The following is a 72,089-nucleotide window of genomic DNA, read 5'->3' as shown; positions in this document are numbered from 1 at the left end:
GGTGCCCCATTCGAGCCAATACAGTCAATAGACCTGAAACTCTTGTCTTTCAAAACAGTGTTTCTTCTGGCTCTCGCTTCAGTGAAGCGCATAGGGGATCTGCAAGCGCTCTCAGTGAGCGCGACGTGTATGGAGTTTGGGCCTAATGACTCGAGAGTCATACTCAAACCAAAGCACGGATATGTTCCTAAATCCCTCAATACACCGTTTAGGGCACAGGTTATCTCCCTGTCGGCCCTGCCGGTATCTGAAGAGGAAGGGGACGCAGGCTTCCTTTGCCCGGTCAGGGCGTTAAGGGCATATGTGTCTCGCTCATCTGTTTTCAGACAGACGGAACAGCTCTTTGTTTTGTTCAGCGGACGTTCTAAGGGACTAGCTGCGTCAAAACAGAGTCTATCCAGATGGATAGTGGATGCTATTGCGCTAGCTTACACATCCAGGGGCCTGCAATGCCCGATAGGTGTCAAAGTGCACTCCACAAGAGGCATGGCCTCGTCGTGGGCTTGGTCCAGTGGGATTGCCTTGCAAGATATCTGTATGGCGGCAGGCTGGGCCTCCCCATCTACATTTATAAGGTTTTATAACCTCGAGGTTCCCGCTTTACAAGCTAAGTTGCTCTCGGTTTAATTTTTCAGTATTGCCCGCCCGATGCTATCGGCTCAGGATGCTGAAACTGCTAGAGCGTCGATCACTGATCGTCTGTATACTTCTGTGGGCAGTGCGTAAGTCCCCCTTATTTATCAGTCCAGGCCGAGTTCGCCCTGGCTGTGTGGAACACTTGATATAATATGCTCTTATCAGAGCTTTATATTACAGGAATGATGCTATTCTAGCCCCTCTTCCCGGATTCTCTGTGAGTCCCTTGTGATTAGGCACTGTATGAGCCCTGGGCACCTGCCCTTGGGACTTTAGTGTTATGTCTCAAGCACGCAAGGCATTTTACATTGTGTTCCCCTAGCGTAAGATTTCTTACGCAAGTACGAGAGACCTCTCGTAAGAGAACGTACTCGGTTACTAACGTAACCTCGGTTCTCTCTAGAAGAGGGAATGAGTACTTGCGTATCTTGCCGTGCATGCGTCATGTTCTGATTCGCTTCAGCGATGAAAAACTGACCAAACCAGCCTCTCTGGGCCGTATTTATAGCCCTGGCCCCACCCGATTTCGGCGGGACATGACGTAATGGGCGCGAAGCGCCCTCATTGGTTCTGACGTCATGAGGAGCCTCTATCGATAGGCTGGTGCAGTTGCCGCAGAGCAGCCAATGGGCGCGCGAGCTGTTTCGCCCATGTCTGCATGCTGCTGCAATGCGTTTTACATTATTGCAAAATTAAGGATAATTTTTGGCTTCAATATCTCGAGGAAAAGAGGTTTTCCCCTAGCGTAAGATTTCTTACGCAAGTACGAGAGACCTCTCGTAAGAGAACGTACTCGGTTACTAACGTAACCTCGGTTCTCTCTAGAAGAGGGAACGAGTACTTGCGTATCTTGCCGTGCATGCGTCATGTTCTGATTCGCTTCAGCGATGAAAAACTGACCAAACCAGCCTCTCTGGGCCGTATTTATAGCCCTGGCCCCACCCGATTTCGGCGGGACATGACGTAATGGGCGCGAAGCGCCCTCATTGGTTCTGACGTCATGAGGAGCCTCTATCGATAGGCTGGTGCAGTTGCCGCAGAGCAGCCAATGGGCGCGCGAGCTGTTTCGCCCATGTCTGCATGCTGCTGCAATGCGTTTTACATTATTGCAAAATTAAGGATAATTTTTGGCTTCAATATCTCGAGGAAAAGAGGTTTTCCCCTAGCGTAATATTTCTTACGCAAGTACTCGTTCCCTCTTCTAGAGAGAACCGAGGTTACGTTAGTAACCGAGTACGTTTTATAAGGCTGCACTTTTAAATTTGCTTACATTATATTTGAATAGCAGTGGTCTCCAACGTGGTGCCGGTGAGTTGCCCGCTAAACACATTCTATAAATAGCCCCAACTTGCCGTCGGGGTTCCAGGCTTCGAATAAATGGTATAATTTTGCGACCTTTTCAACTAACGTTTCAATTTGAATTTTTGCCTCTACAAAATTACCCAACTCTCTTTGATTATCTGTCATTTGCATTGCGTATGAGAAACATCAAATGGCAAACGCTCAAAAAGCGGAACAAAACTTGTTTGATCTGAGCAGCGCAGAGCATTATCAGATCGTGGACAAAGCAGCTGTGCGGGCTGATCTCGCTATTATACAGAGCTGTGCGATCCACTGAGTGAGAAGCATTTCAATTCAGCGCAGAATTCTCCATCTCTATTATAAACCCACAAATGACTTTGTGATTTAAGCTTGTAAAAAGCCAGATGAAACAGCGCTGATATTCTCAACATATTTAATATTGTTGACATTTTGGGCACATTCGCGTTGCGCACTATTTGCGTTATATGTAGAACTATGGCTTATTGGTCTTTGTGTGTTGTTGCTGGTTTTGCGTTATATGTATGGGATATTGGTCTTTGTGTGTTCTTGCTGGTATACGTTGCAAATAGAGGGGCGGCACAATTGTTTTTCGCCTGAGCGGCAGAAGTGCATTCGCCGGTCCTGATCAGGGGGTGAAAAGGAAAATTTGGTACTGTTTCTTTGTTGTTTCACTGAATGGTGCAATATCCTTGTGTAATAGTAGTGAAGACAGTGTAAATATATAAATAGATTTTTTGTTTACTGCCAACAATGGAAATTGGATAATGGCAAGTTGTTGCAGGTTCATCCATTATATTTATTGATGTTCATAAAAAATAAAAAAAAAAGCAAAGAAAAATGAATTATTATTATATATTACAGCATTTTTTAAATGGAATTCTTAATGGATCGGGAATTTTCGTAACCATGTTCCCCCGAGTATTAACGTGACACTGATCAGCTTCGTCTTTCTTGGACCTTCTCTTCTGGCTCTGACTGTCATGATGTTCATTCGAAGGCCTTGCAGACGTAATTCGAAGAATTTTGCAGAGTTTTCTTTTTATTTTGTCTGATTCCACCTTCACTGTGGATCTTTCTGTTGTTATTTGAGGGGAAATATGTTGCTTGTGGCATGGTACACTGGGAAGGAGATTACGAGCTGGATGAAGAACTCGAGATTAAATGGTGTAAACCCAATGGAGTGAACGCAACAGACCTGCTAGAACTGACCGAAAAACTCATTTTCTACTCAAGGGTGAGTGTACTATGCCGTTTTTAATCGTTGAATACAAGTGTGTTTGATCAAGGTTAGAGCTTACTTTGGAGCAACTGAATAAACATGATGAACCAACACGACAAACATCTCTCAGCAGCTCGGAAGAGGAAGTACAGCACCCGTCTGCCTAAATACAACATGTCAAACAACTGTTTAAGGTTATACATATTAATAAATAGACTTCCGCCAAGGTACAACTTTAATTTCTGTTTAGATGCATGTTGTTGTTTCTTTGTAATAACATGATATGTGGTTTACTGCACTATATAGAGCAAGCTTTTCTCATGCGTGCCTATAGGGCTACACACGCAATGCAAGATACTAATGCAAATACATTCCACCTTTGAAAGATAATGAAACATTACGGATGTTATTAAGTTTCTATGCTCTTCATAGTTTCAATGTTCTTGAAAGAATTAAATAGAAATGCTGAAGTTCAAATTGAGATGTCTCACTTTTGTTTCGATTAACCATTATCATCTCTGTTGTTGGATGTACAGTTTATATAGTTTTTGCATACAGTGGATATAAGTCAACGCATTCCTGTTAAAACAGCTGCTTTTGAGATGTAAAAAAAAATAAACAAAGATAATTATATCAGAACTTTTGCAGGTTTAATGTAGAAATTAGAACCCATGTAATGCCAGTGAAAACCACAGTGACATTACAAAGAAAAAAATATTGGAAGGAATAACTAACTGCATAAATGTGCACACTCCTGAATTAATATTTATTTGAAGCACCCTTTGATTTTATTACAGCACTCAGTCTGTTTGGATACGAGTCTTATCAATTTGGCACATCTTGACTTATTTGGGAATATTTTCCCACTCATCACTCAGGGAAGGTTTAGCTAAACAAAACTGTATTGTGAAACCTTTCAGTAATCAGAATAGTGAATGTAATCATTCAAGAAAGGGTTAACTGAGCAAAACACTACTGTGAAAGATTTCACAAATCAGAATGGTTAAGTTAAGGACTCAAGGAAGAAGGTTATCATCCCCCTTTTCAAAGTTAGGCTCGGGGATCGAGGAGAAAATAACAAGATTAAAGAAAAAGCCACATGGAGCTTCTCATTCCCAACCCCAGCACTAAGGAACACTGCCAACCACCAAAATCAACTGTACATTTTGTTTATTATAAAAAAAAAGAATTGTAACAGGAACACAAATAGGCTTCAGGAGGGGGCAAGGCCAAAACAACAAAACAAAATGGAGTCTGCCTTAGTTTTAAATCTAACTTACCTGTCACAAAAGAAAAGAACCAAAAAACAATAGCACTTCCTTGACTCCCTAACTCCCTAACCCTGCGGGCTCGACTTGAAGTTTTTGACCAGGATGTCGCTCCGCCTGTCCCTGCTGGGCCGCGCAAAAAGAAGCGACCACCGGAGACCGACGAGGCGCTTAGAAGCTCGCCGGATCCTCTCCCTCGAGCTTCCCTCTCGCCTTCCCCGCCCCCCCTCCCGGCCGCGCAGCCGCCGGCTCCCGCCCGCGCCGCTTCAGGGGATGAGGCGGACGAGTTTGATGAACGCGCCGCAGACAGCTGTTCCATCCTGGCCTCTGACAGCGAGGAGTGGTCTACTGCCTCCTCTTCAGTCCAGGAGTCGGGCCGTACTCGAGCGGGCGAGGACGCGGAACTGTTACGCCTCCTCACGCGAGCTGTTGAACAGCTGGGCCTTGATTGGTCTCCTCCTGAGGAGCCAGCACCGAACAGACTCGACGGCTGCTTCCTTCATCATCGCCGCCGACAGCCAGCGGCCAGAACCGCACCCTTCCTGCCTGAGCTTCACAGCGAGCTCTCTAAATCGTGGAATGCTCCATTCTCCGCGAGAGTTTCTTCACACGCCTCATCGACGCTCTCACAGGTTGACGGCGCCGCTGAGAAGGGGTATAATGCCATTCCCCCGTGGAAGAGGCGGTCGCAGCGCACCTTTGCCCGCCCTCTGGTTGGCGCTCAAAGGCTGCCCTCCCGTCTAAGGCTTGAAGGACCACATCAGCCCTCGTCGGCTGCGCTTTCGCCACCGCCGGACAGGCTGCTTCTGCACTCCACTCGCCATACTGCAGGTCCTCCAAGCTAACCTCCTCCGTGATCTGGACGAGAAGGGCTCGGAGTCTGCTTCCATTACGGATTTGAGGAGCGCGACGGACCTCTCCCTTCGCGCCACGAAATCCGCTGCCCAGGCCATTGGACGGTGCATGGCCTCTCTGACTGTCGTAGAAAGGCATCTCTGGCTCACGCTCGCGGATATGAGGGAGTCTGAGCGCGCGGTGTTCCTTAACGCCCCCCTCTCCCCCACCGGCCTGTTCGGCCCAGCGGTAAACAGGATCGTGGACCGCTTTTCGGAGGTTCAGAAGACCACACAGGCGATGAATTTGTTTCTGCCTCGGCGCTCCAGGCCTGCTGCACGCCGTCCTCGTGACCAGCCTGCGCAAAGCTCTGCCCAGCGCCCAGCTCGACCTCCGTCCTCGCAGCGACGACAGGGCGGCCGCCCTCGCTCTCGCTCGACCAGCCGCGTCAGGCCGCCTCCTCCCCGGGGACCCCGGCAGAGGATCGCGGTGAAGCTTGAGCCTGCAAAAACCTCCTAGCCCGAGGAAAGAAGCGACGATCGTGTCCCGCCGCGGCCGGACCATCGTCAAAGCTTCACGCTCTGTCAGTCCCCGTTGCTACGGTTACTGCAGACTCTCATCTCGCAGCCAACGAGCCGGTGAATTCACCCTCTCGCCTGCACACAACCGCCGTTTTCACGGCGACCTAGAGATATCTCGAAAAGAGCATTATGCCTGGTCGCGCGACTCGCGCTGTATGTGTTTCAAATGCACTAAATGTGCCCACTTATCTGTGTTCACCTCTGCACACAAGCACCATAAACCCCGTGTTTCTCACAGAGCCCGCTCGCATAAAGCAGGCAGAAGCCTCTCGAGCGTTAAAAGTAGGTCACGTGTCCACCCCGCTGTGCCCACACCTACTCACTGCCCGCTCTGTTACACAACCCCTCACGACCGGTCATGTTATAAATACAGATGCTGTGTCCGCTCCCACGCGCTCACACATCCTCGCGAATACTTCGCCCCCGACGCCGCTTTCAAGCGCCGTGCCCCACACTGTATGTTCCCCGTCCAAAGCCACCGGGACGCTGTGTGTAAAACGGCCAGTTATCGCTGCTTGCGACCCGCCGTATCTAAGCACCGAGAGCGCGCGCGCCGCGCCCGCCCCTCCGTTTCGAGCTCTCGAGCCCGCGATCAGCGGCGATCAGAGCCCGGAGGTCATTCTGCCCCTGGCTGTACACGCGAAAGCGTGGGAAGCTATTCCAGGCGCGTCAGAATGGGTGCTGAGCACAGTAAAACAGGGCTATACTCTGCAGTTCGCTCGCCGCCCTCCGCGCTTTCAAGCGCGTATCGAGACCAGAGTGAATGGGGAAGTAGCACATCTACTTCGAGCAGAAATAGCTACACTTCTGTGCAAAAGGGCTATAGAACCGGTTTCCCCTTCCATGAGCGAGTCAGGCTTTTACAGCCGTTATTTCCTCGTTCCCAAGAAGGACGGAGCTCTCAGACCAATTTTGGATCTGAGACGTTTGAACAAGGCTCTTATGAAAAGACCGTTCAAAATGCTCACAACCAGACAAATTCTCGCGCAGATTCGCCCGAGGGACTGGTTTATATCTCTCGATCTAAAAGACGCGTACTTTCAGATCCAGATAATACCCCGTCACAGGCCATTCTTGAGATTCGCCTTCGACGGTCAGGTATATCAGTACACCGTCCTGCCGTTCGGCCTGTCATTGGCACCCCGTACATTTACGAAGTGCATGGACACGGCTCTTGCTCCCCTGAGGGGTCGGGGAATGCGAATTCTGAACTACTTGGATGATTGGCTGATTCTAGCACAGTCAGAGGCCGAACTCATCGCCCACAGAACAGTGCTTCTAAGCCACTTGGACAGCCTGGGGCTTACGGTCAATTGGACCAAGAGCTCGCTAGTGCCCAGTCAATCAACCTCTTTTCTGGGTTTGGATCTGGACTCTGTGGCAATGACGGCCCGCCTGTCGACACAGCGCGCGCGCTGCATTCGACACCTGGCCGCGTCCTTCCGGCCGGGCAGCACCACACCTCTCAAAACATTTCAGAGGTTGCTGGGTTGTATGGCCTCAGCTGCAGCAGTGCTTCAGCTGGGTCTCTTACGGATGCGCCCGCTACAACGCTGGCTGAATGCCCGAGTGCCTCACAGAACCTGGTCTTCCGGCGGCATCCGAATCAGAGTGACTCAGAGCTGCGTTTCAGCACTGAAGCCCTGGTTAGCGGCAGACTGGTACCAGCGGGGAGTGACAATGGGAGCCATCTCACACCGCAAAGTTATCTCAATGGACGCTTCCACCTCAGGTTGGGGCGCTCTGTTCGAGGGCAAACCAGTTTTTGGCCTGTGGTCGAGAACGCGCTCAAGCGCTTCCTCCCATTCATACAGGATCACCATGTGCTAGTCCGCTCGGACAACATGTCCGTGGTATCCTATGTGAACCGACAGGGCGGTGTCAGATCCAGGAATCTGTGCAAGCTGACAGAACGCCTTCTTGTGTGGGCTTACCGCTCGTTGCGCTCGCCGAGAGCCGCACACGTGCCGGGCCACCTGAATGTCGGTCCAGACAGACTGTCCAGGGACAACATTCCCCCGGGAGAATGGTCCCTGCACCCCCAGACAGTCCAGTTTCTCTGGCGCCTATTCGGCAGAGCGGAGATCGACCTCTTTGCGTCGAAAGACAACGCTCACTGCCCGAAATTTTTCTCGAAAAGCGAGGACGCGCTGTCCCAGACCTGGCCCAGCCTCCCGCTGTATGCTTTTCCTCCGATCTCCCTGTTGCCACAGGTCATTTCGAGGATCAGGGAAACGCACCACTCAGTGCTTCTTATAGCCCCGCGTTGGGAGAACCAAACTTGGTACCCAGAGCTAGTGAGGCTGTCGCACTCATCCCCATGGCCGATCCCGGTGAGAAAGGATCTCCTCTCCCAAGCCGGTGGATCGATCTGGTATCCCCATCCAGAGCGTTGATCTCTGCATGCATGGGTGATCAACGGATACCCGTTGACCTGCCAGAAGGGGTCGTGAACACGATCACACAGTCTAGAGCTCCCTCTACGAGACGGCTCTACGTGTCTAAATGGTCGGTGTTTTCTAAATGGTGCGCTACTAAGAGCTTGGATCCACGCGCATGCGGGGTCCCGCGGGTGCTCTCCTTCCTACAAGAGCTGTTGGGAAAGGGCAGGTCCCCTTCCACGCTCAAAGTGTATGTGGCGGCTATTGCAGCGTTCGCTGAGACGACGCGCGGCCGGGCAATAGGAAGGAACGAGCTCATTATCCGCTTCCTCAGAGGAGCTAGACGGATGAATCCCCCGCGGCCCCCCTCGGTTCCTATTTGGGATCTGTCCTTGGTCCTGGAGGCCCTGAAGGCTTTTCCCTTTGAACCGCTCGAATCCGTGGATTTAAAGTACCTGTCGCTTAAAACCGTTTTTCTGATAGCTCTGTCTTCAGTTAAACGTGTGGGGGATTTGCACGCGCTATCTGTTAGCCCTGCATGTCTTGAGTTCGGACCGAACGACTCGAAAGTCATTCTCAGACCGAGTCACGGTTACATCCCCAAAGCGATTGGAACCCCTTTTAGGGCACAAGTCATTTCCCTCTCGGCTCTGCCAGCATCCGATAATGGGGACAGTGATAACCTCCTATGCCCTGTCCGGGCGCTGAGAGTTTACATCACGTGCTCCGCCGCTTTCAGGCGTTCAGAGCAGCTCTTTGTTTTGAGCAGTCGATTTTATGTGCGCCTGTGTGACAGGCTGTGCTTGTGTGTAGAGATGGGCACTGGGCAGTGGGCATTCTTACTACACATGAGACCCCATCGGCCGTGGCCGGGACACCAGAAAATACACTCTCTTGGGGAATTATCTGGGTAGCCGTGAAAACGGCATTTGTGTGCAGGCAAGCGGGCGACACAACCGGCTTGTTGGCTGCAGAAAACACTGGAACAGTCACATTTGCTGGAACTGGACGAGCGAATAACTTTGGTGGGAGTCCGGCCGCAGCGGGACTCGAACACCGTCGTTTTCCTAGGCGTGCTAGGACGACTTCGGGGCCTCGGGCTTTACCACAATCCTAGGCCGCGGGCCACGCATGGCGGGGCGGCGGCTGGATGAGCGGGAGCGCGGTCTCGCGCTTCGGGCCTGGCGGCGCTGCGAAGTGGTTGCAGTGGACGGTGGCTGGGGCTGTGAGCTCTGTGCAGACGGTTTCGCACGGCCTGCTGCAGAGCTGGAGCGCTTCGGGAGGAAGTGCTTCATAGCCTGTGACGCTTTCTGTACCTCTGCGAATCTCTCCGCAAAATCCTTGACGGAGGATCCAAAGATGCCAGCGGGAGAAAGCGGGACGTCGAGGAACGCGGTGCGCTCGGACTCGGCCATTTCTGAGAGCGTCAGCCACAGGTGTCTCTCGGTCACAGTGAGAGAGGCCATACTCCGTCCAATGGCCTGTGCTGCGGACTTAGTGGCACGGAGAGCGAGGTCCGTGGCGCTTCTTAGGTCCGGCACGCAGATCGCGTCAGGTCCTTTCTCATCCAGCTTTCGGAGGAGATCGGCCTGGAAGATCTGCAGCGTGGCCATGGTGTGCAGCGCTGACGCAGCTTGCCCGGCGGCGGAGAAAGCGCGGCGGAGCAGGCTTGACATCGTGCGGCAAGCTTTAGAGGGTAGGGCCAGCTTAGCGCGCAGTCCAGCGGAGGGCGGACATAAGTGGGCCGCTATCGCCTCTTCGACCGGCGGCAGCGAAAGGTATCCCCTGTTCTTGGCATCGTCAACTCTAGAGAATGCCAAAGAAACAGCAGGACGCACTCTAGCTGAATAGGACTCTATTCCACTCTAGTTCCAGGACTTAGCGACTTCTTCGTGTAGCTCAGGAAGAAAGGGCGCTAGTTTGGACGCAGGCGAAGCGCGCTCCCCAGGCAGGAAAAAGCCATCCAGCCGGTTGTGAGCGGGCTGCTCGGGCGAAAACCACTCGAGGCCGAGGCTCGCCGCGGCCTGTGCGAGTATCCGCATGAGCTCCGTCTCAATGGACGCTCTCTTGCCTGACGATGTGCGGGCAGGGGGTGCGGGATCCTCAGAGCCCGCCCAGTCCTCACTGCCTGACGCCAGGATAGAGCAGGAATCACCCTCTCCCAGCAGGGCTTCCTCGTCAGCGATGTCGACGGAAGCGGCGGCAGACAGCGGCTGGGGGAAGGTTCCGGGACCCGCTGGGCACGGCGCTTTTTACGGCGCGACACCACGGCGGGCGGGGGAGCAGTCTCGGTGAAGAAAGCCAGGCGAGTCCTCAGAGTCGCCATGGTCATCAGCTCGCAGTGAGGGCAGCCGCCGTCAGCTAGCGCGAGAACTGCATGTTCCTCACCCAGGCAGGAAACGCAAACAACATGGCGGTCCCCGTCGCTGAGTGTGGCTCTGCACGAGCCGCAGGAAGGCATCTTGAAAAAGACGCTGCTCTTTTAGAATGTGTGTCGCGGCGGCGACACACACACACACACACACACACACACACACACACACACACACACACAGACTACAGAGAATAAAAGGATATAAGCGCCGGAAAGCGCAGCAGGAAGGCAAGGAAGGCGGCGCGGCCAGCGACTTCAGTGACTCTTCCCGCTGAAGGTGCTCTCTCTCAGACGGCGCGGCTTCTTCTCCAGCTCCAGCGATGCGTGTGCTTCGCTTGAAGGATGAAAAATCAGATAATAGCTGCCTGCGAGCGGTATTTATAGGCCTAGACCACGCCCGTTTCGGCGGGATGTGACGCAGCGGGCGCGAAGCACCCTCATTGGGTCTGGCGTCACGCCAGGCCTCGCTCGATAGGCTGCTGCAGTTGCCGCAGAACAGCCAATTGGCGCGCGAGCTGCCTCGCCTATGTCTGTATGCTGCCGCAACGCGTTTTGCATTCTTACAAAATTAAGGATAATTTTTGGCTTCAATATCTCGCGGAAAAAGGATTTTCCCCTAGCGTAAGATATCTTACGCAGTACGAGAGACCTCTCGTAAGAGAACAGCAGTCATTCAACATGTTTTCCTTGAAGATCATTAAGCATGTGGGGGTTAAAGTACACATACTGTGTACACAGTCCTGTATTGAATTATTATTTATTGTACAGTCTTTTAATCTTGACTTGCAAATAGATGCTCATTTTGATCATCATTTTATTGTTTTATTCTCCCCTAATTTGATGTATATTTGATGTATTTTATGAATATTTTTCCAAATCTGCGTTGCTGCACAATCAGGGCTTTGTGTGTGTGTGTGTGTGTATGTGTGTGTGTGTGCGTGCGCGAGCGATGACAAAGATTCAAATTAGCCGCCATTACTTTCATTGTTTAGTCCCGCCCATAAAGGTTAGCTGATAATAGGACAAGCGGGATATTTGAATTCAGTCTATGCTCATTAAGTGGATTTTGTGATCAACAGTGGTTCAAAGCAATGGTATTCGTCAAGAGCAGCCATGAGCACTGAGCAGGAGCGCTGATTCTGAACATATAAGTTATAGTCTGGGTGTGTCAGTCAGTCTGTTTGGAAATAACGCACACTTTTTCAGTGAGCCTGGTTCGTTACAGTGGACATCATGCCAACCGATTACCGGCTGAGGAAAGATTCTCATCATACTACATGTGAACAATATTTTATATTACATTTGTGTTAAGTTCACAGTTTCCAAGCTAACGTTAGCATTCTTAAATTATGTTCAGTCATTACTGGCGTCGAGAGCTGGAGGGCAAAACACAGAAAATGCAGCACACGTCTTTCAATTTTCCATCTGTTTTAAAGGATAACTGTCGCCAAAATGCAACCTAGGGTCTTTTTGTTAATCTACCCGAGGTAAACTTTAGTTTAAAAGCATAATTAGAATGGAAACGCCACTTTTAACTTTTACCATATTTTTGGTTTCGGTCAAATTGCCTTTTGAATGAGAGTGCTAGGGGCAGTACTGTGATAGCATCAAAAATCGCTATTTTTAAAACACTAAGAAGGCTCGACACAACATGGAACTTTGCTTGAAGTATCACCAGGGGCTCTTCACATGAACTGGAACATTGAGAACATTGTTTTTGTACACAGAGTTTACTAAAAAGAAAGATTTTGAACAACTCACTGTAGCATTGGTAGGTTTAGGATTAGTTGTGGGGGAGGGGTTAGGATTAGGCAATCAGGTACTGACTTCAATGAGGGGGTCGAAATTCGGCACAACACCTGCATATTGTCAGTCAAAAATAGTCGATATCTGAATGTGAATGAACTCACTCTGAATTTTAGTGCTGTTTCTTATGAGGATCCTTTTTCAAATACAAGGTCAATATTGATTTTCACTTACGACAAAACAACAAATTATCCGTGAATTTATATGGAACTAAGCTTAAGGAGCTTTCCATCTTTACTCCTCCCTGTTACGTTGCATTCGGAGATCGACTATTTTTGACTGACAAAATGCCAGCGGACGGAAACGCAGTGAATTGTTCAAAATCGTTCTTTTTTAGTGAACTCTGTGTACACAAACAATGTTCTCAATGCTCAAGTTCACGTGTAGAGCCCCTGGTGATACTTCGAGCAAAGTTTCATGTTGTGTCGAGCCTTCTTAGTGTTTTAACCCTCTGGGGTCAGAGTTGTTTTCTGGGCCGTGGAGGTGTTCTGACATGCTCTGACATTTGTGCTTATTTCTGTTACTTGTGACATTTTCATGGCTAAAGTCTGATTACACTGTATTTAGCATAAACTCTGCTACAATAATATATCAGCAGCATGTATGTAAAAGTTTGTAGTTTTGAGATAATGACGTTTATGCGTGGTTTGTGAAAAAAAATAAAAATAATTGTCACTGAAATAAGGTCATGAAACCCATACTGATTATTTTTTCACAAGACTTTTGAAAATTGCATCACATAGCCTAGAATGTTTGCTCCAAAACTATGTGAAAAGAAAGCTCTATTCTTTTGTGTAAGAAAGCTCTATGAGAGTAGGCGTGAACACATCATGAATATTGATGGATTTCACACCTGAGAAAGACAAAGACCCTCCCATAATGGCCCTATCAGGTGCTATCAGGCCCTATCATTATGAGGAACCTTGCACAAATAATGATGAGATTTTAAAAAGAATGGCTTTTTGATTGTTTGGATTTATTTACAACAAAGATATCCAATCCAAAGATACACAACAAATGACAAAAAAAAGCACATTATTTAACACATTGAACTAGGGGTGGGCGGTATGATCAAAATTCTGTTTCACGGTATGACAAATTTTATTTCACGGTAACGTACTCGGTTACTAACGTAACCTCGGTTCTCTCTAGAAGAAACGGGCGTGGTCTAGGCCTATAAATACCGCTCGCAGGCAGCTATTATCTGGTTTTTCATCATCGAAGCAACCAGAGCGTGTGCATGCACGGCAAGATACGCAGTACTCGTTCCCTCTTCTAGAGAGAACCGAGGTTACGTTAGTAACCGAGTACGTTCTCTTACGAGAGGTCTCTCGTACTGCGTAAGAAAATCTTACGCTAGGGGACCCAATGCAAAACGCCGTGCATGCTGAGATCTGACACCAAAGACCCAAGTGGGAAAACCCGGGGTACATATAGTGCACAATCACTCAGGGAACTCACAGGGAGTCCGGGAAGAGGGAGGGGCGCAGCCGCACTCTTCCACATATAGCAGCGTCGCTGAGACGCGAATTTCATCATACAGACAGGGCGGGGCACGGCCTGAACTGATGGGGGAATGTGGGTCTTACACAGTTTGCCCAGGCACACCTCGTGCTGCTACTTTTTACTGTCGAACATTGAGCTGTGCTCAGCAGACGCAGCATTCTGAGCTGATCGCATCAGGTCAGATAATACTGGTAAATTTAGACCGACAGCAGCCTGGTCAGGGCGGGAACCTCTAGGTTATAAAACCTTATAAATGTAGACGGGGAGGCCCAGCCTGCCGCCATACAAATATCTTGCAAGGCAATCCCACTTGACCAGGCCCACGAAGAGGCCATGCCTCTCGTGGAGTGCGCTCTGACACCCAACGGGCACTGCATGCCCTTGGAGGCGTATGCCAGCGCTATAGCATCAACTATCCATCTGGATAGGCTCTGTTTCGACGCGGCTAGTCCCTTAGAACGTCCGCTAAACGAAACAAAGAGCTGCTCCGTCTGTCTGAAAACAGACGAGCGAGACACATAAGCTCGTAATGCCCTGACTGGGCAAAGGAGGCTCGCGTCTCTTTCCTCATCAGGGACCGGTAGGGCTGACAGGGAGATAACCTGTGCCCTAAACGGTGTGTTGAGGGATTTTGGAACATACCCGTGCTTAGGTTTGAGTATAACTTTTGAGTCATTAGGCCCAAACTCCATGCACGCCGCGCTCACAGAGAGCGCGTGTAGATCCCCTATGCGCTTCACTGAAGCGAGAGCCAACAAAAACACCGTCTTGAAAGACAGGTGTTTCAGATCGATTGACTGTAAAGGCTCAAATGGCGCACCTTTCATGGCTTCCAGAACCGTAGAAAGGTCCCATACGGGGACTGAGGGAGGTCTGGGAGGATTCAGTCTCTTAGCCCCTCTAAGGAAGCGGATGACTAAATCGTTCCTTCCTATTGACTGACCAAGCGTTGTTTCTGAGAACGCTGCTATAGCCGCCACATAAACTTTGAGCGTGGAGGGGGCCCTGCCCTCATCCAACAGCTCTTGTAGGAAGGAAAGCACCTCCGTCACACCACAGTCTGTGGGTGACACACCACGGGCTGTGCACCAGCCCGAAAACACCGACCATTTCGAGGAATAGAGTCGTCTTGTAGACGGAGCTCTAGCCTGCGTGATCGTGTTTAATACTCCTTTAGGGAGTCCAACATGTACCCGTTGATGGCCCAGACATGAAGGGACCACTCGTGACATTTGAGGCATGGGGCGCGCTGATAACAGCGGGCAGATTGCCCGCGCTCAACTCCTCTGCGGTGGTCAACCGCGAGGGGGAGGGCTGGGCGGTTCCCGTGGGAACTGTCATGTCTATGTGTGGATGTGGGCGCGGGACAGCAGGCACATTTATCACACCGAAAGCATCGTTCGCTTGCGCGAAGCGAGTGCACGTTGGTTTCGTTTTTACAGAAACCGTGAGCAGTGATGGGAATAACAGCGTTATAAATAAACGGCGTTACTAACGGCGTTATTTTTTTCAGTAACGAGTAATCTAACTAATTACTGCTTCCTCCATTACAACGCCGTTACCGTTACTGTCAATAAAAATGTGGCGTTACTTTAATTGAGCTCACTGAAGCGGTTTTCATCCGAGTAGGCTCTCTCTCAGCCATAGGAGCTGCAAAGTTTTTTTCTCTGGTGTGTGAGTGTTTATGAGGCGCGGGACTCGACAAAAGCGAGGCGAATGCCGCGAGCGTGCTCGACAGTGCACGAGAGAGACCGAGTGTGTCCGAGAACGCGCTCGACAGTGCGCGAGAGAGACCGAGTGTGTCCGAGAACGCGCTCGACAGTGCGCGAGAGAGACCGAGTGTGTCCGAGAACGCGCTCGACAGTGCGCGACAGAGACCGAATGTGTCCGAGCATAAATACTTTATTTATAAATAAATTACACATATCAGCATTTGAATAATCTCTGTAGCATATTGGTATCATATGCAATGTTTTAATTAGTTTATATAACATAAACTCCAAAATAACCTGCAGGGAACGTTCAGACATATTTGTTTGACCGGTTGTGAGCACGTGCGGCAAACACGACTAGAATTTGGCTAAAATAACCTCTGATGATGACGTTCTCTGTAGGTTATAAAAATAAACCCCCAAAAGATTATATTGTATTATTATTATTTATGTTGATACATTGTTCAGTATTATATTGAAAGCACTTTTTGTTAAACTTACTATTGTTACTTACTATACTATTAAGTATTTTCTTACTATAAGAAAATACTTAAAGTAGGCTATACAGAATGTCTACCAGTTGTAAAGGTGTGTGAGTTTTATCATTTTAATTATATGCACTAGTGTATGTGTATGTATATTTTTATTAGGCTACTATTTATTTATTTCTGGTCCATTTCTTAAGAAGCATAATTTATTTTTAGACTTATTTGTTGGCCAGTTGTGGTCTGTGCAACAAATATTAAATGTTCTAAACCATCTATTGTTCCCTTTCAAGGGAACTCCCGTTGCGTCGAGAATGACGCTATGGGGAACGCTTTGCGTGATGACGTCTTGAAGCACATGTAAAATCAGTCCAATGGTGTGGCGGAACGTCAGAGGCGGGTGACGTCACGTACCAGGAAACTATAAAAGCCGGCCCAAAACAGAAAACGAAAGCTTTCTGAGTCTTCAGTTGCGCTCTGTGTGAAATCTGTCTGTATATTTGGTGTTGTCTGTCTATATCACATATATATATATATATTCAGTATGGCGAGCAAGCAGCAGTTTAGAGTGTGTGTCCATCCCTGCCCGCGTTATTTAACGGGAGGTGATACTCACACTCTTTGTGTTGTTTGTTTGGGTGAGGAGCATGCCTAGTCAGCACTCGAGGGTGGTGACTGTGTGCATTGCGACGCGCTTCCATTGCGTTCGCTCCGATCCCGCTTGGCTCGGTTCACGATCGCGGGATCCGATCCCGATCGCGTTCCCCAGGGCTCTGGTCCCGCCGCTGCCGAGGCACGGCGGCAATCACAGACCTGGGGTTCGCAAATGGATCTATCAGTGGATGTTGAGACGGGCTCTGCCTTATCTCAGCCTCCTTCTGATAGATCCAGTGCCTCTCATCAGGGTGTGGAAGCACGCGTTGCGGTTTCTTCCCCCCCGATGGAGGCACCAATACTGCAATTGTCCAGCTCTGAGGAGTTGGACGTTGTTAGTATTGACGCTGAGTCTGAGGATTCGCCACCTCAGTATCATGCGTTTGAAGAATTGCTTGATGTTATCACTAGAGCTGTCGAGCGATTATCTATTGAGTGGCCAGAAGATAGGCAGGGCGCTCGTTCGAAAAGCAAGCTCGACGAACGTTTCCTGCCATCTCGTGCACAGCCTCAGTGCAGAAGCCTTCCGTTTTTCCCCGATCTCCACACCGAGGTGTCGAGATCGTGGGGGAAACCAGTGTCATATCGAGTGTATACTGCACAAACATCACACTATTCATCCATTCACAATTATAAAGAGCATGGTTATGGGGAGATGCCGAGGGTGGAAGAGACGCTCGTGAGCTATCTCTCTCCAGCAACGGCATCTTCTCTGAAGGCTCCTGCACTTCCATCCAAGCCAGTAAAAGTTACATCTTCCCTGGTTCATAAAGCTTATGCCGCCGCCGGTCAAGCTGCAGCGTGTTTACATATAATGTCCATAATGCAGGCTTACCAGGCTGAGTTATTGGGTGATTCTGAGGATGGCGGGGGTATTAGTGCTGATACGGTGTCTGAACTGCGTAGAGCCACAGATTTGTCTCTCAGGGCCACCAAGGAGACGGCTAAATCCATCGGCCGCTCTATGGCAGCCCTGGTGGCCACTGAGAGGCATCTGTGGCTCAACTTAAGTGACATAAAGGACAAAGAAAAACATGTTCTTTTAGATGCACCAGTATCCACGCAAGGGTTATTTGGAGACGCAGTTAATAGTGCTGTAGCGAAGTCACAAGAAGCTTCAAAACAGGCAGCTGCACTTCAGAAACTTCTCCCCCGCCGTTCTTTCTATGAGGCTGCTGAGCGGGAGCAGTCTAAAAAGAGCGCTGAGCACCGCGCCACTCAGAAACAGAGCGTTTCCTCCCGTGCTCCCCCACAAAAATCTCGGGGACACGGAGGGCGCTCTCAAACCCAGCAGTCTTCGAGGGGTAAAACGGATCTGCGGACCGTTATTACCGCCAAGAAGGCTGCTGGGGAAAAGTCCTGATGTCTGAGGGCTCAGGACAAATGAGGGTAGTCCCCCCGAAGCAGAGCGGTTAACACCTCTTTTCACGGTGCCCTCAGGGGACCGTTCTGCCAACCCTGCCGCCTCCGGTGTTACAGGGCGCAGCGGTCTCCGGCGAGCACATATCTCAAGGTCCACCCGGAAACGTAGTGGCCTCGGGATGCCCGCCCCCTCTGAGGAGGGTGCTAGAGCAGTCTGTTCGGTCGTTCCCTGCCGGTGCGCCGTTACAGGGCGACGAACCGACTACTCAACAGCAGGAGAAAAATACGGTGCCGTCTCTTTTCGGTGCCCTCAGGGGACCGTTCTGCCAACCCTGCCGCCTCCGGTGTTACAGGGCGCAGCGGTCTCCGGCGAGCACATATCTCAAGGTCCACCCGGAAACGTAGTGGCCTCGGGATGCCCGCCCCCTCTGAGGAGGGTGCTAGAGCAGTCTGTACGGTCGTTCCCTGCCGGTGCGCCGTTACAGGGCGACGAACCGACTACTCAACAGCAACACAATCCAGAAACCAGTCTCGAGAGGCTGGTACCTTTAGTAGAATCTTTGACAGCGTGGAAGCTACTGTCAAATGTTTCTCGTTGGGTCCTGCAGACCGTGGGAATGGGTATCAGATACAATTCTAGAAACGCCCACCTCGGTTTATGGGGGTCCCGCCCACAGTGGTGGGCCCCGAGCAGGTTCTGGTTATGGAACAGGAAGTAAACACTCTGTTAGAGAAAGGGGCCATAGAATATGTACCTCCCTCCAACAGGAAAACCGGGTTTTACAGCCGGTACTTCATAGTTCCAAAGAAGGACGGGGGATTGCGTCCCATTTTAGATCTTCGAGTTCTGAATGAGTCAGTCATGCAGCTCAAGTTCAAAATGTTAACATTGAGTTAATCGTGCTACAGATCAGGTCCGAGGACTGGTTTGTCATGATAGACCTCAAGGACGCATATTGCCATCCGTCCGTGTCATTGGAAGTTCCTGAGGTTTGCTTTCGGGGGCAGAGCATACCAATATTGAGTTCTTCCATTCGGCCTGGCTTTATCACCCCGCACTTTCACCAAATGCGTGGATGCAGCTCTGGCGCCTCGGCGCCTCCAGGGTATTCGCATCATGAACTACATCGACGATTGGTTGATTTTAGCTCAGTCGCATCAGATGGCGGTTCAACATCGAGATGTTGTTCTCGCCCATATGAAAGAGTTGGGGTTACGGCTGAACGCCGAGAAGAGTGTGCTTTCTCCATTTCAGAGGACCACTTTTTTAGGCGTGGTTTGGGATTCAGTGTCGATGCAGGCGCGCCTGTCACCGCCACACATAGATTCCATCCTTGCAGCTGTGAAAAGTGTAAAGCTAGGCCAGCTACTCACTGTCAAACAGTTCCAGAGACTGTTGGGTCTCATGGCAGCAGCTTCCAACGGGATACCTTTTGGACTACTGCACATGAGACCCCTGCAGTGGTGGCTCAGGACCAGAGGGTTTTCCCCGAGGGGCAACCCATTTCGCACAATCAAGGTCACGCGGCGATGCCTACGTGCCTTGGTTATGTGGAAGAAACCTTGGTTCCTGTCCCAGGGCCCAGTGCTGGAAGCTCCTTGTCGTCGCAAACTGCTAACGACGGATGCTTCCCTCACGGGTTGGGGAGCGATCCTGAGGGTCGCTCATCTCAAGGTCTGTGGGAAGACCATCATCGTTCCTGGCATTCTATAGCCTAGAGATGTTAGCTGTCTTCCGGGCTCTGAGGAGCTTTATCACAGGTCTCGGGGGACACCATGTGTTAGTACATACGGACAACACGTCGGTAGTCGCCTATATCAACCACCAAGGGGGTTTACGCTCGCGCCCATTATCCAATCTGGCACGCCATATCCTCTTGTGGTCCCAGGGGAAGTTGCTGTCACTCAGGGCAGCCTACCTCCCCGGGGTACAGAATATAGGAGCAGACACTCTGTCGAGACAGGGGCCAAGGTCCGGGGAATGGAAGCTCCACCCCGAGGTGGTGGAGCTGATATGGAGGGACTTTGGTCTCCCTCACGCATCCAGCTCCTCTGGGACTGGATGCTATGGTACAGACGTGGCCGAGGCTACGTCTGTACGCTTTTCCCCCAGTGACTCTGCTCCCGGGAGTTCTGGAGAGGTTTGCCTGCTTCTTATAGCCCCGCGCTGCCGGGCAGAGTATGGTTTCCCGATCTTGTGTCCCTCCTCGACGGGCATCCTCTGGAGCTTCCTGTCAGGAGGGACCTTCTGTCCCAAGCAGGGGGCTCAATATTTCACCCCCGCCAGAACTGTGGAACCTGTGGGCTTGGCCTCTGAGGGGGCCCAGCTCATAGAGTCAGGTCTCTCAACTGAGGTTGCTGAGACCATTCTACAGTCCAGAGCTCCCTCCACGAGGAAACTTTATGCCCTGAAGTGGAGAGTATTCACTTCTTTGTGTAGTGACCGTCGGTTGGATCCAGTCAACTGCCCAATTGGTACAGTTCTGGAGTTCCTGCAGGACCGGTTCACTGCAGGTCTGACCCCGTCCACTTTAAAGGTTTATGTGGCGGCCATAGGTGCTTACCACATTCCTTTGGGTGGAATGTCTGTGGGGAAAGACCCTTTGGTATCTCGTTTCCCTCGTGGCACTTGGAGGTCCTCCTCCCTTTCGAAATCGGACCAGGAGGCGAATAATTTGCTTTGCCCTGTTCGGGCGTTAGACGCATATGTCCACAGAGCTGCCCTGTGGCGAAAGAGTGATCAATTGTTTGTTTGCTTTGGGTCCCCTAACAAAGGAGGTCCAGTGTCTAAGCAAAGGATGAGCAAGTGGGTGGTTGAGGCTATCTCACTTGCTTATGAGGCGGCTGGGCAGCCTTCTCCTTTGGCTGTCCGGTCGCACTCGACGAGGAGTATGGCGGCCTCTAAGGCCCTTATTTCAGGAGTTTCATTACAGGACGTCTGTGATGCGGCAGGCTGGTCCTCACCGCACACTTTCGTCAGGTTTTACTCTCTGGATCTAGACTCTGCTCCAGGGTCTCATGTTTTGTCTTCCTAGTGCTGCTCTACGGATTTCACACAGGACAGACATTTGTAGCTATGGAGGCGTTGGTATAGACGTTCCCCATAGCGTCATTCTCGACGCAACGGGAGTTCCCTTGAAAGGGAACGCCTCGGTTACGACTGTAACCTCGGTTCCCTGAAGAGGGAACGAGCGTTGCGTCGCCCTGCCATATCTCCTTCATGCCTGTCAGCTCGACTTCAGACTTTTACGAAGCTTTCGTTTTCTGTTTTGGGCCGGCTTTTATAGTTTCCTGGTACGTGACGTCACCCGCCTCTGACGTTCCGCCACACCATTGGACTGATTTTACATGTGCTTCAAGACGTCATCACGCAAAGCGTTCCCCATAGCGTCATTCTCGACGCAACGCTCGTTCCCTCTTCAGGGAACCGAGGTTACAGTCGTAACCGAGGCGTTTTATTGTTGCACTATAGTAATGATAATATTTTAATATTTAAGTTAATAGGTGTCTCTCACATTGTCCCACAGCAACATTAAAATAGTGTAGATTAGTGTACAATGTTTTATAATAATAAGATGTTCTAGTTAGTGTCAATTTCATTCATTTAACATTTCATATTGGGGGTATCCAAGAAATTTCTTATATTTAAACTTTTTTTTTTTTTTTTTTTTAAGTAACGCAATAGTTACTTTCCCTGGTAATTAGTTACTTTTGTAATGATGTAATTCAGTTACTAACGCAGTTACTTTTTGTGAGAAGTAACTAGTAACTATAACTAATTACTTTTTTTAAGTAACTTGCCCAACACTGACCGTGAGACATGCATAACGCGGTGTTAGTGGGCACTGGGTAGTGGGCACATTCACCATGTTTGGAGCGCAACCGATCTGAGTCGGTTTTATGTGCGCGAGCCCTGTGTGACAGGCTGTGCTTGTGTGTAGGGATGGGCACTGGGCAGTGGGCATTCTTACTACACATGAAACACCATCGGCCGTGGCCGGGACACCAGAAAATACACTCTTTTGGGGATTTATCTGGGTAGCCGTGAAAACGGCATTTGTGTGCAGGCAAGCGGGTGACAGAACCGACTTGTTGGCTGCAGAAAACACTGGAACAGTCACATTTGCTGGAACTGGACGAGCGAATAGCTTTGGTGTGAGTCTGGCCGCAGCGGGACTTGAACACCGTCGTTTTCCTAGCTGTGCTAGGACGACTTCGGGGCCTCGGGCTTCACCGTAATCCTAGGTCGCGGGCCACGCCCTGCGGGGTGGCGACCGGATGAGCGGGAGCGTGGTCTCGCGCTTCGGGCCTGGCGGCGCTGTGAAGTGGAGGCAGTGGACGGTGGCTGTGGCTGTGAGCTCTGAGCAGACGGTTTCGCACGGCCTGCTGCAGAGCTGGAGCGCTTCGGGAGGAAGTGCTTCATAGCCTGTGACGCTTTCTGTACCTCTGCGAATCTCTCAGCGAAATCCTTGACGGAGGATCCAAAGAGGCCTGTGGCGGAAAGCGGGGCGTCGAGGAACGCGGTGCGCTCAGACTCGGCCATTTCCGAGAGCGTCAGCCAAAGATGTCTCTCAGTCACGGTGAGAGAGGCCATATTCTGTCCAATGGCTTGCGCTGCGGACTTAGTACCACGGAGAGCGAGGTCCGTGGCACTCCTTAAGTCCGGCACGCAGATCGCGTCAGGTCCTTCCTCATCCAGCTAACGGAGGAGATCAGCCTGGAAGATCTGAAGCGTTGCCATGGTGTGCAGCGCTGACGCAGCTTGCCCGGCGGCGGAGAAAGCGCGGCGGAGCAGGCTTGACGTCGTGCGGCAAGCTTTAGAGGGTAGGGCCGGCTTAGCACGCCGTCCAGCGGAGGGCGGGCATAAGTGGGCCGCTATCGCCTCTTCGACCGGCGGCAGCGGAAGGTATCCTTTGTTCTTGGCATCGTCAACGGCGGAGAATGCCAAAGAAACAGCAGGACGCACTCTAGCCGAATAGGGGGCGTTCCAGGACTTGGCGACTTCTTCATGCAACTCAGGAAGAAAAGGCGCCGGTCTGGACGCAGGCGAAGTGCGCTCCCCAGGCAGGAAAAATCCATCCAGCCGGTTGTGAGCGGGCTGCTCAGGCGAAGACCACTCGAGGCCGAGGCTCGCCTCTTGTGCGAGTACTCGCATGAGCTCCGTCTCGATGGACGCTCTCTTGCCTGACGACGTGCGGGCAGGGGGCGTGGGGTCCTCAGAGCCCGCCCAATCCTCACTGCCTGACGCCAGGATAGAGCAGGAATCATCCTCTCCCAGCAGGGCTTCCTCATCCACGATGTTAACGGAAGCGGCGGCAGACGGCGGCCGCTGTCCGTCAGGAAGCGAGGCTGACGAAGCCGGGGAAGCAAGCGGGCGAACCGGCGAGCTTTGGCGGCTGAGGGAGGGTTCCGGGGCCCGCTGGGCACGGTGCTTTTTACGGCGCGACGCCGCGGCGGGCGGGGGAGCAGTCTCGGTGAAGAAGGCTAGGCGAGTCCTCAGAGTCGCCATTGCCATCAGCTCGCAGTGAGGGCAGCCGCCGTCAGCGAGCGCGAGAGCTGCATGTTCCTCACCCAGGCAGGAAACGCAAATCACGTGGCGGTCCCCGTCGCTGAGTGTGGCTCTGCACGAGCCGCAGGAAGGCATCTTTAAAAAGACGCTAGCTCTTTTAGAATGTGTGTCGCGGCGGCGACACACACACACAAATACAGAGTAATAAGAGAAGGATATAAGCGCCGGAAAGCGCAGCAGGAAGGCAGGAAGGCGGCGCGGCCAGCGACTTCAGTGACTCGTCCCGCTGAAGGTGCTCTCTCTCAGACGGCGCGGCTTCTTATCCAGCTCCAGCGATGCGTGTTCTTCGCTTGAAGGATGAAAAATCAGATAATAGCTGCCTGCGAGCGGTATTTATAGGCCTAGACCACGCCCGTTTCGGCGGGACGTGACGCAGCGGGCGCGAAGTGCCCTGATTGGGTCTGGCGTCACGCCAGGCCTCGCTCGATAGGCTGCTGCAGTTGCCGCAGAGCAGCCAATAGGCGCGCGGGCTGCCTCGCCTATGTCTGCATGCTGCCGCAATGCGTTTTACATTATTTCAAAATTAAGGATAATTTTTTGGCTTCAATATCTCGCGGAAAAAGGATTTTCCCCTAGCGTAAGATTTTCTTACGCAGTACGAGAGACCTCTCGTAAGAGAACGATATATTTCATGATATAGTTATTTATACATGTAGTTATTCTCAAAAAAATCTACAAAATGGGCTTTGTATAATAAATAAACCCAAATACTTTAGAAATGAAAAGTACTTAACTTTGTTTGAATTTTCTTTTCCTTTTATTTGGTAAATTATTCCTTTGGTAAACTATTTTTAATAGCTAAATATAGTCAACAAAACACTCTCATCAGCTTTTAGATGAACTGCCCCCCAACTGATTGATATTAAATACAACTCGTAGGTGCAATTAAACTTTAAATAAAGTGTTGCTGAATAATTTTTCAATCTCATGTTATTGCTTTACTTCATCAATCAGTTTATAGTATCTGAATATTTTATATTGAACTATTCTATTCATAATAAATTAGTTACTTCCTTTTAATTTGGCAGGATATTAGTAAATACTAGTTATGTTTATATGTAGGGCTGCATCTAACGATTATTTTTGTTGTCGATTAATCTATCGATTATTTCCTAGATTAGTCGACTAATCTAACGATTCTTTTTCCGATTAATCTAATGATTATTTTGGGATTAGCTGATTTATCCATTGGCAAATTTTCCAATAAATAAGTACAACAATATATCAGCTATATTTTGAAGAGAGTAGTGCATCTGATATTATTTTAACATGAAATCTATGAATGATGACAAAAAAATTGTATTTCAGAAAGGGTAATTGTCATTTTATTATGAAATATGCAAACAGGAAGCATTTTAAACTTTATTTTTAACTAATGGAACTATTTCATAAAATGTAAGATGTATACAGTCACAGGAAATGTGTTTACTATAGTCTGTTATTAATTACCGTAGTGGGAGTTTGATTTACTCAATTAACTTGTCCATTAACTTGTCCGAAAATGCACTTGTTTATCTGCAAAAAGATTGCAGCCTAGGCTACTGTTAATGTAAATATAACGTTAGTCGTTTGTTTTTAAAGTCTACATTAGAGAGCTGCGCGGGATGGATTTCTCCCTTAATAATTCCTAAAAAGCAGACATCTCAGTTCATCGCGATATCACAAATCTCTGTTATTATCAATGAAACTGGCTGCACAATGAATCTTTCATAATATCTACACGTTGTTTGCTATAATCAGATGATTTGCCAGTATGCAGAATTCAGCATTGAACAAAAAGTCAATTTTGAGTGGTGAGGGGATTCTATCTTAAATGCATCTGATTGGCCATTGCGTTCAAGAAATCAACACACATGTCTGTGATTGGCTACATTGTTCAACGCTGCAAACATGTTATAAATAGATAGAGACTCTGGCCTGTAAATCGTTTCTATTTTGTTTTTGTTGTTCTTGTTGCTTTTGTGCAACAGATAAATGAACATTTATTCGTTTTTAGATGTTCAATTTATAGATATTTCTATTTTGTGGGAGTCCCGCTCCTTTTGCGGGAGATAATAATCGTTTTATTCTCCCACAATCAGCACACACACGAGTGCATTACCGCCCGCGCCATCAGATCTATGTTCCCGCGCCGCACTCTGTTGCGTTGGGTCCCGTGGGAGTGCAGGTCTCTAGTTTACATGTGCATACACAACTTTTAAAATCTGGCAAATGCACTGAAAGCTTCGTTGACAGATTTAAGTTGAAGTTATAAATTAAAGTCCATTTTATTGTCGCCGAATGGGGCATAGTTTGCATAGTGAACAAAGCACCTTTCTGTTCGGCCGTAGTTTAAAGTATTCCCATACTTTGGATGATCGTGGTCTGTCATTTTCACCATGAGCGGGAGCAGAAGCCCCCATTACTCGATATTTCAACGTAAATAATTAATGTGACGCATCGCCGCATTTCATGCGTGTCGACGTATTTTCATAGTCGACATAATCGATGACGTCGACTCGTCGGCGGCCCTATTTAAATGTTTTCCCCGTACATTTTTTGCCATGTCTGCTTATTATACTGCGTTTTAAAGGGTTTGTTTAGCTCTTTTTGTGATATCTGGCAACCCGTCACCTGGAGCTTTAATCAAGAGAGGTTCAGAAGTGTCAAGTTCATCAAGTTCATAAGTGACTAGGAGAACAGCAGTATGAAAACCGAACAGCAGCTACTGTTAGTGTTGACTAAGTAGAGTAAATTATACACGCATTGTAACTGCGTCATTATTTTACATAGCTCAGTCGGTGAATGCCGACACGCACCGCGCTCCCTCTCTGTGCGTGTGCACGCGCGTGTCTTTTGCATCAGTAAAATGCGATCAGTTAATTTGAGTGACAAGTTGTAATCACGCATTGAATCAAAAGAAAATTCTTGCTGGATGAATGACCTTCACCTTCAACTCAACCTTGCCAAGACAGAACTGCTTATGGTTTCAGCCAAACCATACTTGCTGTGTGATCCTGCTGATTTGCCTTATACAACATCAGAAAGATCCGGCCCTTCCTATCGGAGCTACACAACTCCTTGTCAAAGCTCTTGTTCTATCCAGACTGGACTATTGTAATGCTCTCTTGGCAGCTCTTCCAGCATCAGTCAAACCTCTGCAACTGATCCAGGATGCTGCGGCAATACCTAAACTCACTGTTTCAGATCTATGTGTCCTCCTTGTGTTCTGCAAGTGAACGGCGCCTTGTGGTGCCATCATCCCAAAGAGACACAAATTCAGTTTCACTGACCTTTACCTGGACTGACCTGCCCAACTCAACACATTTTCAAGAAACTGCTAAAGATCCATCTTTTTCGTAAACACTTGACCAAATCTTTGTACTGTGCTAGACTAACTGGGACTTGTCACTGCACTTGTTGCTTCTATTGTTCTCTTAATTGGTAAGTTACTTTGGATAAAATATAATTGTAAATGTATAAAATAAGTTATATAAGGCTAAAAAGGTATACAGCAATTGACTTTTAATGTGGATATTTTAAATACTAAGCTTGTATTTCCTATCATTCACGTATCTTGATGTTCAGTGTTTGTTTAATGACTAATACTGTAAATGTGCAGGTATTCTCTACTTATATGTGACCGGGGATTTAGGTTTACCACCAGGAACACATTTGAGGGGTTCGATCTACTTTAAGTTTATTCCTTTGATGATATAAAATAAAAAAAACTACTGATTTTCAAATGTGGCTTATCAATTTAATTGATATGAAACAGTTCCGGTTCTTAAATGTTAACAAAATAAACAGAAAGGAGCAAAAAAATAAAATAAATACATGAATGGGGTTCACAGAGCTGGTGACAATAAAAACCCGCTGAATATCACAGTCCACTTGTGTATGATAAACACAAAACTCTTAAACACGGCAATGTAGTGACACAACCGTTTAAAATGCAAAGAAAGAAAAGGAAAATCAAAAATAAGAGTATCAAAACTTTTCAATACAATATAATACGGCAGTGGGAATACTGTTCAAAGAAAACAAAACAACATAAGTACATTTTTATATTACCCACTTATTTATCACTTGAGAGAAATTAGAGAAAATAACACTCACATAATAATCAGCTTTTACACACCAACACTTTCACTTCACGAAGGGCTGAAATCTCCAACACTATGGTGCACACTGAAAATAATCACATTAAATTATAATTACATGAAAAACACCTGAAACAAATGGAAAAGATGAAGTATATCACATTTGGCATAACGCCAAATAACATGGCCTAGACCGCATGGAGTGACGTCATATCATCGTGGACATTACACACAACATAACTTCCCAAACATGACAGTTCTCCGAGTCAACACAAAATATACATCCACAAATGGTATTAAACAACAATATATTTACAAAACATTGTATTTACCCATGGATGACTCAAATTGTCGACCATATCTCGAGAGTGCGCGTCTCTCTTGCACTGCCCGCTGCACATCTCACCAACAAAATATACTACGGATGCCGTGAGACAAGAGCGCAAACGCGTTGTCGTGAGCAACACACAAAGCGCCACCCGCTGATGACTCCAAAGAAATACAGGTAGTCTCTGTTTTTATATTTAAACATGGAAAATAATAATTAAATAAAAGACTTTAACATAAGGGAGAAAAACAAACTTTAAAGGCATTTACCACCCGGTTACATCCTCCCCTGCTTTAAGTCAGCGTCCTCGATGACTCCCTTAATCACCCATTTCGGCATTCATAGCACCCTGTAATGCCTTTTCAAACAATGCAGTGCCAATACTGGCCAATACTTGAGACACCATATCCGTGCTGACGTTCACTGCATGACAAGCGGACCTGGGTGCATGAAAAGGATTAGTGTGAATACCCGCAGTTGCTCGCTTGCTTCTGCGCACAGCTGGAACTGGCAATTCTCTCTGGACTGGGTTACGCACTTCACCAGTCTCTAGCTCCTCTGATTGGACACGCTCAACTGGAGTCTCTGCATTCAGGACCACACCGTCAGACTCTGCAGGGTCTCCATCCGTATCCGCTGATACTTGTACCTGGCCACCTCGAGAGCTGTCACCTCTCAACCCTGAAGTACCCAGTGCCTCTGAGCGCATTGAAGGGTGTGCAGCCCCTCTCACAAAGGGTTGCTCCTCTACTACCACAAAATCTGGCTCAGAAGTCTCGTTCACATCCAACACGACAGGTAGTGCATCGGGCTCAGACTTCTTACTCCTAGGCCTAGGAGTGGGTACGGCACCTGGGCGCAACTCTGACCTGTGAACCCTTTTTGAGAGCCCTCCCTCCAACGGCTCAACAGTGTAAGTTGTGCCAACTATTTCCACTACTCGGTAGATGATCGGGCTCCAGGCATCTTGAATCTTATTCCTCCCTGGAGGCCGCTGGCGCAGATACACCAACTCGCCCACACTGACCTGGGGACAAAATGTCTTTTCATTCAGCCGAGTCACTCTCTCTAGAGCTTTCTCCTCCGAGTACTCCTTTGCTTTCTCATGGGCATATCTCAGCCTCTCTCGATGGACAGACAACCAGTCTTGTTTTCCCTCTGAGACCTCCTCACTTCCCAACAATGCATCAATGGGAAGATGTGGCTGTACCCCAAAAAGTAAATAATATGGGGAAAATCCTGTAGTAGCATGCGGAGTCACATTATAAGCATGGACTAACTCCGGCAAGTACTCGGGCCAACGGCGTTTACGTTCTGGTGGTAATGTACGTAGCAGATTGTGAAGTGTTCGGTTGTACCGTTCACACTGGGCATTTCCCTGTGGCCTATAAGGGGTGGTTCGGGTCTTCTTCACACCATAGAGTCTGCACAGCTCCGCAATTACCTCGCTCTCGAAATTACGACCTTGATCGGAGTGCAACCTCTCAGGGACTCCGTACTTCATAAACCACTCTTTCAACAAGGTTTTTGCTGTGGTATCCGCCTTTTGGTCTTTGGTGGGAAACGCCTGTGTAAACTTTGTGAAAACATCAGTAACGACCAAAACATTTTCACGCCCATCAGAAGCAGGCTCTATGAGTGTAAAGTCCACTGCAATCACTTCCAGGGGTCTGGTCGCCAAGAATGCTCTCACAGGGGCACGGACTTTGGGCTGAGGCATCTTGGTAAGGATACAACGCTGGCACTTCTTTACCCATTCCTCCACATCCTCATACATACCGGACCAAAAACACCTCTGCTTCAACAACCCCAAGGTCCGCTCAATGCCCTGGTGCCCCATATCGTCATGCACGCTCTGCAGTACTGTTTTCTTCAAACAACCCGGCAACAACAGTTGCCAGCAGCATTCCTCAGAAGGACCATCTACTACTCGATACAGCAACCCATTTCGTTCTCTTAAGAGGCTCCACTGCTTCAGAAGGCACTTCACAGACCTGGACAGAGACTTTCTTTCCAGGTGATCTGGTCTCTTTTTCGTGTTCCAAAACTCTCTAAATTCTCTCAGAACAGGGTCACTTTTCTGAAACTCGACCAGCTGTTCCCTAGTGTAACCAGGAAGCGTATGAGTGTTACCTTGGAGACTAGCGACTGGTTCTCCAGCCTCCAGCACACGTATTTGCCTTAACCTACAGCACTCAAGTCCCTTCAGAGCGAGTTCAGGTTCCAAAGCTGTACCACGGCTAAAAACACTGCAAATCGCTACACACTCATCCCAATCAGCGTCAAGAACGGATTCAGGCTCCCCTGCAAACTCCTGCCTAGACAGAGCATCAGCTGCAGCGTTACTCCTGCCTGGCCTGTACTTCACCTCAAAGTTGAAGACAGACAGCTGAGCAACCCATCTCTGTTCGATCGCTCCTAACTTCGCAGTTTGCAAGTGACAAAGCGGATTGTTATCTGTAATCACCTCAAACCAAGACCCAAGTAAATAGCCACGAAACTTCTCAACTACAGCCCACTTAAGGGCCAGTAGTTCGAGCTTCATGCTACTGTAATTGCGATCGTTTCTCTCTGCGTTACGCAACCTCCTGCTTGCGTATGCAATGACTCGCTTCTTGTCATCCTGTACCTGGTACAGAATGGCCCCTAAGCCATTCTGGCTCGCATCAGTCTCGAGTATGAAAGGGCAAGTGAAGTCCGCAAAACCAAGCACAGGTGCCGTTGTTAACTTCCACTTCAACTGACTGAATGCATGATCACACTCATTAGACCAACCAGACCTAAAGTGACGACCATTCTTTGCACACCTGCCTTCACGCAAACATGCATTTACCAGATCATGTAAGGGTCCAGCTATCTTCGAGAAGCCCTCAATAAACTTCCTATAATAGCTGCAGAACCCTAGAAATGACCTCAGCTCCTTGACCGTTTCTGGGGTCTTCCAATTACTGACTGCAACAACCTTGTCTGGGTCAGGAGAAATCCCTTGTGCCGAAACCTGGTGGCCAAGAAATCGCACAGAGTCTTGGAGAAAACGGCACTTCCCCAACTTGACTTTTAAACCGGTGTCTGACAAACGTTTCAGCACCATCTCTAGTCTCTCCAGGTGTTCCTCAAAGGTCTGTGAAAACAGCAAAATGTCATCTAGGTACACAATCAACACCTGAAAGATCAGATCGCTCATAACAGACTGCATGAGCCGCTGAAAGGTAGATGGTCCGTTGCAGACCCCAAACGGCATTCTCCGGTACTCAAATAAACCAAAAGGTGTGGTGAACGCCGTCTTGGCCCTATCCCGGTCACTCACCGCAATCTGATGATACCCAGAGGCCAAGTCCACCGTTGAAAAGAACTTCGCTCCCCTGAGGGCATCGAAGCTCTCATCAATTCTGGGTAGTGGAAATGCGTCACGCCTCGTCTTGGCGTTGAGCTTTCGATAATCTACGCACAACCGTAGCGACCCATCAGTTTTCCGCACAAGTACCACAGGCGAGGCGTAAGCACTCCCACTCTCCTGAATTACACCCTTTTTCAGCAACTTGGTGATGTGCTCTCTGACCTCCTGGTACTGATTTGGTGGAATTCGCCGGTATGGCTGATTCACTGGTACGTCATCAGTCAGATGTATCTCATGCTGAACCTTATCTGTATAACCCAAATCATCGTCCTCCAGGGCAAACACGCTTGAATACTTGCCCAGCACAGCTTTTAACTGAACTTGCTGCTCAAGTGTGCCTCCCATGTCAATGTGATCCAAGACTGACTGGGCCTGAGGCTCAGAACCATGACCTTCACCCATAGTGACCTGTTCTGTGTCTGCGGAAATTCGCTGGAACCTCACTTCACAGGACGAACCCACACTATAACCATCGACTGGAGACAACATACCTAGACGGGCCCTAGGCTGAAGCCAAAGATCTTCCTGAGACAAGTTAAGTACTCTCACTGGACACACGGGTAACTCTGATGTAATCAAGGTAGGTACTACAACTAAACCTCCTGGTAAGGCCGTATTTGCTGGTTCTACCAACCACGCTGAACCATCCTTTTTACTGGTTTCCATCCCCTTAATCAGGACAGTAGCTGCCGACCAAGCAGGCACATGAGCAGGAGTCTTACCCACGACCCGTGCAAATGAAACTCGCTCAACTAACTCAACTGATTGTGCCTGCTGGAAAACTGCCCTCCAGTCCGAATCCAGCCTACCACCCAGCGTGGTGTCAAACTCAGCATGAACAATCTGTCGGCACTTACTGATGATGTTCATTCCGATTAACACGGCCACCGACGACGGACTAGGAGTTTCTTTAACGACCAAGAAACCACATTCAGGCAGAGTCATCCCCATAACTTCCACATCCAGCTCCATGTAACCCAAATAGGGAATGTCTAAACCGTTGGCTGCCGTGATCTTTAGCCAACCTGAGGTAGACAACACATCACAATCATCCCCAAATAGATGCTCTCGGAAGAACCCCTCAGTAATAGTACTGACCTGACTACCAGTGTCTAACAAGCATGACACTGGCACACCCTTGATTTTCAAGTCCACCATCGGGCACGTTCCAACAGCCCGTTCAAGGAACCTGTCCCGACTAGTTCCCAGAGGTGGTGAACCAGATACTACCCCTTGTGCCGCCTGACAGCCTGCAACAGAAGGACCTTGTTTTTCTTGCCCTTCAGTTGTCCTGCCAGCACTCTTGGGTCTCCCACCCCGTCTCACGGTGCAATGTCTAGCGATATGCCCAACCCCGTCGCATCTAAAACAGATAGGTTCTCCCTCTTCTGTAAACCTGGGAGACGGCTTAGATACGGGTACGTAATTCTGCGGAACAGACACTGAACGCTGCACAGTCAACTCCTTGACTGCTTTGGTGAGCTCGGAAATAGTCTGCTCTTGCTCACTTATTCGCTTGTCCTGCCGGGAAATCACCTGTAAAATATCATTCAACAGAGTAGAAGTTTGTTTCTCAGACCCGACAGAAGTATCACCCGGTTGACCAAGCAATTCTGAATGGACTGGTCGACTATTTGCTACTCTAGTCGGCCTGCTTTCCTCCATGGACCAAAGAACAGCCTCATTGCGAACCTCAAGCAGGGTCAAGTGGGGCTTATCTCTGATTAGTTTACGCAGCTCTCGCCTTAACGCAGCATCTCGCACACCCTCCACAAACTGATCACGCAAAATTCCCTCCTCGTTTGCCAAGCCACCTGGGGATTGCTTTGCTGCAGAGCTTAAAAGGCGCGAGAGCGCATGAGAGTAGTTTCGCAGATCTTCCCCATCCAATTGTTTGCGGTTGTAAAACGTTTGCAACAATTGAGTCCCGCTACGCCGTTCCCCGAACGCCTCCTGCAGGAAAGTAAACAAATCACTAGCCTGTCTGGACTGGTTTCCAACACATAAACGCACCTCTTCCAGTGCAGGCCCTCTCAAAAGAGAGATGATAAAGTCAAGCTGTTCATCTTGTGTCTGGTCTCTGGCCCGTAGGACCCTTTCCACTTCCTCAATAAACTCCTCTACAGACCGTCCATCTTTGTTATACTCCCCGCTAAAAGGTTGAACCTGGCGTTCACGAGGAACATAAATGTAGGAGCGGGTCGAATTACCTCCCCCAACAGCCCTACTGGCCAGAGTATCGTTCCTCCAGTCACTTAACTCTTGAATCTGACCCTTTAACTGCTCTATAACGTCATTTCCCACCGCCCCTACGACAGGGACGTGCATCTCCTCTTCCGGCATTTCTTCAGAGTCAGACATTTTTGACACAAGTATGAAGAGTAAGAATTAACTCAACCCAGTTCAAGATAAATGTTTCTGGCGCAAACTTCAGCCTTTGCTGTCCTCTTTAGTAGCTCAAACACCCCCTCGTGCTGGTGCACAGTTTCTGGATGCGGCCGTGAGATCCTGGGGGCTAACACGTCGACAACAGGAACCCCATCGAGCTGGACCAGTCTCCTCAGCAGCCGTCACGCCTGGAAACACACTGGAAACACGATCAGTCCAACGCTGGTCATCTCGTCCGCAACCGCGATCCTCCACACTCCAGACGTCCGCAGCCTCTGAAAAATATTCACCACTGCCGTATTGTCTAACCCAACTATACCGCTCGATAAAAAAACAAATCAGATCGAATAAACAACCCCACTCCTGGTACCAAAATGTGTGACCGGGGATTTAGGTTTACCACCAGGAACACATTTGAGGGGTTCGATCTACTTTAAGTTTATTCCTTTGATGATATAAAATAAAAAAAACTACTGATTTTCAAATGTGGCTTATCAATTTAATTGATATGAAACAGTTCCGGTTCTTAAATGTTAACAAAATAAACAGAAAGGAGCAAAAAAATAAAATAAATACATGAATGGGGTTCACAGAGCTGGTGACAATAAAAACCCGCTGAATATCACAGTCCACTTGTGTATGATAAACACAAAACTCTTAAACACGGCAATGTAGTGACACAACCGTTTAAAATGCAAAGAAAGAAAAGGAAAATCAAAAATAAGAGTATCAAAACTTTTCAATACAATATAATACGGCAGTGGGAATACTGTTCAAAGAAAACAAAACAACATAAGTACATTTTTATATTACCCACTTATTTATCACTTGAGAGAAATTAGAGAAAATAACACTCACATAATAATCAGCTTTTACACACCAACACTTTCACTTCACGAAGGGCTGAAATCTCCAACACTATGGTGCACACTGAAAATAATCACATTAAATTATAATTACATGAAAAACACCTGAAACAAATGGAAAAGATGAAGTATATCACATTTGGCATAACGCCAAATAACATGGCCTAGACCGCATGGAGTGACGTCATATCATCGTGGACATTACACACAACATAACTTCCCAAACATGACAGTTCTCCGAGTCAACACAAAATATACATCCACAAATGGTATTAAACAACAATATATTTACAAAACATTGTATTTACCCATGGATGACTCAAATTGTCGACCATATCTCGAGAGTGCGCGTCTCTCTTGCACTGCCCGCTGCACATCTCACCAACAAAATATACTACGGATGCCGTGAGACAAGAGCGCAAACGCGTTGTCGTGAGCAACACACAAAGCGCCACCCGCTGATGACTCCAAAGAAATACAGGTAGTCTCTGTTTTTATATTTAAACATGGAAAATAATAATTAAATAAAAGACTTTAACATAAGGGAGAAAAACAAACTTTAAAGGCATTTACCACCCGGTTACATATACATTTAGTTAATTTAACATAAATTGACTGTAAATTTGTTATTAAGTACTTAGAGATTGGTCAAATTTGTGAAATTGGATCTGTAAAAATAAAAATTAAAACTAAATATACAAACTTTTGAATTTATGTACTTATTGCATTTTTATTTGTTACTTCATAGTTATTTTACACAGAAAAAATATATTAAAATAAATTTACTGTAGATAGACGGCATTATTATGCACTATTTTATAAAACCCTAAATTCACAGTTTAACCTGAAAGTTAAATGTTTTTTTTATTTAATTGGACATTAATCATTTATCTGTTTTTCTACAGTTTAATAAGCCATTGTCAACAGTGATATACTGTAATTTAATTAATTTTGACTGTAAAGTCAATTCTCTATTTTTACGGTTTTTGCATGTAATTTTGTGAACCTATAGTGAACCTTCCCAGGAGTGGCCGACCTACCACAATTATTCCAACAGCGCAACGACGACTCATCCAGGAGGTCATAAAAGAACCCAGAACAACATCTAAAGAACTGCAGGCCTCACTTGCCTTAGTTAAGGTCAGTGTTCATGATTTAACAATAAGAAAGAAACTGGGCAAAAATGCCATCAATGGGAGAGTTCCAATGCAAAAGCCACTGCTGACCAAAACGAGCACAAAGGCTTGTCTCAAATTTGCTTGATTATCCCAAGACTTTTGTCAAATATTCTTTCGACTGATGAGACAAAAGTTTAACTTTTTGGAAGGTGTGTGTCCCGTTACATTTGTCGTAAAACTAACACAGCAGGAAAATCAGTTCTTACGAAATGCTAAGACCAAACTCACCAGGCAATAAAGCAATAAAACGCACCCTGGACAGAAGATAACAAAGACAGTGCACAGGACATTGTCCTGCCAAACCATTCTCCTTCCTTATCTCTGCATTCCCCTCTCCCTCCACCCTTCCTCTCACCCTGAGTCAAGTCACCAAAAGTTCACTAAGAATGTCTATATATCACATATGATGTATCTTGTGAATATATTGTTTTTCCTTTTCATGTTTGAAATCATTTTTAAAAAAAAGGTAAATTTTGAAAATGGTCTTAATTTCATTGCCGTCATTGGTTTAATGAGAAAGATTGAGAACTTAGGAGAATCCTGTTCTCCTCTCTGGGTGATGTCTCTTCAAGATATCTCCAGAAACCAGGTGCTACCCCATGGGGTACATGAATTGACCCAAAAATATTGGTGCAACCCTTTTGTTCTGGTCTGGGTATTTAAGGCTAGGTGACAGAGCAGTCTTTGGGACCCTTTAACCAAGAACATCCCCCATACAGTGCTGTTTCAGTGTTTTCCTGTTGGAAAACACACACACACAACTGTGTGTCTCTGTCAGGAATGCATTGCTTACTTTTAGAGTCATCTTTGAGCAATTGATGTCATGTATTTATTATTTTTGAATTGGATTTTAATCACTTGTGTAATTGGCATGATACATTTTACCTGACAAATAAATGTTACATCTTGCTTTATTCTAAATTTTTCAGAAATCATTATGACTAGTAGATTAATGTGTAGTTTGGTGTTTCCGCAAATCTCTGTCCAGGATAGATCAAACCGAAGGCACTATGAATGGAGCATGGGGCACATCATTAAGGAGACCTTCTGATTTCTGACTCATTTGTCAAATGTGATAAATATGCAAAAAATCAGGAAGGGGACAATACTTTTTCACAGCTGTGTGTGTGTGTGTGTGTGTGTTGAACAGCAAGAACATTATGGAAATGTTAAAGTCCAATATTCTTTAATTCAGAAAGCATTCAGAAACAGCATATACACTTATTATTACCAGCAAGCATATGGGTAAAATGTTTGTAAAGTAAAATATCAAAGGAACAATTAAGTTGAATACTCGATTATTTGTCCTGATTACTTATATTAGCTATAATTTCTCTGCTTCACAAACAGAGAGATTTGCATGCATTTAATTAAAGAAAAAAGCAGAAAAAGAAAAACATAAAAAAAGGTTTTTTTTACATGATCACAAATTTAAATTTGTTCTTTAAATTCTATGCTGATGCCAAACCACCAAAATTTGTGATGCTGAAGAACAACAGACAGATCATAAAACCCCAAATCGATTTAAGGCCCATTCACACCAAGGTCAATAACTCTGATGATAACAACAAATATATACAGTTGTTCTAAATCCATTCTAAATATAAAAGAATAGCTCAGTCCACACCACAACTGTAACAATAATGGCACAGATACTGTAAACTATATTGTTGGAATGCCTTTCAGAAGGAATTTTCCAGCTGATGAACATCAACAGCCAATCAGAATCAATCCTGCTTTAAAGAGCTCGAGCATTTAATGCGGCAGGCGACACACGCTTAATAAACAAAACGTTATCATCTGCTGGTATGGACACTAATATAGTTACAGTTATCTTTAAAGTTATCGTTCTTTGTGTGAATGGGCCTTTACACAGATGCTAATCTAGACAGTTGGAGTCGGTAAGGGTGAGTTTTAGGGGGAGACAGGATTAAGATGCATAGACTCTTGTCTAGTTCTCTGTCCTTGACCTTGTCCCGCGTTTGATGTAACTGCTATTCGTCTGCAGCACGAGAACATTCGGCATAAGCAGCAGTTACATTTTCCACTTATGCAGCAGTCATAAATACTCATTAAGATAATTGTCAAAGCACTGAAGACACAGATTGTGACATAACCTAAAAACTGAAAGACAAAAGAAAGAAGAAAATCAACGTATGTATGTTATATATTTATGTTACGTATTGTGTTGATTATTAGGATGTGTTGTAAATTTAAATGATTCATAAGAGGAAAAATGGATCACAAAAATAGAATAATTCCATTGCTTAGAGCATCAGGAAGGGAACTACTATCCTTTTCCTTTCTGACTTATTTAGAGGTATAAAGAACTAATTTAATTTTCATATAATGATTTTACAATAACAGTACAAGCTCTTGTGGTATATTATATTTACCTGAGATTGTTGAATATATTTGCGAGTCAAATCTCGTAGCTCCTTCTCATTTCTCGTCCCTTCAGTAGGTTTACACCAAGACCTGTTGAGCTCCTTATCAAATACATAAACCCCCATCCAGTCTGTCATGGCACAAGCAAAATAATCTCCATCAAGTAACAAGATGATGGCCCACATTACAGGTGGAATCAGACAAGATACAAAAGCTTTAGGACAGTTCTCCTGAGTATCATCATTTACTCCTCCACAACAACGACTGCATCCATGTTTAAAAGGTCTTAATAGGAGGTACATTAAAGCAAAGGTAAAAAGAGCAGGTCCGCTGAAGATGAACACTGTTAGTAGTGTATTTTGACCACATGGACATACAAAATCTATTTCAATCAGCTTCTCCAATCCGAGTAACAAAAGGCTCAATGGAAAAGAGCTGAAAACAGCAGTTTGGGACAGGTATTTATGTACGTGTTTCAGAAGATCTTGTTGTTCAGCCATCTTCTGAGGGAGGTTTGATGATTCTCTTAGCTGCTTCTTTCTCTTATGGTCTGTGGAAATGTCTGTAGTCTGTTCACAAGATCTTTAAATGATGAACAGATCTCCTTTAATGAAGAATATAAAAATTACTTTTCATATCAGTAATTAAAACATACAATTTTCTTTTTCAACAACACAGAACACTGTGCAACAGAGGAATTTTCTTATAATTACAGATTAAAAATTCAAGCAATGAACTTCAAGCAATTTCATCCCTTAAAATGTATCACCCAGCACTTGTAATGATCTTATACAAACTGCTGGAATTAGAGGGTCATAAATGTAACATTGGTTCTGTTGGGCTCCTAGGCACTGTGGAATCACAGAAAAAAAGGAAGCAGACACTGCTAAAAAAAGAGACAATATCAGCAAAATTTGCACCATACCTCCTTGGATCTAAAAACCAATAATTAATTCCTATATTAATAGCAAATGGCAAACATAGGATCTATATACCATGAATAAACTCCATGAAATCAGCCCCAAAGTTGGGAGAAGAAGCTTCTACAAATTTTCAAACCGAAAGCTGAATAGGCCATTCCAGGATGACACACTTGTTTTTAATATAGGAGAAGATCCTCCAACATGTTCTTTCTGTCAAAAACCTTTATCCCTGAAGCATGTTTTATTAGATTGTGCTGGTTTTACTCCGTTAAACACTCTTTAAGTAATTTTTAACAAAGTTAAACCAAATTCAGTATTAGAGTTTTGAGTTTTAAGCTTGTATGGGGTAAAAACACAAAAAAACAATACAGTACAGAACAAAAAGGCCACTAGCAACTAGTGGCTAAAAAATCACTCTCCAGAACATTAACGTTCACTGTTGGTGAAATGACCTTTCCATCTCTACCCGGGAAGCCAAATCCCTGACAATATAAAAAAAAAAAACGTCTAAAAACACGTTTCTATATCGTGCTGAATCTTAAAAATGCAAAACTTTGTAATGTTAGTGGCCTTCTTCTCATGTAATTGCTTACTTACTGTAAGACAACAAACGAGAGGACGCTGGCGCAATGTGGCTGCCGCTTCTCCATCAGTGCGTTAAATTGCTTATTTTAAAGTGTTGTTGACTGGTTTTGAATCGGCTATTTCATACTAAGTCCATTCACATATTTACTGACATATCGCTTGACACTCACTGATATAAATGTTATAATTAAGCTTTATTGGGAGTATTTTCTTATTGCACAATTCACATTTCTTAATATTAAGCCTAAAATGTTTTAATAGCACTATTAGTAAGAATAGCATGATCGTCTTTAAATGCAAGATATTTAAAACATACTTGCAATAGTTCAATTTTACCACAATCAAATATACTTATATATTTTACATAATATCTTATATATTTTATATAAGATAGTAAGTATCTTTAGTTGGACCTCAGCACTACTTCCAGATAACTAAAGTGCATTTAGTACAAAATTAGTTGTTCCAATTTAGCAGATTTTAAGGCCCAGTTTCATTGACAGGGCTTAGATTTAGCCAGATTTAAGCCTTAGTCCAATTAGAACATTTACGTATTATTGCTGTTAAAAAACTGCCAAAATCTGACAGTAAAATACTGTTTTCCATTAAAACAGTAAAATACTGTAAAAACATTGCATTCTGGGCAATACTTTGCCATTTAATGAGTTGACGAGACATGCAGCAAGTTTTTTGTTAATCAACACTATTATTAATCTCCTTGTTATCTGGGTTGTACTGTACATTGACTGCTGCCAGTTGATGTTCATCATGGTTGTTTGGGTGTAAAATGTTTCTCTAAAAGGACTCTTTTAGAAGGTACGCATGCCTTCTCACTCGAACAAATGTTCCTGAGCAAATGTTTTTTCACTAAAATGTTACATATGTTGCATGTTACAGTTCTTAGTAGTGTAAAAAATAAATAAAAAATAAACGTTTAATGTGTTTAGTCTCAGGCTGTCATGTTTGTAAGGGGGTATTACTTTATTATAATATATATATATATATATATATATATATATATATATATATATATATATATATATATATATATATATATATATATATATAAAGTTTACTGCAATTGTTTTTATTTTTAAGTTTTTAAGTTTTTATTTGTAAGCCAAAATCTGTCTTTGTTTTTTTTTAAAACATTTTTTACCTGGGTCATCTATTTTTGGTTTAGAATCCTTGTTGAATGTTGACTGCTCTTTTAAATAAAACTTTATTTTGATTTATATCCTTTCAAAGTGTTTGTTTGTTTTATAGATCATTCAATTTAATGTATTTTAAGTAGTGTGTAGCCCATGGAACAATATTGTTCTACTGTTAATTGGATTGAAGATTCATTACTTATTTAATTTATTTTAAATCTTTTTTAGATTTTTTTTTAAATGTAATAAATATAAAAAAGATTTAAAATAAATTAAATAATGAATCTTCAATCTAATTATTTCAACCCATTATGTTATACCTTTGTACAAAAAGAGTGAATTTAAAATAACCATAATGATGTCGTAAATTGAAATAATCACAGAAATGTACTGCATTTAATTTTTACACAAAAAAACACATTCACGGTAGAATTACTGGTGACTCTGCTGCCAGTATTTTACTGTAAATTTAGGGAAAATACAGAAGAATACTGTATTTCATTTTACGGTAATAAACTGTAAAATAATTTCACAGTAAGAATACTGTAAAATTACAGTAAATTGCTGGCGACTCTGCTGCCAGTATTTTACCGTTATTTTACAGGACATTTTTTGCTTTTATTAATGTGCCTTTAAAAAAAAAAAAAAAAAACTTAACTGGTGTGCATCTTGAGACAAACCAATGGCACTGACATATTTTAAGATATCAGTGCAAGTAGCTTTAAGTTAAGACAGCTCAAACATTTTAGTCTGGAACTAAGCTTAATCCTGGTCTGTGAAACCAGGGGTAAGTATATCAATTTAGTATACCAAAAGTACAATCGTAGGGTATTTATATTAAGTACTTAAATATGTAAATGCATTTGTAGTATACTTACAGCATAAATTAAATGTATGTCAAATACATTTGGTACATTTATTTATCACTTGGGAATGCTCCTGGCTGCAAATATATGCTCCAAAAAAGTACCACTTAAGATTGTATAAAAGCTTTAGGAACATTAGACATGACTATCACAGAAAGCTTATTCTCTGAAAATAACAGAACAAACTTATTGCACTTACCTGTAACACAACAATAATCTTGTGAGATTGAGCTTGCTTTGTTTGGCAATGCTAGGAGTTCAAACTGAAAGATGTTCAGAGAAAGCACTTTGTGTATTTCTTTGTAGGCAACTCTAATTCGTAATGGAAACGTGTTTTAGAATGGTTTTCAGTAAAGATCAGTAATGTACACCAAACAACTGGCAAATGTTTGATGCTGCTCCTGTTTGTTATAATATCTGCATATGATGAGCATTAACTGACGTATCCCTTAGGGGAGTGTCATTCATATCTGGTTAGCACATCCCCTGACTTTTCAGTCAAGTCAAGTCATGTTTATATTGTTTCAAAGCAGAAAATGTATGTTTCAGTGTTACAATGGGCCCCTATGAATAGGGAATCTAACAATAAATCAATAGACCTAAATATCAGCCAGAGGTGACTGACAAGAAGAAGAAAAACTCCCTTGGTGGTGAGGTAGAAAAAAAAAAACTGATATCAATTTTGGTACTGAAGACATCATCATAGGTTCAGATATCAAATATCAGCTTGTCTTATGCTTGATGTTTGGTCTCATGTGCTTAAAATATGTGTAGTTTGGTTCACAAGATCCTGAAAAATAATTCACATGGAAGACCTGTTATTAACAAAATGATACACATTATTCATATTTTAACATTGGATCAGTTCTTGTAACACATTTTCAGGGCAATTGAATGTGTAACAGGAAATGAATAATACATACTTCAATAATATTCTATTTGAAATGAATTTGTTTTAATTGCAACATATTATCGTCAATCATCTTTAAATATTCCATTGAATTTTATTTATTTTAAATTTAATGACTGTAGACTTACGCCCCTTTTGTGGCTCTGTGTCGTTCATCAACATTTAAAGGTATCTGTGCTGCACATCTCAACAGGAAAGAGACAGGAAGTGTTCATCTAATTAAGTTCTCAACAAACAAGTGCCATTAGAAACCACATCACGTCTGTACTGCCATGTTCTCCCTCCTGCAGTCCAAAAGAGATTACAAACACGCATGCTGCATAAAAATGTAAACAACTTCTGTACTTTCATCATTTTCTGGGTTTTTCCACATTTGTATTGAGTAAAGACCGGTAAGATGGAAGTGATTAGGCTCAAAACATTTGATTTGATGTAGAAAAAAATGTCAGTTGCAAGTACATTTTACAATTAATTACAAAGAAACAGCATCTCATTACAAAAAGCTTGATGAGAAAGATGAGAAAAGCTTGCACTGTACTTTCTGTATAAAAAGCAAGTGGCTGCATTGGATGTTTTATGTTGAGTCAACTTGTAGCCTTTTTTAAGTATAATAAACACTGTAACATTACTTAATACAAACGTAACAAAATCAAGTTGAGTTAACAGTACTAGTATTACTCAGTTAGATAAACCTACTTTTCTTGGTACAGGTAACATATTTATGGATTGCTGCAAGTAACCTGTACTCATTTTAATTAGGTTTTATGAACTTTATTTTCTTAGTAAAATTAACCTAATAAACATTTTAATTGAGTCTTGGCTATAACCTCAGAAAATAAATCTAAATATCTATATTCCAAGCACTACAGTGATTAACTTTACATAAACAGACTTTGTCAATAACAATTACAAATTCAATTGAAGAAAAAGATGAGAAGATAGATTGAAGACAATTACATTTATTCAATGTCAACCAGTGCCACTTTTAACAGTGACTACAAAACAGCAAATAAATGTGCCCGCACATGTACACTATAATATAAAACACTGTATAAGTGTATTTTCAACCTGTTCTGAACAGTACAGTGAAATATCCAAACTGCCCAATCTGCAATGTTTGGATAAAGGTAAATGTGTAAAGGTAAATAACATCACATCGTACCACACTGGAACTGCAATGTCAAAAATTATTACAGTATTTCTATATTTAGTAAAACTATTATTTTTAAGAACTCCCAAATTGTGCACACACCACAACACTCCCAAAACTCACCTACCAAAGTGATTGCATTTTTTCAAATGATGGCAAACAATGCCAGATGCCATTGATAAATCATCTAAGACAACTTGGTGAGGAGATTTGCATACTTGGATGATGGCTTAGGACACATGGGGTCCAATCCCACAAAAAGCCTCTGATATATCTCAAAAGTATACACCAGTTTTGAGGGATACTTGAGGTCGAGAGCATAGGTAAGTCCAAACAGGAGGCAGCATGCTTTCGACAGGTTTGGCACACCTCTGACCACGGGCTGTCCTTCTATGATAATCCCAATCGTGTCGGGATTATGGCACATGTAATTTTCAGTGGGAAACTGCCAAGCTCAGCGTGCACCTCTGTTTCAGCACGACACTATTGATGGAGACAAAAAAGAATCAAGAGTTTGGTCAGACAAACAGGTAATGAGATGAATATAGCAGACAGGTAGAAGACATAAGACACAAAGTCAAAATTTTACTTTTGTTGCTAAAGGTGGTGGATACTAGACGGATACTGTGACTAGATCATGTGACCAGAGTGACATCTGTGTACTAAACTATCATGATCTACTGTAGCATGAGTGTTGTCTTTTTCTGGTTCAAAGGATGCATTACAATAAAACAATGCAATCGACCTTGCCTGTGCCTGATTTTTCATCACATTACGGTTTATTAAGCTACAGAGTTTAAATATCTTTCAAGAGCAAATGTAATTACCCCATATCATCACAATATTAAACAGAACTGAACATATATACAGGTGTTAATGATGGTGACTGATGAGTGAACAGCTTAACGTGATTAGTGTCCGTGACAACAAATGAGTGACGTAGGCAGGTGATGAAAAAAACATAACGAGTCCAAACTAAGGTGAATGTGACAGTGTGTGTGTGTGCGTTTGTGTGTGTGTTTATATATATATATATATACAGACCCTTTCCAAAAAAATAGAATATCATGGAAAAGTTTATTTATTTCCATAATTCCATTCAAAATGTTAAACTTCCATAGATTATAGATTCAGGGCCCACAACTTAAACGATTTCAAGTATTTAGTTGTTTATTTGTACATAATTTGGGCTTCCAGCTCATAAAACCCACGAAAACAGAATTTAAAAAAAATTGAATATTACATGAAATCACACAGTAATTACACAGTGATACCATGGTCATTGAACCAGGTTTTGGTTCTTTTGGCAGTGTGGGCAGGTGCAAATCCTGCTGGAAAATGAAGGAAGCATGAAGTGCTCTGAAAATGTCCTGGTAGACGGCTGCGTTGACTCTGGATTTAATAAAGCACAGTGGACCAAAGTCCTCTTTTCTGATGAGAGCAAATTTTGCATCTCATTTGGAAACCAAGGTCCCAGAGTCTGGAGGAAGAATGGAGAGGCACACAATCCAAAATGCTTGAAGTCCAGTGTGAAGTTTCCACAGTCTGTGTTGGTTTGGGGAGCCATGTCATCGGCTGGTGGAGTGGTCCACTGTGCTGTCCACTCAACGCAGCCGTCTACCAGGTCATTTTCAGAGCACTTCATGCTTCCTTCAGCAGACAGGCTTTATGGAGATGCTGACTTCATTTTCCAGCAGGATTTGCACCTGTCCACACTGCCAAAATAACCAAAACCTGGTTCAATGACCATGGTATTACTGTGTAATTACTGTGTGATTTCATGTAATATTCGAATTTTTTGAAATCCTGTTTTCGTGGGTTTTATGAGCTGGAAGCCCAAATTATGTACAAATAAACAACTAAATACTTGAAATCGTTTAAGTTGTGGGCCCTTAATCTATAATCTATGGAAGTTTAACGTTTTGAATGGAATTATGGAAATAAATAAACTTTTCCATGATATTCAAATTTTTTTGGAAAGGGTCTGTATATATATAATCATAAGTTAAAATGTCATGAATTAAAGCAGTTTTTATGTGTATATAATTATATATAATATATTGTATAATATATTTAATATTTTATCATTAATAGGCTACTATTCATTTCCTATATTATTATTATTATTATTATATGCTATTTTTGGGCAACTTAATTGTAATATTTATTTATTGGAGAAAACTACAAAATCACTGTAATTTGTGTATTTACTGGTATTCACATTTATTTGTCTCAAAAAAGAAAAAAAAGAAAAAAGAAAACAGCTAATTTAATATGTTTTTTTTTTTTTTTTTTTTTTTTTACTCTATATTGTACTGTCCAAGATTTTCATTTTATCTAGTGGAATTTTATTTAGCAGGATGTTCCCACCCTCCAGAGAGGAAACTGTCCAGGGAAAATCCCTGTCCACGGGAAGTTTGGTTAAACATTGTTTTCTAACAGTTTCATTCACACCACCATCTCTGATAAGAGCATTATATCTCACATCGGTAGAGTTTTGCTGTGGACGCATGCCATTTAAATCCAGGAAGTCAAACATATATATTGCATGTGTCTCAAGTAAGAATAATGCATCCCTCGGGCTGGATTTATACCTCCCCCTGTGATTTATCCTGCAATATCATTGAAACGTGTTTTCATGCTTGTCAAAACCAAAATCAATATAACAACTGATACCATAATAATGAATATAATAACGTAACACCAGAGTGAAAAATCTATTTATTGTGGTAAAAAAAAAAAAAAAATATATATAGTTTTATAAATCTAATGATATGATGATTTGAGTAGTCAATGCTTTGTAAATTTCACCAGCTGTGATTTGTTTTTGATTCTCTTTTCACAGGTGCTCTGCAAACTGGTCAGAAAATGTCGGCGGGAGTGAGTTTCGCAAACATACGTAGGCCTACACATTTTCTCAAAAGCTTCATTGCAATCACAGTTGATTCCTATGGAGTGTGGTGTTAATATATTTTGCAAAGCTAACGGCATAAAAGTACAAAACAATTTCACACATCAAGTGTAGCGTCGGTTCTGGCAGGTCACGTTAGTCAAGCTCGCATCAGCTGACTCTCAGCTGATCCACGTCTACGAGGCCTATCACTAGCTACGTTTACATGGACACCTTTTGGTTCAATCGGAATGAAATCAATACGATTGATTAATCCGAACACGGTGTTTACATGAACGATAAATAAAGTAATCGGGTTGATGTGCGCGTTTATATGTCACAAGTTTCAAATCGGAATAGATTTTTTGACATGCGCACACTGCACAAATATACAGAGTTTCCCGCTGTTTGCGCATAACTATTCTCCTGTATTGGTTCTTTATTTGTTTTAAACAGCAGACGTAATATTAATCCGTCTCTGGTCATGATTTGGAGAAAATTAGCATATTAACCGTTCTGCCGTGCTGCTTATCACGCAGTAAAAATGCCCCTCCCCGCGGCCAAAACCAGTCGTCTGTGGATGAGAATCCAAAACAAGGATTCTCCTTGAATTCTCAGAAAAATTGCAACCCTTGATACTCAGTGGATACCAGGTAGAAATAGTCAATAGTTCTAAATACTTGGGAACATTCATAGATAGTAATTTGAGTTTTGCTGGAAATGTGGATTATGTTTTTAAAAAGGCAATGCAGAGATTGCATCTTATTAGGAGGCTAAAACACTTTGGCGTGAGCAAGAATATGTTAGAGATGGTCTATAAGAATCTTGTGGAGAGTATTATATCTTTTAATATGACTACGTGGTATGGAGTTCTGACTGTTAAAGCAAAGCAGAAATTGTCTAGGGTGGTCAATAGAAAACACCTGATCTCACTTTATCTTGGCATTCTTTGCCATAACAACTGTGTTTTTCAGCCACACTATTACAGCAACCAAAGAAAAGTTAATACAAGACGTACAGGGACCAAGAGCCCAGCTAAAGCAAACACTGACCACCACAATGGTGACTTCAAATGAAACATAAATATCAACATCTAAACCAACATCTAAATGTATTTTCTATCAAAATCTAAATTGATTAATTCTCAATAAGAACTTCTGTAGACATCTGACAGAAATAATCAAAGTATTTGTATTTTACGTCTTCAGCTTAGGGCAGGCAGCTGAAGGTCCCTGGTTCGAATCTGATTTCTCTCACGATCCATTACAGATGCTAAGCTGTCTAAAGGTGTGAGTGAAGTTTCTTTTCGCGATTTTTGGACAAACACACACTGTGAGTTGCTTTGCAATTACAAATGGAAATTACATTGAAATAAATGTGAGTTTGAATTTAATACATCCTGAGAGTGTTCATTTGGTCCAGAAACAGTATAAATTGTCTAAATGAGACCTTAAATGATGTTGAAAATTTGTCCACATTGACCACATCTGAACTAGTTTTTAACCTTGTATGGAGGTTCCATGAACGTTCATTACAGAACACGTAAAAAAAAGACGTCATAAAAACTTTCATTCTGGCTCCTCAGTGGACGTCTTTTCAACGTACGACTTTGTGACAAAGATGTTGAAAAGACATCTTTTAGACATAATTTTGCTTAGTGGGATGGTCTGAAGATTAGGTACATGAGTGAATGGTTTCACTGAGTGAGCCTCAAGTGCCACTTTTAGTGTGTATGCAATTTGAAGAAAAAAAAAACTGTAATAGAAAAAAATTGAAAATGTGCTTAAATTATATTATTAAATTAAATGATTGATAAATATAGTGTGTGTGTCATGGCGATGGTAGACCACGCTCCAACAGCCCCAACACGGAGTCCCTCCACCCATTTCGGTCAGAGGCTGCAAGTCTGCAAGCCTCAAGCCTTGAGACAAATTTTTTCCAGATCCTCTTCCAAGTTGTTGAACCATCTTTTCTTTGGTCGCCCTCTCCTCCTTGTCCCGTGGATGTGACCGAATAGAGCGACATTTGGAAGTCGTTCTGTTTTTTTCTCACGCAGAATACTGGAGATGAGTATGCCGACCTGGAGGGAGCCACCCAACATTTATTTAACAAGTCTATTGTCCAAAGTATCCAAGCCTCTTTTTCTGAATTCGCTGCACCACATCAATTTCTTCTTATGTCTACGTTTCTGAATTATACAATAGTATAGAATGTACCTTTATATAGGCTCTCTAATATTCTGACAACTTTTTCTGGGTATCCTAATCTCCTCATCACATTCCACAATCCAGCTCTCCACACGCTATCGAATGCGTTTTTGAAGTCTACATAGCATACAAATAAATCCTTGCTGAAGTCAATATACTTCTCAGCTAATTGTCGGAGCGTGAATATTTGGTCTATTGTGCTCCATGATTTTCTGAAGCCCGCCTGTTCTTCGGAGAGGATTTCTTCCATCTTCTTCTTAAATCTTTCCATAATTATTGTTGTGATGATCTTACTACTGTGGCATAACAGGCTGATGCCTCTGTAGTTATTGCAATCCAGTGTATCTTTATTTTTGTATACAGGAACGATGACAGCTTTTTTCCACTCTGTTGGGAATTTAGGCGGTCTATTGCTCTGACAACTTCTTCCATCTTTTTTTAAAATACTTTATTTTAAGGATTTTTCAAGTTAAAACACAGAACAAACAACACTGGCTCGGACTATACACACAAGAAAGAAGAAGAAAAAAAGAAAAGAAAAAATGATTAAAAAAAATAAATAATATACATTGGGTCCAATATATAAAAGTACATTAGTAAAAAGCTGCATAACAGTCTAGGTGTCCAGAAGGGATATGCAGTTTAAACCTTAGAGAAGTCACTGGAGGCCGACTAAGTTGTCAACTTGTCCAAATGCCCAAGCAATGAACCCCAATCAGCAGAAAACCTTTCAATAGAATCAGTCCTCAAAAATCGAAGTCTTTCCATCTGTATAACAGAGATCATGTTCATAATCCACATCTGGAAGGAAGGGGGTGAGGATGATTTCCAGTTTGTAAGCACAAGTCTCTTAGCCACGACCATGCCCAGCATTAGGGACTGTTGCAATGCACCTGAAAGGCAGGACGTGCGCTGTGAGAAGCCGAAGATGGCGAGTTCAGCATCCGGTGAAAGAGGCTTACTGTAAGCCTTGGAGTAGCAGTCAAAAACGCTTGACCAGAATCCAAACAATAAAGGGCAAAACCAGAAAGCATGAGAGGCTGTATCCTCTGCCACCTTACACTTGTCACACATTGGTGAAACAGAGGGGACACATTTGGCTTTAGTATAATGCAAGTGGTGGATAACTTTGAATTGGATCAGTTGGTGTCTGCTATTGACTGAACAGGCATGTATCGTAGCCAAGCACCTGTCCCACGTATCTTCGGAGAGCTCTACTCCTAGGATTTGTAAATAGTGAAAAAAAATGTGAGTGAGGCAAATCAAATTTCTCTCTTAACTGATCAAAAGATGCGAACCGTCCTTCAGCATAAAGATCTTTAATGGAACCTAAACCCTTCTTCCTCCAGACATGGTAAGTTCTATCAGACCACGGGGGTAAAAAGGAATGATTGTAACAAATTGGCATATGAACAGAGGTCTCCGGCAGGGACAAAAACGTTCTCAACTGATTTAAGATTTTGACTGAATTTTTCAAAACAAAACTTAATTTATTCAACTCTTTAGGCTTATCCAATTTGGAGAACAGCAGTGCCGTTAAGGAGGTGCCAACAGCCAAGTTAGTCTCCATGTGTACCCACAAGGGGGCCTCAGGAGTCAGGTTACCCGGTGTCCCCTTCAGCCAGAACATTAAAGCCCTAATATTGGCAGCCCAATAATAATGTTTAAATACTGGCATACCCAGACCACCTGAAGACTTGGATTTTTGTAGATGACTTTTAGAAATCCGGTGGGTCTTATAATTCCAAACGTAAGACAAGATTATAGAATCCAGTTCCTTAAAGAAAGCAGAGGTAAGAAAAATAGGGAGATTTTGACAAAGATATAGGAATCTAGGAAGAGAAACCATTTTAATTGAATTTATACGGCCAATCATGGACAAAGGTAAAGTTTTCCAATTCCCTATATTACTTTTGAGTTTAGAAAGAAACTCCACAAAGTTTAACTTAAATATTAATTTGGGATATTTGGGGATTGTCAGTCCGAGACACGTAAAATTGTCCCTAACTATCTTAAACGGAATATTCTCCAAAAAACCAGGCCTTTAAGTATCAGAGAGAGGCATAAAGTTACTCTTTGACCAATTAATTGTATACCCCGATAGTCTCCCAAAAGAAGTAATTAAATTTAGGAGAATGGGAACTGATCTCTCAGAGTTCCGCAAATACAATATTATATCGTCAACATACAGACTAATAAGCGCTTGCCTACCCCCCCACTTCAAGACCTGTGATATCTGTATGATGCCTGTATGAGGCGAGAGGCTCTATCGCAATGGCAAAAAGTGCAGGTGAGAGGGTACAACCCTGTTGCACTGAACGGTGCAAGGGAAACCTAGGCGACCTGTCTGTGTTAGTTAAAACTGAACACACTGGCCTGGCGTACATTCATCTGACCCATGATATAAATGTCTCGCCAAACCCAAACCTTTGTAATGGTGCAAACATATAGGGCCATTCGACCCGATCGAAAGCTTTCTGCGCATCCAAGGATAAGATTGCTGCCCCACTAGCTTTTGTATGATTGGCGTATATTATGTTGAGGAGGCGACGTACATTAGAGAAAGAGAATCTACCAGGGATAAATCCAGTCTGGTCAGGGTGAATGATAGAGGGTAAATGTTTAGCCGAATAGCTAACGCTTTAGTAATTACTTTTCTATCAATTCTGATGCGCAATTGGCCTATAGCTGGCTGGGTCAGTTTCATCTTTATTTTTCTTTAAAATAAGAGAGATATTGGCTTCGTACAATGTACTAGGCAAAAATGTATCTGGTCTAGAACTGATTATTATTCTAAGGAGGAGCGGGGCAAGGGTATCACAAAATCTCGTAAAAAATTCAGTACAGAATCCGTCTGGCCCCGCTGCCTTCCCAGTTGGAAATGACTTAACAGCGTTGACTATCTCCTCCAAAGTAAAGTCAGAATCCAAGTCGGCCCTGGCAACGTCGCTCAGTTTAGGAATTTCAAGAGAGTCAAAAAAAATCCATTAGATCAGAATGAGTGGCTGTGCTATTAGAAGTATAAAGTTAATTGTAAAAATCCTTAAAATGGGCATTAATGTCCTTGGGGTTAGTTAACAGGATTCCCTCTTTAGATTTAATGCTATAAATCGACCTAGAATCCTGAGTCCCTTTGAGCTGTCGCGCCAAGAGCCTATCAGGCTTATCCCCCGTTTCAAAGTGACTCTGCCTCATTCTCAAGAAAAGGTTATTTATTTGACCACCAAGAATACAGCTGTACTCGTATTTAAGCTTCATTATTTTGTTATAATCGTCAGATGATTTTGACTCCTGATATGCCAATTCAAGTGTAGGAAGAACACTTTGTATCTCTAAAAGTCGCTTCTCTCTTTCTTTTTTGGAAGCAGATTCATAAGAAATAATATGCCCAAGAAATAACCACTTTTAAAGTCTTCCAGAGTGTAGAATCTGACACCTCCCCATTGTCGATAACTCTATAAACTCTTTCAACTTGGTAGTAATGTATTCTACAAATTTACTATCAGTAAGCAGAGATGGATTGAAACGCCAGGAATAAGATCGCTTGGGAAGAGAGAAGTCAACAGACATGGTCAGAGGATATCGGATATCAATATACTGTGGTACTTGGTGTGGTACTTGGTTGTCAGGTGAGTTATTAGCTTTAGCAGTAGCTGCGGTGACTTGGTCATCAGCGTTCTTAACTTTTATTGAGGCACTCGGCTTCGGCATAATCGAGTCGTAACAAGAGTTTACTTTGAATGAAATAAGTAGACACGTTAATAGCCCACAACTAAATAAAATACGGCAAAATAACTTTATCGAGGCCTCTGAGAAGAGCCCTGAACAAACGCGTCTATATTTCAAACATGCGCACTAGCGCCCCTCCAACTTCTTCCATCTTGATGCTCGGTGTTGGTTCTCTGTCACCGTTGTAGTCCAAGTTGGCCAGATTTCTCTCGTTCACCAGATTTGGATCGTTATACAGATCTTCTAAGTACTGCTTCCACTGTGTCTTTACCTTTTCTGCATCAGTTATCATAGTCCCATTTTTATCCTTTATTATACTCATTTTGTTGGAACTCTTCCCGCTTAGCTTTCTGATACTTTCATATACTTCTTGGCTCTTGTTTTATATTCTGCTTTATTCCAACGCTTTGCATATGTCATTTATATATCGTTCTTTGTCTGTTTTTGCACTCTTTTTCTAATGTTTTACCGTTTCTTTGCTTTCTCTTCTTCTCGCTTTCCACTCTCTCCTGTCATCAGAGAGTTTCAGTGTTTGCGAAGAAATCCACCTGATAACCTCCCTATGATCTTGTCGGTTGTGTCATGTATGACCATTTTGATTTGTTCCCATTCCTTGTCGATGTCAGCTGATGGATTCTCTTCTATTCCTCTGGTGTCAAGCAGGTCGTTCCATCTTCTCTCAATCTCTTCTTGGTATTTCTCCTTTATGTCTTCATCCTTTAATTTCATTGTGTCTGCTCTTTTCTTTCTCTTCCCCTTGTAGTTTCTCTTGAGTTTCAATTTTATGTTGGCCATCAACAGTTGGTGGTCTGATCCAGCGTCTGCACTGGGGAAAGCCCTGCTATTCTTCACGCTGCCTCTCCCTTTCCTGCTGATCATTATGTAATCAATCTGATTGCGGTCGACACCGTTTGGTGATATCCATGTCCAGCATCTATTTTCCTTGGTTTGTTTGAATTGGGTGTTTGTGATGATAAGTTTGTTTAACCCGCAAAAGTCTATTAGCCTGTCGCCCCTATCTATATATAGTAAAGTTTCACATTTAAGAGTTTTTGTTTTGAAGTTTTTGTTGTTTACCATAGAGTGGTGCAGGAATTATGCATTTTTGTAGGCCAACCTGTAAGTTACAGTAGCATCACCTTGGTTACCTCGACAAAAACCCAATAGGCTTTTGGACTACTTCAGAAAATACGTTCTGTGATTCTAACACATTTTGTTCATCATGGTAATCTTCATAAATGAACACAACTTTTATGAATTTTGAAGCGTAGAAGTCAAGAGCTAAACGTAGGCTATTAACGAGTGCATGATCTAACGCAGAGGGTATTGCTGTAATGTATTTGTAAAGGTATGTATTTTATATCATACAATAAAACGTGAAAATATCTTGAGCTTGCATTCACCACAGATCTTATTTAAAGCATTTAACCAAAAACTCATTCAAAAAAATAAAAACACGTAGGACAGTTGAACAGGACATGCTAAAATGCGAACTTTTTCATCAACCCAATGAAAGAACCCTTGTTGTGAAGACATATGTCGATTTTGAGACTAGAGACTATTTGTATTACTAATTGTTACTTCAGTGAGTTGTTTGTGCATAACGGCAATTTGAATAAAAAATTAAGTGTTAAGATCCATATCCGACGAAATATAAAGTTTTTTTTTTTTTTTTTTTTTGTCAAAATATCCTGTACAACTGAAGGATCTAAGGGTTTTCAATAACAACCTGTGTGTTTTACTTTAAGAAAGCAACCATACATCAGTGTCGTTTTATTTTATTTGTTTTCATATTTAATTTTAATAATCATTTATAATTATTAGTCATTTATATACTGTAGTTGTCATTTGATTTATTATTTATTCATGATATTATTTTATTTACACCATTCCTTTTATTGCTATAAGTCATTTATGTAATTTTATGTTTATTCTTGCTCTTGCAATACTTGCTATTGTTGTTTAATCTTATGGTTGTGTGGCTCGAAGGGATGTTTGTTTACTCTAGGAGATACCCTTACGAAAAACAAGTTTATTCAAGTGTGCTTTATACTTATTTTACTTACATACTTTTAAACTAAAAAGTATACTTTCAGTAGATACTACTTTTTGTGTACTTCTCAGAAATATACTTCATATACTTCTCAGGAATATACTTAAAATTTCACAGAGGGTTAAGTATACTTGAATTGTACTGACAGAAAAGTCTAAGTATATTTGGCCTATAATTGTATTTCATGTTTTGATTGAGATATACTTACAATTATAAATATATATATATATATATATATATATATATATATATATATATATATATATAAATATATATATATATATATATATATAAATATAGCTGCGAGCAGCGATTGCGGGCCCAAGCCGGTGGCACCGCCACCCTGGTGCCTTTAGTTACACTAAAGGCACCGGGGTGGCGGTGTCACCGGCTTGGGCCCTCCATCGCTGCTCGCAGCTATATATATATATATATATATATATATATATATATATATATATATATATATATATATATATATATATATATATAATAAAGACGGGAAATTTTACTTGTCTTACCTTATTCTGATTTTATGATGCACTCAAAATATTCCACAACAAATCCTTTAAATTTAATGTAAAAATAAAAACGAAAGTAAGTGTTGGGCTCACGTAACCCTTTCATTAGAATCAAAACGTTTCAACAGTTGTGATGTATTTGGATGCTAAACTATTCTTTATTATAGGCTTTGTACTTCACTCGTGTTCCAATATCGACGGAAAAAATCATCCTCTTCACACGCGCAAAAATGTGCTTGGAAAAATCACAGTGGAGCAGTGCTTACTGTGAATGTACGAATTGTACTACTGACTATTTAAACAGAGCAGTGTGTATATGTTAGGTTTACTATTTTATTATATTTTATTAAGGCTATAATGAACAGGCTGCGATGTCAAGTTTGCAATGCTGGAATGTGTGTGTGATTTAACAGTAGACACATAAAAACATAATTGGCACATAATTTTGTTCATACAGGACATCATTCAAACTGCAAAGTGTTTGCTTATATTTATATACACTCGCAATAAAACACAACATTGTGCTTTTGTAAAATAAATTCAAGCAATCCACCCCCCGAAATGGCGTTCATTTTAAAATTAAACTAAAAGCTCTTGGCTAAACAGGCATTCATAACTGTGAGCGCCCACGGCGAGGAACGAGCAGAACAGAGAGAACGTTTTTTAGTTAATTCCTACTTCCATAGGAATTCATTGAAAATGCTTGCTCTACTCAGCACCATTATTAAAGTCTGTGCAGACATCTGTATTTTACTTTAAGTTAGCGATTTAAAAGCCCCCAGCGGTGTCACACGTCGATTAACCGACATCCCTAATATATTTATATATATATACAATAGGCCTACCTGAAAGAGAATTTGGTTTGCCCGACCAGAGTAGCCTGATTTGAACGTCAATGACAAAAAATAACTTGGGAATCACTAAAACGAGAGATTATTCTAATTTTATTACATTAATTTTAAGTTGCAATCAACAGTTGATAATAAATGTATTACTGATCAATGGTAACAAGGTTGCGCTGCTGAGGCTCGTGCAGCTTCTCCAGGAGGAACGCAAACAAATGAGCGCAGCACACAAAAAAGAAACCCAGTTAACAACATACTGACTATAAAAATGACAAATATGGAGTTTTTATATATTTTATAACCTATGATAGAGTTAAGCAACCTCACTTGACGAGTAGGCTACTGTTTCCTGAATACAATCACGATTGAAACTGTGACATTGATTTCATACAACAGGTTAATAAACAGTTTTAATTAAGTCACTTACATTTTAGATGCAATATTGACTGTTTTTGTTCTGTTTCAGTAGCGAAAATAGTTAAACAAAGATCACAGCAGAACCGTCGCGCATCTCACGGCAACTTGTTTTCTCATTACTGAATGATTCAGCATTTTGAACGAATCGGTTGACTCAAAGATTCAATGATCAATCCATAAACATCTGTCTCAATCATGAATGACTCAGTCATTTGAACGAATGAATCAATGACTCGCTCATTAAGACGGTCGCCTGGCGACACCTAATGGCGGTTTAGTGTTATGTTTAAAAGTATCATTCTTTCCAACGTGCACCATTATCAATGTCCGTGCGGACGTCCGAATTTTACTTTCACTTTTATATTAGCGATTTAAAAGCACCCGCTCGTGTCACACGTCGATTAACCGTTGGGATAATATCCTCACAGTCATATACCTAATACATTTATATTTAAATACAATATAGGCCTACCTAGTAAAAAGTTTTATATACTATATTTATATCCTTTTGGACACAAGAGGGCAGTATAGCCCTATATTTGCTTTTTTTGTTGAACCAAAAAGCACTAAATAGCCTGTTTTTAACTTTTTTTATACTTCTTGAATTGCAAAAACAGAATAAAATGGGTTTAGTTCTAATATTTGTATAATTTTATATAAAAATAAACGGTGTATAATTACATTTGTAGAAGATATGAGATGTTTTCTGATTCCTTTTTGGACATTACTTTAATCCCTCGCCATAGCAAAACCGTTTGAGATATTTATTATCCGTTCACAATTTAGCATATTTAATGTATTTTCATCATGTTGAAAAAGTTTGGTGGGAATAAAATAAATAGTTTAAGAGGAGTGGCTAAAAATTCAGAGGCTGATTTTGCAAAGAAATCCACATTCAGACCAAAATATCTGACTTCCTGATGGCCGGAGCTAATGAATGTAAATTAGAAAGTTGTCCGGCTTGATGAGTACAATATACAAACTATTTTTTTTTTTACTGTAGTTAAAACTAACCCGCCCACTTTTGTCAAAAGCATGTTGAAAGTGACACACTTCCTGCTGCCAGTTGGTGGCGCTATAACTTTGACTCACAATAGTTACATCCATCTGATTGGCCTCTTACCACGAACACACTGCTGAAGTTTCATCAAGATCAGTTAATGTATGCAGAAGTTATTCCACTTCGTGTTTCTCTTTTCTCGCCATAAATTCGTTTCCTCGCCACGGCCAAACCGTTCGAAATATCAAAAATCCGTCCGCAATTTAGAATCCTCAATGTCTTGACTTCATGCACACCGAGTTTGGTGGGGATTGGATGAATTCTCTAGGAGGAGTACTTCGCATTCCACAGCAAGCGTTTTCCAAACAACCCATAATAGCCGACTTCCTGTTGGGCTGGCGTAAAACTTGACCGGGGGAAAGTTGTTCGGCCCGATGATATCTATATGTCTACCGAGTTTCAAATTAATTCATGCAAGCGTGTTAGATCTATGGACCAAGTTTTGGGACCCCGTTCAAGGGGGCGCTGTTGAGCCCCCCTGCCACGCCCGGGTACCAGCTTCAACCCGTCTCTGATGGCAGGGGGTTCCGACTTGTATGTAAAGTTTCAAGAGTTTTCGAGCACGTTAAGGACCCCAAAAGCCCCTGAAACCTTGATTAACAATATAAAAGCAATAGTCAAATCCCCCCTCCCCTCACACACACAGAGACACAGAGAGAGGGAGAGAAAATTCTTCAGAAAATCCACATTCAAATCAAAATATCTGACTTCCTGTTGATCTGAGATTATGACTTTAAATTAGAAAGTTGTCCGGCTTGATGAGAACAATATACATAACGATTTTTGTTAATGTAGGTAAAACTAATACCCCATTTTTGACTAAAGGTGGCGCTACTGAGCCCCTCACCACGCCCGTTTCTGAAACTTTGCACATGTCTACTGGCTAATAAATGTGATGTGTCTGTCGAGTTTCATGCAATTTCAAGTATGTTAAGAGTCTCAAAAGCATCAAAAAAGAATATTAAAGTTTGATGCGTTGCCACGGCAACAGTATCTAAGATATCAATAATCCTTTCACAGGTCTACATCTGCCGTGTGTTTACATTAAACACATAAAGTTTGAAGCAAATCTGGTAAAAATAAGAGGGTGATTTCAAAGCATTTTGAAAGTGACACACTTCCTGCTGCCAGTTGGTGGCGCTATAACTTTGACTCACAATAGTCACATCCATGTGATCGGCCTCTTACAACGAACACACTGCTGAAGTTTCATCAAGATCATTTAATGTATGCAGAAGTTATAACACACTTCCTGTGTCCCTTATTCGCCATAAATTCGTTTCCTCGCCACGGCCAAACCGTTTGAGATATCAAAAATCCGTCCGCAATTTAGCATCCTCAATGTCTTGACTTCATCCACACCGAGTTTGGAGGCGAATGGATCAATTCCCTAGGAGGAGTAGATCAAATTCCACAGCGTGCGTTTCCAAACAACCCATAATAGCTGACTTCCTGTTGGGCTGGCGTAAAACTTAGAGCATGAAAGTTGTTCGGCCCGATGAGATCTATATGTGTACCGAGTTTCATATTATTACATGCAAGTGTGTTTGATTTATGGACAAGTGTTCGGATCCCGTTCCAGGGGGCGCTGTCGAGCCCCCCTGCCACGCCCGGGTACCAGCTTCAGCCAGGCCCTGATGGCCGCAGGTTCTGACCCGTGTGCAAAGTTTCAAGAGTTTTCGAGCATGTTAAGGGCTCCAAAAGTGCCCGAAAGGTTGACAAAATAATAATAATAATAATAATAATAATAATAATAATAATAAATATAGCTGCGAGCAGCGATTGCGGGCCCAAGCCGGTGGCACCGCCACCCTGGTGCCTTTAGTTACACTAAAGGCACCGGGGTGGCGGTGTCACCGGCTTGGGCCCTCCATCGCTGCTCGGAGCTATATTTATATATATATATATATACATACATATATATATATATATATATATATATATATATATATATATATATATATATATATATATATATATATATATAATAAAGACGGGAAATTTTACTTGTCTTACCTTATTCTGATTTTATGATACACTCAAAATATTCCACAACAAATCCTTTAAATTTAATGTAAAAATAAAAACGAAAGTAAGTGTTGGGCTCACGTAACCCTTTCATTAGAATCAAAACGTTTCAACAGTTGTGATGTATTTGGATGCTAAACTATTCTTTATTATAGGATTTGTACTTCACTCGTGTTCCAATATCGACGGAAAATATCATCCGCTTCACACGCGCAAAAATGTGCTTGGAAAAATCACAGTGGAGCAGTGCTTACTGTGAATGTACGAACTGTACTACTGACTATTTAAACAGAGCAGTGTGTATATGTTAGGTTTACTATTTTATTATATTTTATTAAGGCTATAATGAACAGGCTGCGATGTCAAGTTTGCAATGCTGGAATGTGTGTGTGATTTAACAGTAGACACATAAAAACATAATTGGCACATCATTTTGTTCATACAGGACATCATTCAAACTGCAAAGTGTTTACTTATATTTATATACACTCGCAATAAAACACAACATTGTGCTTTTGTAAAATAAATTCAAGCAATCCACCCCCCGAAATGGCGTTCATTTTAAAATTAAACTAAAAGCTCTTGGCTAAACAGGCATTCATAACTGTGAGCGCCCACGGCGAGGAACGAGCAGAACAGAGCAAACGTTTTTTAGTTAATTCCTACTTCCATAGGAATTCATTGAAAATGCTCGCTCTACTCAGCACCATTATTAAAGTCTGTGCAGACATCTGTATTTTACTTTAAGTTAGCGATTTAAAAGCCCCCAGCGGTGTCACACGTCGATTAACCGACATCCCTAATATATTTATATATATACAATAGGCCTACCTGAAAGAGAATTTAGCCCGACCAGAGTAGCCTGATTAGAACGTCAATGACAAAAAATAACTTGGGAATCACAAAAAAACGAGAGATTATTCTAATTTTATTACATTCATTTTAAGTTGCAATCAACAGTTGATAATAAATGTATTACTGATCAAGGTTGCGCTGCTGAGGCTCGTGCAGCTTCTCCAGGAGAAACGTAAACAAATGAGCGCAGCACACAAAAAAGAAACCCAGTTAACAATATACTGACTATAAAAATTACAAATATGGAGTTTTTATATATTTTATAACCTATGATAGATTTAAGCAACCTCACTTGACGAGTAGGCTACCGTTTCCTGAATACAATCACGATTGAAACTGTGACATTGATTTCATACAACAGGTTAATAAACAGTTATAATTAAGTCACTTACATTTTAGATGCAATATTGACTGTTTTTGTTCTGTTTCAGTAGCAAAAATAGTTAAACAAAGATCACAGCAGAACCGTTGCGCATCTCACGGCAACTTGTTTTCTCATTACTGAATGATTCAGCATTTTGAACGAATCGGTTGACTCAAAGATTCAATGATCAATCCATAAACATCTGTCTCAATCATGAATGACTCAGTCATTTGAACGAATCGTTTGAACGAATGAATCAATGACTCGCTCATTAAGACGGTCGCCTGGCGACACCTAATGGCGGTTTAGTGTTATGTTTAAAAGTATCATTCTTTCCAACGTGCACCATTATCAATGTCCGTGCGGACGTCCGTTTTTTACTTTCACTTTTATATTAGCGATTTAAAAGCACCCGCTCGTGTCACACGTCGATTAACCGTTGGGAAAATATCCTCACAGTCATATACCTAATACATTTATATTTAAATACAATATAGGCCTACCTAGTAAAAAGTTTTATATACTATATTTATATCCTTTTGGACACAAGAGGGCAGTATAGCCCTATATTTGCTTTTTTTGTTGAACCAAATAGCACTAAATAGCCTGTTTTTAACTTTTTTTATACTTCTTGAATTGCAAAAACAGAATAAAATGGGTTTAGTTCGTTTATTTTTATATAAAATTATACAAATATTAGGTGTATAATTACATTTGTAGAAGATATGAGATGTTTTCTGATTCCTTTTTGGACATTACTTTAATCCCTCGCCATAGCAAAACCGTTTGAGATATGTATTATCCGTTCACAATTTAGCATATTTAATGTATTTTCATCATGTTGAAAAAGTTTGGTGGGAATAAAATAAATAGTTTAAGAGGAGTGGCTAAAAATTCAGAGGCTGATTTTGCATAGAAATCCACATTCACACCAAAAATATCTGACTTCCTGATGGCCGGAGCTAATGAATGTAAATTAGAAAGTTGTCCGGCTTGATGAGTACAATATACAAACTATTTTTTTTTTACTGTAGTTAAAACTAACCCGCCCACTTTTGTCAAAAGCATGTTGAAAGTGACACACTTCCTGCTGCCAGTTGGTGGCGCTATAACTTTGACTCACAATAGTTACATCCATCTGATCGGCCTCTTACCACGAACACACTGCTGAAGTTTCATCAAGATCAGTTAATGTATGCAGAAGTTATTCCACTTCGTGTTTCTCTTTTCTCGCCATAAATTCGTTTCCTCGCCACGGCCAAACCGTTCGAGATATCAAAAATCCGTCCGCAATTTAGAATCCTCAATGTCTTGACTTCATGCACACCGAGTTTGGTGGGGATTGGATGAATTCTCTAGGAGGAGTACTTCGCATTCCACAGCAAGCGTTTTCCAAACAACCCATAATAGCCGACTTCCTGTTGGGCTGGCGTAAAACTTAGAGCACGAAAGTTGTTCGGCCCGATGAGATCTATATGTGTACCGAGTTTCATATCATTACATGCAAGTGTGTTTGATTTATGGACAAGTGTTCGGATCCCGTTCCAGGGGGCGCTGTTGAGCCCCCCTGCCACGCCCGGGTACCAGCTTCAACCCGTCCCTGATGGCAGGGGGTTCCGACTTGTATGTAAAGTTTCAAGAGTTTTTGAGCACGGTAAGGACCCCAAAAGCCCCTGAAACCTTGATTAACAATATAAAAGCAATAGTCAAATCCCCCCTCCCCTCACACACACAGAGACACAGAGAGAGGGAGAGAAAATTCTTCAGAAAATCCACATTCAAACCAAAATATCTCTCTTCCTGTTGGTCGGAGATCGTTAATGTAAACTAGAAAGTTATCCGTCTTGATGAGAACAATACACATACCAAGTTTTGTTGTTGTTGATAAAACTAACCCCCCCACTTATGACTAAAGGTGGCGCTACTGAGCCCCTCACCACGCCCGTTTCTGAAACTTTGCACATGTCTACGGGCTAATAAATGTGATGTGTCTGTCGAGTTTCATCCAATTTCAAGTATGTTAAGAGTCTCAAAAGCATCAAAAAAGAATATTAAAGTTTGAAGCGTTGCCATGGCAACAGTATTAAAGATATCAAAAATCCTTTCACAGGTCTACATCTGCCGTGCGTTTACATTATACACATAAACTTTGAAGCAAATCGGGTAAAAATAAGAGGGTGATTTCAAAGCATTTTGAAAGGGACACACTTCCTGCTGCCAGTTGGTGGCGCTATAACTTTGACTCACAATAGTCACATCCATGTGATCGGCCTCTTACAACGAACACACTGCTGAAGTTTAATCAAGATCAGTTAATGTATGCAGAAGTTATAACACACTTCCTGTTTGCATTATTCGCCATAAATTCGTTTCCTCGCCACGGCCAAACCGTTCGAGATATCAAAAATCCGTCCGCAATTTAGCATCCTCAATGTCTTGACTTCATGCTGACCGAGTTTTGTGGTGATCGGGTGAATTCCCTAGGAGGAGTAGATCAAATTCCACAGCATGCGTTTCCAAACAACCCATAATAGCCGACTTCCTGTTGGGCTGACGTAAAACTTAGAGCACGAAAGTTGTTCGGCCCGATGAGATCTATATGTGTACCGAGTTTCATATTATTACATGCAAGCGTGTCTGATTTATGGACAAGTGTTCGGATCCCGTTCCAGGGGGCGCTGTCGAGCCCCCCTGCCACGCCCGCGTACCAGCTTCAGCCCGGCCCTGATGGCCGCGGGTTCTGACCCGTGTGCAAAGTTTCAAGAGTTTTCGAGCATGTTAAGGGCCCCAAAAGTGCCCGAAAGGTTGACAAAATAATAATAATAATAATTATAAAATATAGCTGCGAGCAGCGATTGCGGGCCCAAGCCGGTGGCACCGCCACCCTGGTGCCTTTAGTTACACTAAAGGCACCGGGGTGGCGGTTTCACCGGCTTGGGCCCTCCATCGCTGCTCGCAGCTATATTTATATATATATATATATATATATATATATATATATATATATATATATATATATATAAATAACAAAAAAAAACAAAAAACTAAAATATATATATATATATATTTTTTTAAGTGTGTTTATATATATATATATATATATATTTATTACATTTTTTGGATGCTAAACATTTGTTTATTATAGGCTTTGTACTTCACTCACGTTCCACTATTGAAGGGAAAAATTATCCTCTTCACATGCGCAAATATGTGCTTGGAAACATCACAGTTTAGCGGTGATTACTGTGTTTAAATAGTCAGTACAATTCATACTATTCAGAGCAGTGTAATTTTTATATGTTAGGTTGACTATTTTATTATTATATTTTATAAAGGCTATAATGAACAGACTGCGATATCAAGATTGCAATGCGCTCGCTCTGCACCATTATCAATGTCCGTGCGGACGAACATATTTTACTTTCGTTTTTAAGTTACCGATTCAAAAGCCCCCAGCGGTGTCACACATCGATTAACCGGTGGGAAAATTTTCCCACAGTCACATCCCTAATATATTTATATATAAATACAATAGGCCAACCTGAAAGAGAATTTTACTTGCCCGACCAGAGTAGCCTGATTAGAACATCAATGACAAAAAAATAACTTGGGAATCACTAAAACGAGAGATTATTCTAATTGTATTACATTCATTTTAAGTTGCAATCAACAGTTGTTAATAAATGGATTACCAGTAATCAGTTGATCAATGGTAACAAGGTTGCGCTGCTGAGGCTCATGCAGCTTCTCCAGGAGAAATGTAAACAAATGAGATCAGCACACAAAAAACAAACTCAGTTAACAACTTACTGACTATAAAAATTATAAATATGGAGTTTTTATATATTTTATAACAGTTAAGCAACCTCACTTGACGAGAAGGCTGTTTCCTGAATACAATCACGATTGAAACTGTGACATTGATTTCATACAACAGGTTAAAAAACAGTTACAATCAAGTCACTTACATTTTAGATGCAATATTGACTGTTTTTGTTCTGTTTCAGCAGCGAAAATAGTTAAACAAAAAGATCACAGCAGAATCATTACGCGCATCTCTCAGCAATGTGTTTTCTCATTTCTGAATGATTCAGCATTTTGAACGAATCGGTTGACTCAAAGATTGAATGATCAATCCATAAACATATGTCTTAATCATGAATGACTCAGTCATTTGAACGAATCGTTTGAACGAATGAATCAATGACTCACTCATTAAGACGGTCGCCTGGCGACACTTAATGGTGGTTTAGTGTTATGTTTAAAAGTATCATTCTTTCCAACGTGTGTGTGATTTGTGTGTGCAACATTATCAATGTCCGTGCGGACGTCCGTATTTTTCTTTCAATTTTATATTAGCAATTTAAAAGCACCCGCTCGTGTCACACGTCGATTAACCGGTGGGAAAATATCCTCAGACACATACCTAATAAATGTATATTTAAATACAATATTGGCCTACCTGGTAAAAAGTTTTATATACTATTTTGATGTCCTTTTGGACACAAGAGGGCAGAATAGCCCTATGTATGACTTTTTTTTTTTTTTTTACTTTACTGTTTTTAATTTTAGAATAAAATTAGAATAAAATTCTTTTTAAAAACAGAAAAAAATGGGTTTAGTTGTAATATTTGTATACTTTTATATAGAAATAAATGGTATATAATTACATTTTAAGAAGATTTGAGGCTTTTAGTGTTTCCTTTTTGGACATTACTTTAATCCCTCGCCATAGCAAAACCGTTTGAGATATTTATTATCCGTTCACAATTTAGCATATTTAATGTATTTTCATCATGTTGAAAAAGTTTGGTAGGAATAAAATAAATAATTTAAGAGGAGTGTCTAAAAATTCAGAGGCTGATTTTGCAAAAAAATCCACATTCAGACCAAAATATCTGACTTCCTGATGGCCGGAGCTAATGAATGTAAATTAGAAAGTTGTCCGGCTTGATGAGTACAATATAAAAACATTTTTTTTTTTACTGTAGTTAAAACTAACCCGCCCACTTTTGTCAAAAGCATGTTGAAAGTGACACACTTCCTGCTGCCAGTTGGTGGCGCTATAACTTTGACTCACAATAGTTACATCCATCTGATCGGCCTCTTACCACGAACACACTGCTGAAGTTTCATCAAGATCAGTTAATGTATGCAGAAGTTATTCCACTTCGTGTTTCTCTTTTCTCGCCATAAATTCGTTTCCTCGCCACGGCCAAACCGTTCGAGATATCAAAAATCCGTCCGCAATTTAGAATCCTCAATGTCTTGACTTCATGCACACCGAGTTTGGTGGGGATTGGATGAATTCTCTAGGAGGAGTACTTCGCATTCCACAGCAAGCGTTTTCCAAACAACCCATAATAGCCGACTTCCTGTTGGGCTGGCGTAAAACTTAGAGCACAAAAGTTGTTCGGCCCGATGAGATCTATATGTGTACCGAGTTTCATATCATTACATGCAAGTGTGTTTGATTTATGGACAAGTGTTCGGATCCCGTTCCAGGGGGCGCTGTTGAGCCCCCCTGCCACACCCGGGTACCAGCTTCAGCCCGGCCCTGATGGCCGCACGTTCTGACCTGTGTGCAAAGTTTCAAGAGTTTTCGAGCACGTTTAAGGCCCCAAAAGCCCCTGAAACCTTGAAAAACAGGAATTTTAAACAAATCTCACTCAAAAGACAAATCCCCCCACCCCTCACACACACAGAGACGCAGAGGCAGAGAGAGAGAGGGAGAGAATTCTCCAAAAAATCACATTCAAACCAAAATATCTCACTTCCTGTTGGTCACAGCTTATGACTATAAATTAGAAAGTTGTCCGGCTTGATGAGAACAATATACATAACGATTTTTGTGACTCTACTTAAAACTAAGCCCCCACTTATGACTAAAGGTGGCGCTACTGAGCCCCTCACCACGCCCGTTTCTGAAACTTTGCACATGTCTACGGGCTAATAAATGTGATGTGTCTGTCGAGTTTCATCCAATTTCAAGTATGTTAAGAGTCTCAAAAGCATCAAAAAAAAATATTAAAGTTTGAAGCGTTGCCATGGCAACAGTATTAAAGATATCAAAAATCCTTTCACAGGTCTACATCTGCCGTGTGTTTACATTATACACATAAAGTTTGAAGCAAATCGGGTAAAAATAAGAGGGTGATTTCAAAGCATTTTGAAAGGGACACACTTCCTACTGCCAGTTGGTGGCGCTATAACTTTGACTCACAATAGTCACATCCATGTGATCGGCCTCTTACAACGAACACACTGCTGAAGTTTAATCAAGATCAGTTAATGTATGCAGAAGTTATAACACACTTCCTGTTTCCATTATTCGCCATAAATTTGCTTCCTCGCCACAGCCAAACCGTTCGAGATATCAAAAATCCGTCCGCAATTTATCATCCTCAATGTCTTGACTTCATGCTGACCGAGTTTGGAGGCGAATGGATGAATTCCCTAGGAGGAGTACATTAAATTCCACAGCATGCGTTTCCAAACAACCCATAATAGCCGACTTCCTGTTGGGCTGGCATAAAAAGTAAAAGTACGAAAGTTGTTCGGCCCGATGAGATCTATATGTGTACCGAGTTTCATATTATTACATGCAAGCGTGTCTGATGTATGGACCAAGTTTTCGGACCCCGTTCAAGGGGGCGCTGTCGAGCCCCCCTGCCACGCCCGGGTACCAGCTTCAGCCCGGCCCTGATGGCCGCGGGTTCTGACCCGTGTGCAAAGTTTCAAGAGTTTTCGAGCACGTTAAGGGTCTCAAAAGTGCCCGAAAGGTTGACAGAAAAATAAGAATAAGAAGAAGAATAATAATAAATTAAAGCTGCAAGCAGCGATGAAAGGGCCCTCGCACCCGTGCCATCGTCACTCGTTGGCTTTAGGAAGACAGAGCATGGTTGGGCAATGTGCATTTAAGGAGGTATACAGTATATAGTAGTTGCTAGCATGTTTAGTATGTTTTTAGCATGCTTAGTACACAATAGGTATGTGGTTAGTACTGCATTACTGTGTTAACCAGTTCAGTTTCTGTTGGCAGTAGGTGGGGTTATATATCTGAATATTGCTTTGTAGATGTGTTCAGTGCAGGACTTTTATCAAGTATGTGAAGTTTGGGGCAGATTGGATATTGTATGTTTGAGTTACAGCAAATTCATATTTAATTGTAGTAATAGTATGGTTTAGTACTTATAGTGTTTACTAGTATGTTTTAGCATGTTTCTAGTATGTTGGTAGGATGTTAAGCACCTACTGGCATTTTTTTTTATATGTTATTAGGAGTCCACAACAGTGTTTAACATGTCACTTCCTGTTGCCAGCAGGTGGCGCATTGACTGTAACTGAATATGAGCATTGTCATGTGTTCAAGACAGAACGCTTATCAAAAGTGTGAAGTTTGGCGCAGATTGGACATTGCCTTCTTGAGTAACAACAACATCCTGTTTCATTATATTAGCATGCTTTAGCACTTAGCTTAGTATTGCTAGCATGTTTTAACATGTTTCTAGCATGTTTAGAAGTCAATGGTATTTTTAACATGTTGCTAGAACGGCATCAACGTGTTAAACATGACACTTCCTGTTACCAGTAGGTGGCACTATTACTATAACTGAATATTCTCATGTAGATGTGTTCAGGCCATGACTCTTATCAAACGTGTGAAGTTTGGGGCAGACTGGACATTCCGTGCCTGTGTTACAGCAAATTCCTATTTAATTGCAGTATTAGCATGCTTTAGCACTAAGCTAAGTGTTTGCTAGCATTTTTTAACATGTTTCTAGTATGTTGTTAGCATGTTTAGCACATGCTGGAACTTTTTTATATGTTATTAGGAGTCCACAACAGTGTTTAACATGTCACTTCCTGTTGCCAGCAGGTGGCGCTATGACTGTAACTGAATATGAGCATGGTCATGTGTTCAGGACAGAACGCTTATCAAAAGAGTGAAGTTTGGCGCAGATTGGACATTGCCTTCTTGAGTAACAACAACATCCTGTTTCATTGAATTAACATGCTTTAGCACTTAGCTAAGTTTTGCTAGCATGTTTTAACATGTTTCTAGCATGTTTAGAAGTCAATGGCATTTTTAACATGTTGCTAGAACGGCATCAACGTGTTAAACATGACACTTCCTGTTACCAGTAGGTGGCGCTATTACTATAACTGAATATTCTCATGTAGATGTGTTCAGGCCATGACTCTTATCAAACGTGTGACGTTTGGGGCAGACTGGACATTCCGTGCCTGTGTTTCAGCAAATTCCTATTTAATTGCAGTATTAGCATGCTTAAGCACTAAGCTAAGTGTTTGCTAGCATGTTTTAACATGTTTCTAGTATGTTGTTAGCATGTTTAGCACATGCTGGAACTTTTTTATATGTTATTAGGAGTCCACAACAGTGTTTAACATGTCACTTCCTGTTGCCAGCAGGTGGCGCTATGACTGTAACTGAATATGAGCATGGTCATGTGTCCAGGACAGAACGCTTATCAAAAGTGTGAAGTTTGGCGCAGATTGGACATTGCCTTCTTGAGTAACAACAACATCCTGTTTCATTGAATTAGCATGCTTTAGCACTTAGCTAAGTATTGCTAGCATGTTTTAACATGTTTCTAGCATGTTTAGAAGTCAATGGCATTTTTAACATGTTGCTAGAATGGCATCAACGTGTTAAACATGACACTTCCTGTTACCAGTAGGTGGCGCTATTACTATAACTGAATATTCTCATGTAGATGTGTTCAGGACAGAACGATTATCAAAAGTGTGAAGTTTGGGGCAGATTGGACATTCCATGCCTGAGTTACAGCAAATTCCTATTTAATTGCAAAAATAGCATGCTTTAGCACTTAGCTAAGAGTTTGCTAGCATGTTTTAGCATGCTTCTAGTATGTTGTTAGCATGTTTAGCACTTGCTGGCACTTTTTTATATGTTATTAGGAGTCCATAACAGTGTTAAACATGTCACTTCCTGTTGCCAGCAGGTGGCGCTATGACTATAACTGAATATGAGCATGGTCATGTGTTCAGGACAGAACGCTTATCAAACGTGTGAAGTTCGGGGCAGATTGGACATTCCATGCCTGAGTTACAGCAACTTCCTGTTTCATGGCGAAACATCGAAATTTGTCAGGCCGCCGAGGACCCGCCCTTCGACGAAAACTCAAGATCTTCGCAATTTAACGTCGCAAAGGCCTTAAGATTACACTCACCAAATTTGAAGATGATCAGATTAAAACTGTAGGAGGAGTTCGTTAAAGTACGAGGCATGAAAATGGCAAAAACTGCACAAAAATCTGAGAGGAAGTTCAAAATGGCTGACTTCCTGTTGTGTTTAGGGCTATGCTCCAAGAGACTTTTTTGTAGGTATTAGGTGATTACATGTATGTACCGAATTTCGTGCACGTACGTGGAACGTTGCGGGAGGCGCACTCCGTTGAACTTTTATAGGTGGCGCTATCGAGCCATTTTGCCCCGTCCAATTCTGAAACCTATATCAGATGTAAATTTTCGCCAGTTCTGACGCGTGTGCAAAGTTTTGTGAGTTTTCGAGCATGTTTAGGCCCTCAAAAATGCAATTAAATGCGGAGAAGAATAATAATAATTAAAGCTGCAAGCAGCGATGAAAGGGCCCTCGCACCCGTGCCATCGTCACTCGTTGGCTTTAGGAAGACAGAGCATGGTTGGGCAATGTGCATTTAAGGACGTATACAGTATATAGTAGTTGCTAGCATGTTTAGTATGTTTTTAGCATGCTTAGTACACAATAGGTATGTGGTTAGTACTGCATTACTGTGTTAACCAGTTCAGTTTCTGTTGGCAGTAGGTGGGGTTATATATCTGAATATTGCTTTGTAGATGTGTTCAGTGCAGGACTTTTATCAAGTATGTGAAGTTTGGGGCAGATTGGATATTGTATGTTTGAGTTACAACAACTTCCTTTAGCATTTCTAGCATGTTTTATGATGTTTCTAGCATATTACATATTAATTTTGGGGTAGATTGGACATTGCATGCCTGAGTTACAGCAAATTCATATTTAATTGTAGTAATAGTATGGTTTAGTACTTATAGTGTTTACTAGTATGTTTTAGCATGTTTCTAGTATGTTGGTAGGATGTTAAGCACCTACTGGCATTTTTTTTTATATGTTATTAGGAGTCCACAACAGTGTTTAACATGTCACTTCCTGTTGCCAGCAGGTGGCGCATTGACTGTAACTGAATATGAGCATTGTCATGTGTTCAAGACAGAACGCTTATCAAAAGTGTGAAGTTTGGCGCAGATTGGACATTGCCTTCTTGAGTAACAACAACATCCTGTTTCATTATATTAGCATGCTTTAGCACTTAGCTTAGTATTGCTAGCATGTTTTAACATGTTTCTAGCATGTTTAGAAGTCAATGGTATTTTTAACATGTTGCTAGAACGGCATCAACGTGTTAAACATGACACTTCCTGTTACCAGTAGGTGGCGCTATTACTATAACTGAATATTCTCATGTAGATGTGTTCAGGCCATGACTCTTATCAAACGTGTGAAGTTTGGGGCAGACTGGACATTCCGTGCCTGTGTTACAGCAAATTCCTATTTAATTGCAGTATTAGCATGCTTTAGCACTAAGCTAAGTGTTTGCTAGCATGTTTTAACATGTTTCTAGTATGTTGTTAGCATGTTTAGCACATGCTGGAACTTTTTATATGTTATTAGGAGTCCACAACAGTGTTTAATATGTCACTTCCTGTTGCCAGCAGGTGGCGCTATGACTGTAACTGAATATGAGCATGGTCATGTGTTCAGGACAGAACGCTTATCAAAAGTGTGAAATTTGGCGCAGATTGGACATTGCCTTCTTGAGTAACAACAACATCCTGTTTCATTGAATTAACATGCTTTAGCACTTAGCTAAGTTTTGCTAGCATGTTTTAACATGTTTCTAGCATGTTTAGAAGTCAATGGCATTTTTAACATGTTGCTAGAACGGCATCAACGTGTTAAACATGACACTTCCTGTTACCAGTAGGTGGCGCTATTACTATAACTGAATATTCTCATGTAGATGTGTTCAGGCCATGACTCTTATCAAATGTGTGAAGTTTGGGGCAGACTGGACATTCCGTGCCTGAGTTACAGCAAATTCCTATTTAATTGCAGTAATAGCATGCTTTAGCAATTAGCTAAGTGTTTGCTAGCA

The 72,089-nt window shown here is 42.5% G+C and overlaps 1 long non-coding RNA gene across 1 annotated transcript; it reads right to left on the bottom strand.

Annotated features, from left to right (window-relative positions):
* Window positions 1-37,118: 37,118 nt before the first annotated feature.
* LOC309475572 lies at window positions 37,119-42,278 on the bottom strand. The gene is made up of 3 exons (XR_014197736.1): window positions 42,062-42,278; window positions 38,346-38,941; window positions 37,119-38,073 (listed from the first exon to the last, which is right to left on the bottom strand). It is a non-coding gene; the product is annotated as an uncharacterized lncRNA (long non-coding RNA).
* Window positions 42,279-72,089: the final 29,811 nt, after the last annotated feature.

This window comes from Leuciscus leuciscus, assembly GCF_965113295.1.
Source record: "Leuciscus leuciscus genome assembly, chromosome: 15".
In the NCBI taxonomy this organism is placed as follows: Eukaryota; Metazoa; Chordata; class Actinopteri; order Cypriniformes; family Leuciscidae; genus Leuciscus; species Leuciscus leuciscus.
The sequence above is the reverse complement of the archived record's forward strand: the minus strand, read 5'-3'. Positions and strand labels throughout refer to the sequence as shown.